We start from the raw sequence: 72,089 nt of genomic DNA, 5'->3' as shown, positions 1-72,089 counted from the left end.
TCACAAACTACCCAAATGACCGACATTTTTTGAGAGACGGGGAGATCTGAAATAAAATCCATAGAGATATGTGTCCAAGGCCTCTTCGGGATCGGCAAGGGCAAAAGCAACCCACTGGCACGAGAACAGCAGGGCTTAGCCCGAGCACAAATCTCACAGGACTGCACAAAAGAACGCACATCCCGTGACAGAGACGGCCACCAAAAGGATCTAGCCACCAAATCTCTGGTACCAAAGATTCCAGGATGACCAGCCAACACCGAACAATGAACCTCAGAGATAACTTTATTGGTCCACCTATCAGGGACAAACAGTTTCTCTGCTGGGCAACGATCAGGTTTATTAGCCTGAAATTTTTGCAGCACCCGCCGCAAATCAGGGGAGATGGCAGACACAATTACTCCCTCTTTGAGAATACCCGCCGGTTCAGGCAAACCCGGAGAATCGGGCACAAAACTCCTAGACAGGGCATCCGCCTTCACATTTTTAGAGCCCGGAAGGTACGAAACCACAAAGTCAAAACGGGAGAAAAACAGCGACCAACGAGCCTGTCTTGGATTCAACCGTTTGGCAGACTCGAGATAAGTCAAGTTCTTGTGATCAGTCAAGACCACCACGCGATGCTTAGCTCCTTCAAGCCAATGACGCCACTCCTCGAATGCCCACTTCATGGCCAGCAACTCTCGATTGCCAACATCATAATTTCGCTCAGCAGGCGAAAACTTCCTGGAAAAGAAGGCGCATGGCTTCATCACTGAGCAATCAGAACCTCTTTGTGACAAAACAGCCCCTGCTCCAATTTCAGAAGCATCAACCTCGACCTGGAATGGAAGCGAAACATCTGGTTGACACAACACAGGGGCAGAAGAAAAATGACGCTTTAACTCTTGAAAAGCTTCCACAGCAGCAGAAGACCAATTGACCACATCAGCACCCTTCTTGGTCAAATCGGTCAATGGTTTAGCAATACTAGAAAAATTACAGATGAAGCGACGATAAAAATTAGCAAAGCCCAGGAACTTTTGCAGACTCTTCAGAGATGTCGGCTGAGTCCAATCATAGATGGCCTGGACCTTAACAGGGTCCATCTCGATAGTAGAAGGGGAAAAAATGAACCCCAAAAATGAAACCTTCTGAACACCAAAGAGACACTTTGATCCCTTCACAAACAAAGAATTAGCACGCAGGACCTGGAACACCATTCTGACCTGCTTCACATGAGACTCCCAATCATCCGAGAAGACCAAAATATCATCCAAGTATACAATCAGGAATTTATCCAGGTACTCTCGGAAGATGTCATGCATAAAGGACTGAAATACTGATGGAGCATTGGCAAGTCCGAATGGCATAACTAGGTACTCAAAATGGCCCTCGGGCGTATTAAATGCAGTTTTCCATTCATCGCCCCGTTTAATACGCACAAGATTATATGCACCACGAAGATCTATCTTGGTGAACCAACTAGCCCCCTTAATCTGAGCAAACAAATCAGATAGCAGCGGCAAGGGGTACTGAAATTTGACCGTGATTTTATTTAGAAGGCGGTAATCAATACAAGGTCTCAGCGAACCATCCTTCTTGGCCACAAAAAAGAACCCTGCTCCCAATGGCTACGACGACGGCCGAATATGACCCTTTCTGAAGATTGCTGCCAAAGCACATTCATTCCATTGAGTGAGCACAGACCACTTTCTAAACTTCTGACAATAAATCTCTATCTCATCCTGACCCTGACACAGAGACAGCAAATTTTTCTCTGCCTGATCCACTGAATTAGGTTCATCGTACAGTAATCCGAGTGCCAGAAAAAACGCATCAATATCACATAATGCAGGATCTCCTGGTGCAAGGGAAAATGCCCAGTCTTGAGGGTCGCCACGTAATAAAGAAATAATAATCTTAACTTGTTGAACTGGGTCACCAGAGGAGCAAGGTTTCAACGCCAGAAACAATTTGCAATTATTTTTAAAACTCAGAAATTTAGCTCTATCTCCATAAAACAAATCAGGAATAGGAATTCTTGGTTCTAACATAGAATTCTGAGCCACAAAGTCTTGAATATTTTGTACTCTTGCAGTGAGAAGATCCACACATGAAGACAGACCTTTAATGTCCATCACCACACCTGTGTCCTGAACCACCCAAATGTCTAGGGGAAAGAAAAAGGCAAAACACAGTGCAAAGAAAAAAAAATGGTCTCAGAACTTCTTTTTTCCCTCTATTGAGAAGCATAGTACTTTGGGCCTCCAGTACTGTTATGAATAGGTAATTCAGAACCACAATGGACCTTGAAGTTCAGAGCACACAAGTGACCTGACAAAAACCACAAAACATAGGACGAGTTCTGAGACGTGGAAACTCTGCTGACCGCAATCCCTAAACCTATCAAACCACACTAGAGGCAGCCGTGGATTGCGCCTAACGCTCCCTATGCAACTCGGCACAGCCTGAGAAACTAGCTAGTCCTGAAGATAGAAAAATAAGCCTACCTTGCCTCAGAGAAATTCCCCAAAGGAAAAGGCAGCCCCCCACATATAATGACTGTGAGTAAGATGAAAATACAAACACAGAGATGAAATAGATTTAGCAAAGTGAGGCCCGACTTACTGAATAGACCGAGGATAGGAAAGATAGCTTTGCGGTCAACACAAAAACCTACAAACAACCACGCAGAGGGGCAAAAAGACCCTCCGCACCGACTAACGGTACGGAGGTGCTCCCTCTGCGTCTCAGAGCTTCCAGCAAGCAAGCAGAACCAAAAAAGCAAGCTGGACAGAAAAAATAGCAACAAAAGGACACAAGCAGAACTTAGCTTATGCTGAGCAGACAGGCCACAGGAACAATCCAATACTAGAACATTTACTGGAGGCCAGGATCAAAGCACTAGGTGGAGTTAAATAGAGCAGCACCTAACGACTTAACCTCATCACCTGAGGAAGGAAACTCAGAAGCCGCAGTACCACTCGTGACCACAGGAGGGAGCTTGATCACAGAATTCACAACAGTCTCGGCAGCACAGTACGCACCAGAGAGTGGCACCTGAGTCTCATCGTCAGATGCGTACTGAGGTGTGCTGACCGGAGGCACTGTCCCACCCGCCTCTTCAGATTCAGAGAGACAAAGCTGTTGGGCATCACTGCATACTGCCTCTTCTTCTGATTCTAGAATGCTGCTTGGCTGGCCCCCTGTTTCCAAGCCAAGAGATTCAGAGAACAGAAGTAGAGATGGCTCCTGTCCTGGGCTCTCTGACTGCCTGGGCAATTTGGCTGGTGGTGAAGAGACAGATGTTTGTTCTTCAGTGCTCTGTGCCTGAGAGGATGTGGCACTAATTGAACTCGATGCGTTAGCTGCCATCCATCCGACAACGGCTTCAATTTGTTTGTCCCGCAGCAGTGGGGTACGTCGGTCTCCTACAAAGCTGCGCATGAAGGTCTGTTCCCTGCTAAAACTGGGGGATGAGTCATCAGTGCCCGCAGCAGGCACAGAATCCCCACGTCCTCTCCCTGCTTCATGCCCACGACCACGTGCCTTACACCCTACCTTCTTCATCTTGGCAGACTGATAAAGATAGGCAGAAAAGTACTAAGGGCTTAGTGTGCTTATTCCTCAACAGCTGCCAACAGGTATAAGAAACACTAATTTTATTAAGTGTGGACTAGACTTTAATATGGGCTAATGTGGCCTACACAACTTAAAAGTGGAGTGTTTGGTGAACTTTGGGTTTGTTTTGCAGAACAGACACTACAGACTGAGCTGCACTCACACAAAGCCACTGCAGACAGCCGTGAACGGCGCTGCAAGGCCGAGAAAAGCTCCTCTATCTAATCCTATATAGTGTTTTTCCACAATCTAGCAGGATACGGATGGAAAGCCACTAATAGTATAAATTTGAAAAAAAATGTGCAGCAGGCTGCACTAATTGCAATATAGGACAATGGATTCAGCAGTATGAGGCAGTGACCTCCCTGAGCTGACCACAACTGGCTGTGGCTGCGGACAGATTGCAGAGCAAGCTGCACTCACACACAGGCCGTGCAGACAGCCGAGAACGGGGCTGCAAGGCTGAGAAAAGCTCCTCTATCTAATCCTATATAGTGTTTTTCCACAATCTAGCAGGATACGGATGGAAAGCCACTAATAGGATAAATTTGAAAAAATGTGCAGCAGGCTGCACAAATTGCAATATAGGACTATGGATTCAGCAGTATGAGGCAGTGACCTCCCTGAGCTGACCACAACCAGCGGTGGCTGCAGACAGACTGCAGAGTGAGCTGCACTCACACACAGAGACCTTGGGGACAGCTGTGAACAGCGCTGCAAGGCAAAAGCAAGGTTCTCACACAGCGGTTGCTAAATTAGCCTGGGTAAAGCACAATGAAGCAAATCGCTATCTCAAAACTGGCCCTCAGTCAGAACACAGCGTCCTGTCCCTAACTGAATTCACAGCAGAGTGAGCCCAAAATGGCGGCAGCGACTTTTATAGTGCATGATGACATCATTTCAGCAGCCAATCACAGCCATGCCAGTGCAGCGCCCCAGAGTCCTGGTCGTTGCAGTAATGTCGCTATGCCACTAAGGGGAGCGATGTTATGTCTGATTGCACTAAAGGAGTTCACCTGACCAGGTATCACAGTCACACACTACACTTCACACTCAGGCCACCAGGGGGAGCAAAAGGCACTATGTACTAGGCCACTCCTCACACTGGTAAAACAGGGGGTTGGATAGGAAGTTAGGTCAGAACGCAGCCTGGGAGAGCTCCAGGGAGGACCTGTCAGAACTGGGAACCTGGCAGGTACCTAGCAGACAGGACAGATTGTTACGGGACCGCGCCTGCACTACCTTGCGGCGGTATCTCAAGGAAGGACACGAAGAGAATATTGTGGAGAAGTGAGAAGTGGGATCATAGTACGAAGGAGATAGAACCAGAAGGAGTCGTGCCCCAAGATTGGCAACATTCTTCTGAGGCGCGTAGCCGGTGGCCGGAGCACTGAGGAAGTAACAGACTCCACGCATTACTTCAAACAGCGGCAGGACAGTTGATTAAAGGTTGACTGTCTGACTTAAATCACCTAAACGGACATAGGAGGCAATCGTGGGAGAGGGGCGTCGCTAGGGTCCCAGAATAACTCCAGGCCTACCTGTCCTAAAGGTGCGTCCTAGCCATATAATCTGGGGGACGGAGAGAGAGAAGGAACAGATACGACAGTTGTGAGGACTATCCCGTGGTGCTCAGCAGGGAAGGACTACAACAGACAGGCGCTAGAAGGTAGACACTGATTCCCACCTGCAAAGGGAACTCTGGATGTGCCTTCGGACCGGCCGGTCTCAGCCAGCCCCGTTAGCAGTGCTCTGGACTGCGGACCCCGAAGCCTTCAGTAAAGGTAAAGAGACTACAACCCTGTGTCCTCGTTATTCCTCGCACCTTGCACCACGCACCATCACCTTTCATTGGACACCCCTTAGCAGGGTCACCGACCGGGTCTAGCCACCGTGACAACCCTGGATCGAGTACCCCGTGGCCCTGTGTCTGGGGGCGCTCCAATTTGGCATCACGAACAGGATGTACGTAAGCCTGAAGAATCAGGTCATGTGTGCCTTGGAACTGTGATTGAACTGTGACTTATTGCAAAGACTGTGTATCATAGTAACATAGTAACATAGTAACATAGTTAGTAAGGCTGAAAAAAGACATTTGTCCATCCAGTTCAGCCTATATTCCATCATAGTAAATCCCCAGATCTACGTCCTTCTACAGAACCTAATTGTATGATACAATATTGTTCTGCTCCAGGAAGACATCCAGGCCTCTCTTGAACCCCTCAACTGAGTTCGCCATCACCACCTCCTCAGGCAAGCAATTCCAGATTCTCACTGCCCTAACAGTAAAGAATCCTCTTCTATGTTGGTGGAAAAACCTTCTCTCCTCCAGACGCAAAGAATGCCCCCTTGTGCCCGTCTATCGCTACTTGCCACCAAAAATCTGCCATTGCGCGCCGTGTGGAGCGCGAGGGGAGGAGCCATAGCTTCGTGGGTGGAGCGGCTGGAAAAGAGCGCGGAGCGGAAGACGCGGTAAGGTGCCGATTCCGGAAGAAGAGCCCCAACCCCGGCGCCGATCCTGGAAGGAGAACCCCGACCCTGACAGGTTAGCAAGGGGGGAAGAACGGCCATGTCGAATCCCGGAGGAGCGGAGGCGGCGGCCACAGCTGCAGACTCGGGAGCACTTCCAGATTCCGTGGTAGATGCAGCCACGGGTCTGGTATCACCGCCGGATGCCGCGGGGCTTGCCGCTCCCATCAACCAGCCGAATACTGCCGCTGCTACAGCAACCATAATGCCCTTCTCTATGCCGTACCTACCAGGAGCCGCCTGGCTCCCGCGATACTCTGGAAGAGCTCATACATTAACTGACTTTAAAGAGGGGATTTGTAGCCTGCTCGAGTTTTATCTCTTGACGGAGCCTCAGAAAGTTCATATGATAACCGGCCAACTCTTTGGAGCGACATTGAGGGAAGTGAAGTCCTGGCCCGTTGCAGACAAGAAAACTGTGCAACAGGTATTTGCAAAGCTTAAAACCACCTTTGACACCCACACCGCTACGGAAATTAAATTGACGTTCTATGGGTGCAAGCAGAGGCCACAGGATAGCTTACGAGACTATGACCTTAATCTTCAGGAGGCACTGCAGGCCATCAAGCAAAGTGACCCAAACAGCATGCAAGATGAAGATAAACTCCTGAAAGAGCGGTTCATTGAGGGGCTCCTGTGCAGGAACCAAAGGGCCCAGCTACACTTCCTGGCCATGCAGAATCCAGACCTGACTTTTGCGCAATTCAAAGATAAAGCCATCCAGGCACTACCAGAGTGACAGCCCAGCCGCACCACACTTCCCAGGAGTCAAGTCCTCATGTACCACCAGGAGGTGGCGCCGGACGCACCCGTCTCCGCTGAGGCCGATGCCCAGATCCTGGAAGACAACTCCCCTGCAGGACTGCGCCTCCAGGTACAGGAACTGACCAGGAGCGTTGCTGCCCTAGCCCGGACCGTCCAGTCCCTACAGGAGGCCCCCAAGGAGAAGATCAAGCTGGCTTCCAGACCGGAAGATGTCCCCTGGCAGCGACCAAGGAGAGTTCCATCGACCAGAGGCAGAGATGACAATCGCTTTCATAGGGATGGATGATCTATCTGCCACCGCTGCCACCAGGTGGGCCTTCTTGCAAGGTACTGTCAGTTAAACAAGCAACCCCTGGGGCCAAGGGCCGATCCCCAGGAGAAGAACGCCCAGGCCCGCAAAATTGGAGAGCCAAATACATCGGGGGGCGACCAGTTCTCCCCATCGTGATTGACGGTATCCCCATGAACGCTTTGCTGGACACTGGTTCCCAGGTGACAACTATGCCCTACATTCTTTATAGACATTATTGGGAGAACACCGACATTACCCGTGCCCCCGATGATTATTTTACTATAGTAGCTAGTAATGGTCAGCCGCTGCCGCAAGTGGGGTATAAAGAGGTCACTATTAAGGTGGGGCGGGTAGAATTGGAGGCCCAGGGAATTGTCATTGTTGATATTGACCGACGCGAATGTAACCCCATGATGACCATCGGTACAAATGTCATAGAAAATAGTCTTGCAGAAGTTATTGTCTTGTTGCAGCAAGTAGCAGAGACAGCTGGTTACAGTGAACAACGTGCCTTGCAGAAAGAAATCAGAGCCCTAATGCGGAGACAGCAGGTGGAGCTGACTGGTGGTGAAATTGGCCGGGTCACAGTGAGTGATTCGAACCCCATTGCAATACCCCCCAGGAGTGAAATATTAATATGGTGTCGGGCAGCCATAGGCCTCGGGTGTTAGGGCTAGCGGAACGCACCGAGTAAATAGAGATGTTTATTGATATTGGTGTGTTCGCAGCCAGGGGTCCACCGTGCAGGAGTACCTGCTGCTAGCAAACGGCGGAGCTATATGGCGGTATAGACTAACTCAGTTAATTCACTGAGTAGCCGTGAAAGGAAAGCACTGTGCCCTGTTAGACTCCACAGAGGCACAGGCTAACTGCCCAAACAGAGAGCAGTCAGTGGTCACACAAACACACAAAACTCCTCGCCGGAGGAGCCAGCATTCTAGGGGCTTATTTCAGCCGGGTCCCTGAACACACATACATGTGACCACCCTGGCGCAAAGCACATAACATAAAACAATACTAGCGCATGGCCGTGCGGTCATGCGCAGTTTATATAGTTGCAGCACAGGAAGCTGCTACTGAAGTTTTTGCCCTTTCAGGACCTTCCAGAAGGACCAATGGAAAGTGCTGCAGTACCTGAGCATGTTTTGCCCTTTCAGGACCTTCCAGAAGGACCAATGGAATGCACTGCAGCACCTGAGCATGTGACCGAACATGTGGCCCTCGACCTCCAATGGGAGACCCTGCCCTGGGCATGCTCAGTGTGAGTAAACAAGGACTTAGTCCCAGAGAGGCTCGCTCGCCGCAGATCAGTGCAGGGTACCATAGGAAAGCCAGAAAAGGCAGTAGTGACCCTATGCACCGAATCAGCCCCAGCGAGACGCTGGGAGCGACGTCTCCGCTGAGCAGAGCCCACTGCGGCCGATACCGAATGAGAGACCGCAGCAGACACGGATCGAGATTCCCCCTGTGCAGCAGAGGAAACTCGACTCCTAACATTACCCCCCCTCCTAGGGCCCCCCCCTCCTTGAGCCTCACTACGCTCAAAAGCTGCGATAAGCAGCGGAGCCCGAATGTGCTCCACAGGCTCCCAGGTTCTATCCTCTGGGCCGTGACCCTTCCAGTCCACCAGATAAAATTTCTTGCCACGTACCACCTTGCACCCCACAATAGCATTCACCTCAAACTCATCCGTGGATGAACCCGATGTCCCAGCAGATGACTCGGAAAACCGGGAGAAATGAACGGGCTTTAAGAGGGAAACGTGGAAAGTATCGGTGATACCAAGGCGTGGAGGAATAGCCAAACGGTAGACCACAGGGTTGACATGTTCCAGAACCTTAAACGGGCCAATGTAGCGAGGAGCAAACTTAGTGGACTCAACTCGCAGCCTGATGTTACGGGCGGAGAGCCACACTAAGTCGCCAGGAGCAAAGACCGGAGCGGGGCGCCGGTGTGTATCAGCCGAAACCCTCATTCTCTCCTTGGAGGCCCGGATGGCATCCTGTGTGCGGTCCCAGATGTCACGTGCCTCCACCGCCCAGTCTGCCACCCTAGAATCGGTGGATGACACGGGCATGGGCACAGGGACACGCGGATGCTGGCCGTAATTAAGGAGAAAAGGAGTTTGACCAGTGGAATCGGCTACGGCGTTGTTCAGGGCAAATTCCGCCCAAGGTAGCAAAGATGCCCAGTCATCCTGCCTAGCAGAGACGAAATGTCGCAAATATGTCACCAGAGCCTGGTTGGTTCTCTCCACCAACCCATTCGTCTCGGGATGGTGTGCAGAGGAGAGGTTTAATTCTATGCTGAGTAAACGGCAGAGCTCTCTCCAAAACCGAGATGCGAACTGGGGACCCCGATCGCTGACAATCTTATCAGGCATACCATGCAAACGGAAAACGTGTTTAGTGAACAACACCGCCAAGGCCTGTGCTGAGGGTAACCGAGGAAGCGGCACCAAATGCACCATCTTGGAGAAATGGTCGGTGACAACCCAAATAATGGAGCAGCCACGCGACTTGGGTAGACCCACCACAAAGTCCATCCCGACCATCTCCCAGGGCCTGTCTGCCACCGGTAGAGGGTAAAGCAACCCAGTAGGCCGTTGCTGAGAAGACCGATTCTGGGCGCAAGAAACGCACGCCTGAATATAGTCCTTGACATCTCGGGCCATATGCGGCCACCAGTATGTTCTCGCCAGAAGCTCAGATGTCCTCTTGGTCCCAAAATGCCCACCCACTCTGGAGGAGTGAGCCCAAGAGAGAACCTCCGGTCGCAAGTTAGCTGGTACGAAAGTCTTGCCCGGGGGCACAGACTCTAGCGAAACCAGAGCTACAGTTCTCAGGCTCTCAGAAGGGACAATAAGCCGAGGCTCCTTCTCCTTCTCCTCAGATGACACCACGGAGCGGGAGAGAGCGTCAGCACGAACGTTCTTCTCCCCGGAGAGGAAATGGAGAGTAAAATGGAACCGGGAGAAGAACAGGGACCATCTAGCCTGGAGAGAATTCAGCCGCTGGGACGTTTGCAGATACACCAAGTTCTTGTGGTCAGTGAAGACTTGGAAGGGAAAGCGAGCTCCCTCCAAGAGATGTCTCCACTCCGAAAAAGCCAACTTCATGGCCAGCAACTCCCTATCCCCGATGGAATAATTCCTCTCCGCTGGTGTGAAGGTCTTGGAGAAGAAGAAGCAAGGATGCTTCCGACCTTGAGCATCCTTTTGGAAAAGGACTGCTCCAGCACCAACGGATGAGGCATCCACCTCCAAGATAAATGGCTTATCAACATCGGGGCGATGTAGGATGGGAGCGCTAGCGAAGTGTGACTTGATCGAGAGAAAGGCTTTGGAGACCTCCTCTGACCACAACTTGGGATTTGCTCCCTTCTTGGTGAGGGCAACCAAGGGAGCTACCAAAGTTGAGAAGTGTGGAATGAACTGGAGATAGTAATTAATGAACCCCATAAAGCGCTGCACCGCTTTAAGAGAATGGGGTTCCTGCCAGTCCATTACAGCCTGTAGCTTGGCAGGATCCATAGCCAAACCCTGGGCAGAGATGATATAACCAAGGAAAGGCAAGGACTCAAGCTCAAACACACACTTCTCCAACTTGGCGTAGAGGGAGTTTGCCCGTAAGAGGTCGAAGACTTTGCGAACATCTCTCCGATGGGAGTCAATATCTGGAGAGAAGATGAGAATATCATCCAGATAGACTACGACCGAGGTGGTGAGCATATCCCGGAAGATGTCGTTCACAAAGTCTTGGAAAACGGCTGGGGCATTACAGAGCCCGAAGGGCATCACCAGATATTCATAGTGCCCATCCCTGGTGTTAAAAGTTGTCTTCCATTCATCCCCCTCACGGATGCGAATCAGGTTGTAAGCACCCCGCAGATCTAACTTTGTAAATACCCTTGCTCCCCGTAGCCTATCAAACAGCTCAGATATCAGGGGTAGTGGGTACTTGTTCTTAACGGTGATGGCGTTAAGACCCCTGTAGTCTATGCATGGACGTAAGTCTCCAGTCTTCTTCTGTACGAAGAAGAACCCTGCCCCTGCCGGTGACACTGACTTCCTAATGAATCCTCTTGCCAGATTCTCCTGGATGTACTGGGACATTGCCTCCGTCTCCGGGAGAGATAATGGATAGACTCGACCCCGGGGAGGCTCAGCACCAGGCAAGAGGTCAATAGGACAGTCATAGGGGCGGTGAGGCGGAAGGGTCTCCGCAGCTCTTTTGGAGAACACGTCTGCATAGGGCCAATAGTGCTTGGGGAGAGAGGAAAGATCTGCGGGTACCTGTGTAGTAGCAACCTGAACGCACTCCCTCAGACATCTACCCTCGCAAGATTTACTCCATCCCAAAATTCTCCCAGAGGACCACTCAATATGAGGAGAATGGTAGCGGAGCCATGGTATCCCCAACAGGACCTCATCAATTCCCTCAGGAATGACTAATAGGGAGATTATCTCCTGATGTGATGGAGACACAGATAGCGTGAAAGGAATGGTTTGGTGGGTAATCTGTGAAGGTAGTGTTGACCCATTTACCACTCGAAGGGTTACCGGCTTGGCGAGCATCACCAAGGGTATTGCGTGACGCTGGGCAAAAGCGGAAGACATAAAGTTACCCTCTGCCCCAGAATCCACGCATAGCTCGACCATAAGAGTGGATGGGCCTATGGTAATTGTCCCCTTGAAGGACAACTTTGAGGCAAACGTCGCCGTGTCTAGTGTACCTCCTCCAACTGCCACTAGACGCTGACGTTTCCCCGACCGCTGAGGACCCTTGGAGGCAAGGTGTCCTGACTGCTGGCAAACATGACGGACCTTATGTGCACGGGCAGACTGAGACTTGGATCCCACTCATTTCACCTCTAAGGCCTCATGTGACTCGGATGCCTGGACTGGAGATTCCAAAGGTTTGGCGAAGGTGGGAGCCAGCCGAAACCTCTGCCTACACTGGGCTCGCTCCAACCTCCGCTCGTTAAAACGGAGGTCGATACGAGTAGCGACAGTTATTAACTCCTCCAGTGTGGCAGGAATCTCCCTAGTGGCCAGAGCGTCCTTAATGTGGTCAGCCATGCCCCTCCAAAATATGGGGATAAGGGCTTTATCCGACTACTCCAGCTCGGAAGCTAAAGTACGGAAGCGGACGGAAAATTGGCTGACCAAGGACTCACCCTGAGTTAATGCCAGTAGTTGGAGCGCTGTGTCATGGGTGACTTGAGGTCCTAAAAAGACCTTTTTCAGAGTGTTCAGGAACAACGGAGCACTCTGCACCACATGATCACCACGCTCCCACAGCGGCGTAGCCCACTCCAATGCCCTGTCCGACAAAAGAAACACAATAAATCCCACCTTAGCCCGCTCTGTAGGGAAACGTGCAGCCAAGAGCTCGAGGTGAATAGAGCACTGACTCACGAATCCCCTACAAGTTTTGCTATTTCCAGAAAATTTTTCTGGCATCGGGAGGCGAGATAACGTCGGAACAGGGGTGGCAGTGGACAAGGTTGCTGCAGCCATGCTAGCAGCCTGTACAGCAACTGCGGTAACATCCACAGCTGAGGTTGAGCTCTCGAGTGCCGCCAACCTACCCTCCAGCTGCTGGATATACCGCAAAGATTGCTGAATGTCCGCCATTTACTAGCCAGACCCTGGCGCTAGTATTCTGTTAGGGCTAGCGGAACGCACCGAGTAAATAGAGATGTTTATTGATATTGGTGCGTTCGCAGCCCGGGGTCCACCGTGCAGGAGTACCTGCTGCTAGCAAACGGCGGAGCTATATGGCGGTATAGACTAACTCAGTTAATTCACTGAGTAGCCGTGAAAGGAAAGCACTGTGCCCTGTTAGACTCCACAGAGGCACAGGCTAACTGCCCAAACAGAGAGCAGTCAGTGGTCACACAAACACACAAAACTCCTCGCCGGAGGAGCCAGCATTCTAGGGGCTTATTTCAGCCGGGTCCCTGAATACACTCAGACTCAATCTCCTCGCCGGAGGAGCCAGCATTCTAGGGGCTTATTTCAGCCGGGTCCCTGAACACACATACATGTGACCACACTGGCGCAAAGCACATAACATAAGACAATACTAGCGCATGGCCGTGCGGTCATGCGCAGTTTATATAGTTGCAGCACAGGAAGCTGCTACTGAAGTTTTTGCCCTTTCAGGACCTTCCAGAAGGACCAATGGAAAGTGCTGCAGTACCTGAGCATGTTTTGCCCTTTCAGGACCTTCCAGAAGGACCAATGGAATGTACTGCAGCACCTGAGCATGTGACCGAACATGTGGCCCTCGACCTCCAATGGGAGACCCTGCCCTGGGCATGCTCAGTGTGAGTAAACAAGGACTTAGTCCCAGAAAGGCTCGCTCGCCGCAGATCAGTGCAGGATACCATAGGAAAGCCAGAAAAGGCAGTAGTGACCCTATGCACCGAATCAGCCCCAGCGAGACGCTGGGAGCGACGTCTCCGCTGAGCAGAGCCCACTGCGGCCGATACCGAATGGGAGACCGCAGCAGACACGGATCGAGATTCCCCCTGTGCGGAAGAGGAAACTCGACTCCTAACATCGGGGGTAAAGACTATCAGGCCCTGGTAGAACCCGTGTATTCGGATAATAGGCCTACCCTCCTGACAGCCAGAGGGGTGGTTGACGTCTGCAAGGAGAGGATGCTGGTACGTGTTCATAACTGCGGGGAGGAGGAAGTCCACCTAACCAAATATGTCACACTTGCCAAGCTGTTTACTGTTAATAATAGCGTGATACAGGCACCCGGGCCCTTGGCTCCGTCCAAGTCGGCGGAGGACAACGGCTCTGCAGAGCAATCAAAAGATTGGTGTCAAGAATTACATGTGGGCACTGATTCTACTCCATCTCACCAGATATAGGGGGCCTACAGGGTGGTTCATGAGTATGAGCGGGTATTCAGCAAACACCCCCTTGATTTCGGGCGGGTAAAAGGGATTCAACATCACATCCCCACAGGAGATCACCCACCCGTAAAAGAAAGATACCGTCCTGTACCCCCAGCTCATTATCAGTGTGCCAAGGACATGTTGCGAGAGATGAAGGAGGTTGGGGTAGTGAGAGACAGCTGTAGCCCCTGGGCAGCTCCATTAGTCCTCGTTAGGAAGAAAGATGGCACCATGAGGATGTGTGTGGATTATAGGCAATTAAACCGCATTACACATAAGGACGCATACCACCTGCCTAGGATAGAGGAGTCCTTGGCTGCGTTAAAGTCTGCTAATTACTTCTCTACCTTAGATCTCACCAGTGGGTACTGGCAGGTTCCCGTGGCAGAGGCGGGCAAGGAAAAGACAGCCTTCACGACGCCGATGGGTCCCTGCGAGTTTAACTACGTGCCCTTCGGATTGTGTAACGCCCCAGGGACGTTCCAGAGGATGATGGAGTGCTGTTTGGGACACAAGAATTTTGAGACCATGCTGCTATATCTGGACGATGTCATTGTCTTCTCTAAGACCTATGAAGACCATTTGAAGCACCTGGCCGAGGTATTTGAAGTGCTGTCCAACTTTGGCTTAAAGGTGAAACCGTCCAAATGCCATCTGCTAAAACCCAAAGTACAGTACCTGGGCCATGTGGTGAGTGCCGAAGGAGTGGCCCTAGACCCCGACAAGGTCACGGTGATCAAGGACTGGCCACAGCCCGGCAGTTCCTCGGGTTGGTGGGCTACTACCAGAGGTTTATCAAGGACTTTACCAAGAAGGCCGCGCCATTGCAAGACCTGTTGGTGGGCCAGTCCAAGAAACCCAAGGGTAAGAATACCCCGTTGGATTGGAACCACGGACTGGAAGGATCATTCACTTGCTTAAAATCGGCACTGACGGGAGAAGAAGTACTTGCCTACCCTGAATACGACCGTTTGTATTGTATATGGATGCCAGCAACGTGGGGCTGGGAGCTGTGCTGTCCCAGGTCCAGAAGGGCAAGGAACGAGTAATCGCTTATGCCAGCAGGAAACTTCGCCCCACTGAAAGGAACCCGGACAATTACAGTTCCATTAAGCTGGAGTTCCTCGCCGTCATTTGGGCCGTGATGGAGAGGTTCAAGCACTATCTGGCCTCAGCAAAATTCACCATCTTCATGGATAATAATCCACTAACGCACTTGAGCACAGCGAAACTCGGTGCCTTGGAGCAGCGGTGGATGGCCCGGTTGTCCAATTATGACTTCACCATCAAGTATCGGGCGGGGCACAAGAATGCGAATGCTGATGCATTGTCCCGAATGCCTCACCTGTCCGAAACGGAGGAAGATCCAGAAGCATTTGAAGTACAGCTGCCCGCCTTCCATCGCCCCAAGGCAACTCAGTGTTCCCATCAGATGGAGAACAGGCGCAGAAACAAACAGGGTGCCCCGTTGAATCCCCTGCCCCACCACGGGTGGACAGAGAACCAGGATGATGACCCTGCGGTCCATCGGGTGAAAGAGCTCCTGACGCAGGCAGGTTTGCATCCCGGCCCGGATGATCCACCGGAGGCATTACAGTTGTGGAAAGAGAGGGGCAAACTGTTTATTCACAATGGCAAGCTGTGCCGAAGGAGCATCGACCCCCGCACTCACAAATTGGTATGGCAGATTGTGGTCCCAAGACAAGATGTGCCAATGGTCCTGGGAGCGTACCACGATGGGGCAGGACACTTCAGATGGAGGAAGCTGGAGAGGCTACTCCGTGGGAGGTTCTACTGGATCGGCATGAAGAAAGCCATCGAGAAGTGGTGTCGAGAGTGTGGCCCCTGTAGCCTATGCCGGAAGGATCGTGACAGCCAACGGGCTCCCTTGCAGCCCATCATCACCAAACGTCCGCTCGAGTTGGTCGTGCTGGATCACGTAAAGCTAACACCTAGCAGGTCAGGTTATATCTACGCAATCACCATTGTGGACCACTATTCCAGATTCCTGGTAGTCGTACCAGTCAAAGATCTAACGGCAAGGACGGCTGCTAAAACCTTCCAGCAGTACTTCTGTAGACCTCTGTTATGATCCGGTGACCTTGGAGCAGCATGAGAACTTTCACTGGAGAAGGAGGTTACTATACTGACCGCAATCCTGAACTTAACACCGCAATTTGAAGTAGCCGTGGAGTGTACCTAACAATCCTAGACACCTTGTCACAGCCGGAGGACTAAATACCCCTAAAGATGGAAATAGGAATACTATCTTGCCTCAGAGCAGATCCCCAAAGGATAGACAGCCCCCCACAAATATTGGCGGTGAGTCGGAGAGGAAAAAACATACACAGGCAGAAAAACAGGATATAGCACAGGAGGCCACTCTAGCTAAAGGACAGGATAGGACAGAGTTCTGTGCGGTCAGTATTAAAACCCTTCAAAAATATCCACAGCAGAATATACAAAAACTTCCTACATCTAACTAAAGATGTAGGAGCGTATATCTGCAACTCCAGCGAATCCTACAATCAGAGCAGGAATACAAACAAAAACAAGCACACAGCAGTGTGCCACAGACACAAAAAACCAAACACTTATCTTTGCTGAATTTGGCAGCTAGCAGGAGAAGCCAGAAAGTGAACCAACACTTCACAAGGAACATTGACAACTGGTAAGGGCTAATGAATCCTGCACACCTAAATCTCCCAGTCAGAATTGTAATCAGCAGATACACCTGGCCAGGACTGCAACTCAGAGACAACTGCATTCCCACCTACAACCACTGGAGGGAACCCAAGAGCAGAATTCACAACAGTACCCCCCCTTGAGGAGGGTCACCGAACCCTCACCAGGGCCCCCAGGACGATCAGGATGAGCCAGATGAAAGGCACGGACCAAATCAGCAGCATGGACATCAGAGACAAAAACACAAGAATTATCCTCCTGGCCATAACCCTTCCATTTGACCAGGTACTGAAGCTTCCGCCTCGCAAAACGGGAATCCAAAATCTTTTCAACAACACATTCCAACTCCCCGTCAACCAACACAGGGGCCGGAGGATCAACAGAGGGAACAACGGGCTCCACATATTTCCGCAACAAAGATCTATGGAAGATATTATGGATAGCAAAAGAGTCCGGAAGCGCCAGTTGAAAAGACACCGGATTAATAATCTCAGAAATCCTATAAGGACCAAGAAACCGAGGCTTAAACTTAGGAGAAGAAACCTTCATAGGAACATGACGGGAAGACAACCAGATCCCCAACCCGAAGCCGGGAACCAACACACCGATGACGATTAGCAAAACGTTGAGCCTCCTCTTGAGACAACACCAAATTGTCTACCACATGAGCCCAAATCTTCTGCAACCTGTCCACCACAGAATCCACACCAGGACAGTCAGAAGGCTCAACCTGCCCAGAAGAAAAACGAGGATGAAAACCAAAATTACAAAAGATAGGCGAAACCAAGGTAGCCGAACTAGCCCGATTATTAAGGGCAAACTCGGCCAATGGCAAGAAAGCCACACAATCATCCTGCTCAGCAGACACAAAGCATCTCAAATAAGTCTCCAAAGTCTTATTAGTTCGCTCGGTCTGGCCATTTGTCTGAGGATGAAATGCAGAAGAAAAAGACAAATCAATGCCCAGCCTAGCACAAAAGGCCCGCCAAAACCTAGAAACAAACTGGGAACCTCTGTCGGACACAATATTCTCCGGAATACCATGCAGACGAACCACATGCTGAAAAAACAACGGAACCAAATCTGAAGAGGAAGACAATTTAGGCAAAGGCACCAAATGAACCATGTTAGAGAACCGGTCACAAACAACCCAGATAACAGACATTTTCTGGGAGACCGGAAGATCAGAAATAAAATCCATTGAAATATGCTTCCAGGGCCTCTCAGGGACAGGCAATGGCAAAAGCAACCCACTAGCACGGGAACAACAAGGCTTGGCCCGCGCACAAGTCCCACAGGACTGCACAAAAGAACGCACATCACGCGACAATGAAGGTCACCAAAAGGACCTACCAACCAAATCTCTGGTACCAAAAATGCCAGGATGACCAGCCAACATGGAACAGTGAACCTCAGAAATCACTCTACTAGTCCATCTGTCAGGAATAAACAGTTTCCTCACAGGACAGCGGTCAGGTTTGTCAGCCTGAAATTCCTGAAGAACCCGTCGTATATCAGGGGAAATGGCAGAAAGGACCACCCCCTTTTTCAGAATACCGACCGGCTCCAAGACTTCAGGAGAATCAGGCAAAAAACTCCTTGAGAGGGCATCAGCCTTAATATTCTTAGAACCCGGAAGGTACGAGACCACAAAATCAAAGTGGGAAAAAAAAAGACCATCGAGCCTGTCTAGGATTCAGCCGTTTAGCAGACTCGAGGTAAATCAAATTCTTATGATCGGTCAAGACCACAATACGGTGCTTAGCTCCCTCAAGCCAATGTCGCCACTCCTCAAACTCCCACTTCATAGCCAACAAATCCCGATTGCCGACATCATAATTGCATTCAGCAGGCGAAAACTTACGGGAAAAGAAGGCACACGGTTTCATTAAGGAACCAACAGGATCCCTCTGAGACAAAACGGCCCCTGCCCCAATCTCAGAAGCGTCAACCTCAACCTGAAACGGAAGAGAAACATCCGGTTGGCGCAACACCGGAGCAGAAGTAAATTGACGTTAAAGCTCCTGAAAGGCAGAGACAGCCGCAGAGGACCAATTCGCCACATCAGCGCCTTTCTTCGTCAAATCGGTCAAGGGTTTAACCACGCTGGAAAAATTAGCAATGAAACGGCGATAAAAATTTGCAAAACCCAAAAATTCTGAAGGCTTTTCATGGATGTGGGCTGAATCCAATCATGAATGGCCTGAACCTTAACCGGATCCATCTCTATAGACGAGGGAGAAAAAATAAAGCCCAAAAAAGAAACCTTCTGCACCCCAAAGAGACACTTAGACCCTTTCACAAACAAAGCATTGTCACGAAGGATCTGAAATACCATCCTGACCTGTTGCACATGAGACTCCCAATCATCAGAAAAAATCAAAATATCGTCCAAATATACAATCAAGAATTTATCAAGATAAGTCCGGAAGATATCATGCATGAAGGACTGAAAAACATATGGAGCATTAGAGAGTCCGAATGGCATCACAAGGTATTCAAAATGGCCTTCGGGCGTGTTAAACGCAGTTTTCCATTCATCACCCTGCTTAATACGAACAAGATTATATGCCCCTCGAAGGTCAATCTTCGTAAACCAACTAGGTCCCTTAATCCTAGCAAACAAATCGGAAAGCAAAGGTAAAGGGTATTGAAACTTGACCGTGATCTTATTCAAGAGGCGATAATCTATACAGGGTCTCAAGGAACCATCTTTTTTAGCAACAAAAAAGAACCCCGCTCCCAACGGTGAAGAAGATGGTCGAATATGCCCTTTCTCCAAAGACTCCTTAATATAGCTCCGCATGGCGGTAAGTTCAGGCACAGACAGGTTGAAAAGTCGACCCTTAGGAAACTTACAGCCTGGAATCAAGTCAATAGCACAATCGCAGTCCTTGTGCGGTGGAAGGAAACTGGACTTGGGCTCATCGAATACATCCTGAAAATCAGACAAAAACTCTGGAATTTCAGAAGAGGAAGAAGAGGAGATTTACATCAAAGGAACATCATTATGAACCCCCTGATAACCCCAACTAGTCACAGACATGGACTTCCAATCCAACACAGGGTTATGTACCTGCAGCCACGGAAAACCCAGCACGATAGCATCATGCAAATTATGCAACACCAGAAATCGACAATCTTCCTGATGGGCTGGCGCCATGCGCATGGTCACCTGTGTCCAAAACTGGGGCTTATTTTTAGCCAAGAGTGTAGCATCAATGCCCCTTAAAGGAATAGGGTTTTGCAAAGGCTGCAAGGGAAAACCACAATGCTTGGCAAACTCAAAAGTCCATTAAATTCAAGGCGGCGCCTGAATCCACAAACGCCATGACAGAAAATGATGACAATGAGCAGATCAAGGACACAGATAACAAAAATTTAGGTTGTACAGTACTGATGGTAATTGAACTGGCGATCCTCTTTGTCCGCTTAGGGCAGACAGAAATGACATGAGAAGCGTCACCACAATAATAACACAACCTATTTTGACGTCTGAAACCTTGTCGTTCCGTTCTAGACAGAATTCTATCACACTGCATAGGCTCAGGAATTTGCTCTGAGGATAACGCCACAGCACGCACGGTTCTGCGCTCCTGCAAGCGCCGGTGAATCTGAATGGCCAGAGACATAGAATCACTCAGACCGGAAGGTGTGGGAAACCCCACCATAACATCTTTAACGGATTCAGAAAGCCCCCTTCTGAAAATTGCCGCCAAAGCATCATTATTCCATTTAGTCAACACAGACAATTTTCTGAATTTCTGACAATACAATTCTGCCGCCTCTTGACCCTGAGACAGGGCCAACAAGGTCTTCTCAGCTTGATCCACAGAATAAGGTTCATCATATAATAATCCCAAAGCCTGAAAAAAGGAGTCAATATTAAGCAAAGCCGGATTCCCAGATTCCAGGGAAAACGCCCAATCCTGCGGGTCGCCACGCAGCAGGGAGATTACGATTTTTACCTGCTGAATGGAATCACCAGAGGATCGAGGTCTCAGAGCAAAAAACAGTTTACAGTTGTTTTTAAAACTCAAAAATTTGGACCTGTCACCAGAAAACAAATCAGGAGTAGGAATCTTCGGTTCTAAAGCAGGAGTCTGAACAATATAATCAGAAATACCCTGCACCCTAGCAGCAAGCTGATCTACACGAGAAGCTAATTCCTGAACATTCATGCTTGCACCAGGCTCCTCAGCCACCCAGATATTAAGAGGGAACAGAATACAAAACAGACTGGAGAAAAAAAATGGCTCAAGACCTTTCTTCCCTTCTTCTGAGATGCATTTAACTCATTGTGGGCCAGTTGTACTGTTATGATCCGGTGACCTTGGAGCAGCATGAGAACTTTCACTGGAGAAGGAGGTCACTATACTGACCGCAATCCTGAACTTAACATCGCAACTAGAAGTAGCCGTGGAGTGTACCTAACAATCCTAGACACCTTGTCACAGCCGGAGGACTAAATACCCCTAAAGATGGAAATAGGAATACTATCTTGCCTCAGAGCAGATCCCCAAAGGATAGACAGCCCCCCACAAATATTGGCGGTGAGTCGGAGAGGAAAAAACATACACAGGCAGAAAAACAGGATTTAGCACAGGAGGCCACTCTAGCTAAATAGGACAGGATAGGACAGAGTTCTGTGTGGTCAGTATTAAAACCTTTCAAAAATATCCGCAGCAGAATATACAAAAACTTCCTACATCTAACTAAAGATGTAGGAGCGTATATCTGCAACTCCAGCGAATCCTACAATCAGAGCAGGAATACAAACAAAAACAAGCACACAGCAGTGTGCCACAGACACCAAAAAACAAACACTTATCTTTGCTGAATTTGGCAGCTAGCAGGAGAAGTCAGAAAGTGAACCAACACTTCACTAGGAACATTGACAACTGGCAAGGGCTAATGAATCCTGCACACCTAAATATCCCAGTCAGAATAGTAATCAGCAGATACACCTGGCCAGGACTGCGACTCAGAGACAACTGCATTCCCACCTACAACCACTGGAGGGAACCCAAGAGCAGAATTCACAACAGACCTCATGGGTACCCGGAGAAGGCGTTGACCAATCAGGGGCCAGCATTTGAAGCGGAGGTGTTCCGGGAGTTCTGCAATTTGTACGGGTGTAAGAAGATCAGAACCACGCCGTACCATCCACAGACCAATGGGATGTGTGAGAAGGTGAACTAAGTGGTGATTGACTTACTGAAGACCTTACCTGTAGAGGAGCCGAACTTGTGGCCCACAGTTACCAGACTTGGCAGATATGTACAACCACATCCCGGTGAATTCCACCAACTGCACCCCAGCATACCTGATGCGAGGAAGGTCTAGCAAGTTACCCATCGATCTGGACATGGAGGTCCTGACCCCCGAAGATATATCGCCAGATGCGGATTGGGATACCGAGAGGCAGCAAAGGTACCGCAAAGTACAGGAATGTGTAGAAAGGAATCTCGCTCAAGCCAGACAAAAGCAAGAGAGGGACTACAACCAGTATGCTCCCGCGGCTCCATTGTCACCCGGTGAGCAGGTACTCAAACGAAAGAGGAGACTAGACTACACAAGCTTGATGATCAATGGGAAGCGGAACCGTATACCATTCTGTCCTCAGATTTCGACAATACGAAGGTCTGTCTCATCAGTAAAGACGGAGGGGAGACCTCAACGGTCATATCCAGAGACCACCTGAAAATATGCCCTGATAAGCTGAAAGATGGGGAAACAGATCCCAGGACTTCTCCGCCCGTGGAAGAGGAGAAGATGATACACACTGTTCTTGGCGATTTTCCCCAGTCCTGGACTCAAATAAATCAGGCCATTGTGGTACCTGTCTTAACGTTTCGTCAACCGAGAGCGCCAGAACTAAATGCGGTGCCAGGGCATCCGGACCCACAAGCGCAGCCGACCCCATCATAAGATGCGATGCCAACGGTCGAACCAGCGGGCCCTCCCTCTGCCATCGGTGAATCTGCCATGCACACCACTAGTAGTGGCAGCACTGAGAACTCCAGCATGCCAGTGCTGCCCAGACTCACTAGAACTGTAGCTAGAAGACAGTGCACTACACCAGCGATAGCAAGCGTAGCGGACCCGGTGAGGCCAATAGCCACCCTTGCGCTGCGAAGGTCTACGCGTAGCACCCAGACTCCACTTCGCTATAAAACGTGGAGATAATAACGATATTTGCTATTTGGTTGAAAATGCTTGTGTAAATATCTATGTTATAGGTTTAAAAATGGACAATGGCGTGATGGACAGTGAATCAATCCAAAACTTTCACAAGGGCCCCTTTGTTTACCCGGGGTCCCTGCTGTTCTATGGCTGCACCTACTGAACTGGGAGTCATGGACTGTGCATGACCAATCTTTTGCAACGTACAAGCGTCCTTACCTTCCATAACGGAAAGCTCTGTTATATTTACTTGTTCATAGTATGTAAAAATTTTGTGTGTTTTCTATTAACATGTATTGTTATTCTACTTTTCCCAGACCGGGAGTACTGGATTTAACCGGGGGGAGTGCAGCGCCCCAGAGTCCTGGTCGTTGCAGTAATGTCACTCTGCCACTAAGGGGAGCGATGTTATGTCTGATTGCACTAAAGGAGTTCACCTGACCAGGTATCACAGTCACACACTACACTTCACACTCCGGCCACCAGGGGGAGCAAAAGGCACTATGTACTAGGCCACTCCTCACACTGGCAAAACTGGGGGTTGGATAGGAAGTTAGGTCAGAACGCAGCCTGGGAGAGCTCCAGGCAGGACCTGTTAGAACTGGGAACCTGGCAGGTACCTAGCAGAAAGGACAAATTGTTACAGGACCGCGCCTGCACTACCTTGTGGCGGTATCTCAAGGAAGGACACGAAGAGAAGGATATTGTGGAGAAGTGGGAAGTGGGATCATAGTACGAAGGAGATAGAACCAGAAGGAGTCGTGCCCCGAGATTGGCAACATACTTCTGAGGCGCGTAGCCGGTGGCCAGAGCACCGAGGAAGTAACAGACTCCACGCATTACATCAAACAGCGGCAGGACAGTTGATTAAAGGTTGGCTGTCTGACTTAAATCACCTAAACGGACATAGAAGGCAATCATGGGAGAGGGGCGTTGCTAGGGTCCCAGAATAACTCCAGGCCTACCTGTCCTAAAGGTGCGTCCTAGCCATATAATCTGGGGGACGGAGAGAGAGAAGGAACAGATACGACAGTTGTGAGGACTATCCCGTGGTGCTCAGCAGGGAAGGACTACAACACACAGGCGCTAGAAGGTAGACACTGATTCCCACCTGCTAAGGGAACTCTGGATGTGCCTTCGGACCAGCCGGTCTCAGCCAGCCCCGTTAGCAGTGCTCTGGAATGTGGACCCCGAAGCCTTCAGTAAAGGTAAAGAGACTACAACCCTGTGTCCTCGTTATTCCTCGCACCTTGCACCATCACCTTTCATTGGACACCCCTTAGCAGGGTCACGGACCGGGTCTAGCCACCGTGACAACCCCGGATCGAGTACCCCGTGGCCCTGTGTCTGGGGGCGCTCCACCAGTAGTTACATGACTACCATGCAGAACAGGATGTGCCCACACTTCTAATCATTCCTCATTGGCTAAACTAAATAAAACCAGGAATCGGAATTATGGAAACTTCCGATTCCGGTATCCAATATACTGAAAGTATCGGAACTCGGTATCGGAATTCCGATACCGTAAATATCGGCCAATACCCGATACTTGCGGTATCGGAATGCTCATCACTAGTTAAGATTATATTTACCAAAATGTTATCAATTTATTAATATTAAAATTATACAAAATTACATTAATCCAGAGTAGCACTACCAAAGCAGGTAACATGGGGATTTTGTGAATCAAAGTATGGCATTGTTAACAACTGAAAAAATAAATACAATAGATTGCAATTACTATGCTCTGTAATTAATGTGAGAGCACATTGAATACATAGGAGTCACCATTACCACATTTCAAGTAGTCCCATAAGGGGTCAAACTCCAAATGGAGAGGAGACATGGATATAAATCACTCATTTGAAAAAAAGTGCCACAGTGCATATTCGTGCATATTAATTAAACAGAGTATCCATAGACAAAGTGCCAGCGCCATAACTTACTTGGTATATCACAAACTTTGAGCCCAGGCCTGCTGCCTCTACATGCATTATGAATATGGTGAAAATGAATAAAAAAATAATGCAGTAAGGATGTAATGGGCCTTCATATATTGACACACATGACTGTTAGCCACGCCTCCTGACAAAGATGGGCGAAACGCACGTAGAGGCGGCAGGGCCGGGCTCAAATTTTGTGATTTACCAAGTAAGTTATGGCGCTGGCACTTTGTCTGTGGATACTATATTTAATTAATATGCACTAATATGCACTTTGGCAAATGAGTGATTTATATCCATGTCTCCTCTCCATTTGGAGTTTGACCCCTTATGGGACTACTTGGAACGTGGTAATGGTGACTCCTATGTATTCAGTGTGCTCTCACATTTATTACAGAGCATAGTAATTGCAATCTATTGTATTTATTTTTTCAGTTGTTAACAATGCCATACTTTGATTCACAAAATACCCATGGTACCTGCTTTGGTAGTGCTACTCTGGATTAATGTAATTTTGTATAATTTTAATATTAATAAATTGATAACATTTTGGTTACTATACTCTATACTCTATTTAGTACTCTAAATAGGGTTTCTAGTGTGGTATTGATATTTTGCGTTCTTTTCATTGCACAATCTCTTGATATCCTCTTTTTGAGAAAATTTGTGCTTAGCTATAAACATGAGTATCACCAAATAATGTTAAACAGTAGCTTGCAGGAATCAAGTCAATAATCTCCATCTGAAATATAAAATTCAGTGCTCATACGGTAAACTTTTCCATATTGACTTGCATTATCATTACTGCTTCTGGTGCCTTTCTCTCCTTGAAATCCACTCCTCTGCTTCCATCGGATGCTGAAAGAAAATTGCCTTCTCACCATCTACTACCCTCAGCCAGGTTTGGGTACGCCATCAAATAAATCACATTTTAACTTTTCAGGTGTCTCGTAATTGAAATAAATGAAGCTCTTTGTTTCTGCAAATCAGCTGAAAAGTCCAGAAACAACATTACTGTGGCATTTTCATGTTTACCCCCTTAACCCCCAGAGCTTTCTTGGTTCTGCGTTTTTGTTTTTCGCTCCACTCCTTCCCAAAGCCATAACTTTTTTTAATTTTTCAGTCAATATGGCCATGTGAGGGCTTATTTTTTGAGGGACGAGTTGTACTTTAGAACGAACCATTGGTTTTTCCAAGTGCGTTGAAATTGCAAAAAAAGAGCAATCCTACACTTGTTTTATGTTTGGCTTTTTTGCTAGGTTCACTAAATGCTAAAACTGACCTGCATAATGATTCTCCAGGTCATTACGAGTTCATAGCTACCAAAACATGATTATGTTATTTTTTATCTAAGTGGTAAAAAAAATCTTCCAAGCTTTGATTAAAAAAAAAATTGGCACAATTTTTCGATACCTGTACCGTCTCCAATTTTCGTGATCTTGGGTTGGGTGGGGCTTCATTTTTGTGTGCCAAGCTGAAGTTTTTAATGATACCATTTCGGTGGAGATACGTTCTTTTGATCACCCGTTATTGCATTTTAATGCAATGTCTGGGTGACCAAAAAAAATGTAATTCTGGCGTTTTCAATTTTTTTCTCGCAACGCCGTTTAGCGATAAGGTTAATTATTTTTTTTATTGATAGATCGGGCGATTCTGAATGCGGAGATACAAAATATGTGTAGGTTTGATTTATTTTTTTATTGTTTTCTTTTTTTTCATATTTTTTAAAACATTTTTTTCACTTTTGCCATGCTTCAATAGCCTTCATGGGAGGCTAGAAGCTGGCATAGCCTGATCAGCTCTGCTACATAGGGGCGATGCTCAGATTGCCCCTACGTAGTTGAATTACAGCATTGCTATGAGCGCCGACAACCGGGTGGCGCTCACAGCAATCTGGCATCAACAATCATAGAGGTCTCCAGGAGACCCCTGGTTGTCATGCTGATGCACCGCTGACCCCCGATCACGTGACGGGGTCAGCAGTGCACTGACATGTCCCAGCTTTGATGCGGGCTCACCGCCTGAGCCAGCATCAAGTTCTAAGAAGAAATGCGTGCACTCTGGAGATATGGGGCTGGTGCAGGCTGAACCCGGAAGGAATCCGGATGACTCAAAATTGAAGAAAACAACCACACTCAGGATATGAATTTGTGTCATAAACGTGAAATTTTAATAGGGAACACCACAGTGATTTAGTCAAGTGTTGAGGTAACGTTTCGACCCCTTGTTGGGCCTTTATCAAACCTCACTTTTAAGTAGAGGGCATTGGGAGAAGAGGAGAATAATGTCCAAGGCGGACACAGCGGCTCCACTGGAGTAAAAAGGGAAGTATGAGGATCCGGAATGGCACAGACGGGGAATGCGATCTCTACAGGCACTGTGGGTCCAGAGGCAGGAGGATAGGCGGTAGTGTAGTCACTTCTGCCATCAGATGTACTATTCTGTTCAAAGGCAGAAAGGGGTTAAAGATCATAGGGAACATAGGGAAAATACTAATAGAATACCAAATGCTTTTTGAAAGCAAGTGAATTCTTAAACTTGGTTCTCTGTCTTCACTTTTTGGACATATTAAGCAATAAGAGTAAGCCAGAGAGCAACTGCAGCCTTGGCTTCCTGTTGATGTTCAATATATCTGAAGGCAGGAACAGTGAAGCCAGTGCTGATTCAGTGCTGGGCTCCTTGTTCTGTAACAACCTCACATTAGCCCAGGGAACGTGAGGGTCAAGACCACTTGAACAGCACTGGCATGCAAAATGAGTATGAGTGTTTTTATTTGAAATAGGACAAACATGAGGAATGACAAGGTGTTGTCCTAGTAATGGACAACCCCTTTAAAAAATACAATTTTTGGTTAAAACATTTCCAACATTCTGAACATGAAAAAGGCTTTTCCCCTTTGTGTGACTTCTCTGATCTTAAAGAGCTGATTTTAGTGTAAAACAGTTCCTACATTATGAACATGAAAAAAACGTATCCCCTGTGTGAGTTCTTTGGTGTATAACAAGATTAAATTTCTTATTAAAACATTTCCCACATTCTGGACAGGAAAAAGGCTTCTCCCCTGTGTGAATTCTCTGGTGGTTAACCAACCCTGATTTCTGATTAAAACATTTCCCACATTCTGAACAGGAAAAAGGTTTCACCCCTGTGTGGGTTCTTTGGTGTATAACAAGATTGCATTTCTTGTTAAAACATTTCCCGCATTTTGAACAGGAAAATGGCCTCTCCCCTGTGTGAGTTCTCTTGTGCTTAACCAAAGCTGATTTCTGATTAAAACTTTTAGCACATTCTGAACATGAAAAAGGTTTCACCCCTGTGTGGGTTCTTTGGTGTATAACAAGATTGCATTTCTTGTTAAAACATTTCCCACATTCTGAACAGGAAAATGGCCTCTCCCCTGTGTGAGTTCTCTGGTGCATAACCAAACCTGATTTCTGATTAAAACTTTTAGCACATTCTGAACATGAAAAAGGTTTCACCCCTGTGTGGGTACTTTGGTGTATAACAAGATTGCACTTCTTGTTAAAACATTTCCCACATTCTGAACAGGAAAATGGCCTCTCCCCTGTGTGAGTTCTCTGGTGCATAACCAAACCTGATTTCTGATTAAAACTTTTAGCACATTCTGAACATGAAAAAGGTTTCACCCCTGTGTGGATTCTTTGGTGTATAACAAGACTGCATTTCTGGTTAAAGCATTTCCCACATTCTGAACAGGTAAATTCCTTCTCCTCTGTGTGGGTTCTCTGGTGCTTAACCAAAGCTGATTTCTCGTTAAAACCACATTCTGAACAGGAAAAAGGCATCTCCAATGTGTCACTTCTTTGGTGTCTAACAAGATGGGATTTGTGTTTAAGACATTTTCCACACTTGGAACAAGAAAATCTTTTCTCCACTGTGTGAATTTTTGGATGTTTAAGAAAAGACTTTTCGATGAGAAAATTGTTTCCATATTCTGGACATGAAAATGGCTTCTTTGACTTAGGAGTATTTCGGTTTTTAATGCTTATTTTGTGACTCTGATTTTCCTTAGCTGTCGCCAATGAATCAGAAGACAGGACCTTTTTGAAAGGAACAGATGATAGGTCTTTGCTGTAAAGGGATGATGGTATATCTGGAGTAATGGCATTAACTTCAATTGTATCCAGTGGGATCTCAAAATCATCTGATATAAACATTGAAGATGTCAGCTGTTCCTCTGATCTCCAAGTAAAGTCATCTGCCAAGATATAAACCAATTATTATTTTTTAATAGAATATCTTTGAATGTCATTTATATTTCTACTTAAACTCTCTGTAAAAATGGCAAGTTATGTAAAAATGTTGAATTCTTCACCAAGACAATGACAGCTCACAGTCTAATAGAAAATCTCAAAGGATAGAAAATCTCAAAGGATGAACCACTGGAGTGTGGTGTTCAACTGTTTGTTCATTATGCCTCCCAAATATGGAATAAAAAGCCACAAAGAAACGCTATGTTGACAAACCTAATGCCAATAAAAACTTCTATTCATCTAACAAAATACAAGTCCCCACTCAGGTCCTTTATCTATCAGTGGAAAAACAGGAGGTTTCCACAGTATTAGTGTCTCAAAGGTTCTTGAGTAATATGGCTTCCATTAACCAATCCAGCAATAACCACTCTCCCAAGTCAAATTTCCCCCTCGCTTCTGAGCCTTTCAGTGTGCCCAAACCACATGTATTTGGCATTACTATAGTGAGAGAACCCGCTTAATTTACGGTGTGTGTGTGTGTGTCTCCGGGAGCACAATCAGGGCACTATGTGTTGGGTAATAAAATGGCATATTTGCAATTTTTTTTTCTCCAACATCCACTGTGTGCCAATTTCTGGAAAGTGCCTGTGGAATCAAAAATTGTCACTACTCCAAAAGATTAGTTCTCTGAGGTTATAATTTTCAAAATGGAGTCATTTTATGGAGATTCCTACAGCTCTGATTTTCTGAAATTTTGTCATATTAGAGCTTCTGCAGATGGTGTGTCACACCTCTTCTAGGATCTGCTCCTATGAAGTCAAAAGGAGTTTCCTTATTCATAAGGCAGGCGGGGCTGGTAATGGAGTACATATTGGTACCAGAAGCTCTGGATGACATAGGCTCGATTCAGCCACTAAGATTAGGGTGCCTGGGACAAGTAGTACCATCCAGTCACCTGGGTGTATGTGCTGTCCAGCTAAAGTAATCTGCTCCCTGATTCAGCCAATTGGGTAGCACCATATTCTACGAAAGCTCGAAGTATTTTGAAAGTAGCTGCCAGATACAGCCTTGTTCTCCTCTGGTTCAGTCCTCTAGTCTCCGCTCACGGCTCGTGTATTTGTTTCATGTTGTGATGCCGGCCTGTTTGCTGACTACTCTTCTGATTTTCTATTTTCCCTGCCTTACTGGTTCTGACTCAGCTATCTGACTATTGCTCTTCCCATTTCACACCAACAAACAGCAGGCAACACTGTGGCCCAAGCCAGGGGGGTCTCTATGTAAGTCCAGATCCATGTTGTGGTTTTAAAGGGTGATAAGCAAGACAATCCCTGGGATCAAAAAGATGGAGTAGATAGCACCAAGTCTGTTTGTGGTGGCTGACAGGTGGCCACAAAAACTGCTACTAAGACATTGTGTCTGCCAACTATTCCAGTAAGATCTGGATTCAATAGCTAAATGGTGCTCTTTCTCTTCTCAACCCTGAAATGTGCCCAGACAGTAATGTACAACCTTATATAGGGTATTGTTGGAAACAAGAGAAGCTGTAAAATAATTTGTGAGGGCCACCTGTTTGCTATTAGCCTTTGTGAAAGTGAAAAAATGTGGGCTTATATTTTGTAAAGAATTCTAAAATTATCACCACATGAAGTGACACTTGTGGGCCCTGATTAGGAACACAAAACTGGCTGCAGGAACTGGTTATCAGAGTATTTTGTTAACTAACTACTGTGGTCAAAAACTGTGACTATAGACAATAACACACCTGCTGAAATGATCAAACTCAACAAACTTCATCAGTAAAAAATGATTGTTTAGTGGTGAAACCTCTCTGAAGTAGTTACAGTATGGGTGGTTCTTGACAATCTATATTATCGTAATTTTCTGTCCAATGAGTTTCAATAAGAAATATTAGATAGTCAAAGATAAGAGTAGAGAAAGTATTATTACTAGAGTTGAGCGACCTTGACCTTTTTAGAGTCGAGCCGGGTTTCGCGAAACCCGACTATCTCAAAAGTCGGGTCGAGTGAAATCGGCCGATTATGACGTAAAGTCGGGATCGACCGAAACACGAAACCCAATGCAAGTCAATGGGGCAGCATAGTCGGCAGTGAGTGGGGGCCAGGAAAACACCTAGAGTGCCCATTTTAATGTCAAAACCATCCATTCTTCTTAATGAAGCTTGTCAAGCGTAATTTACCTTATAATAATTGGAAGGCATTTGAAATTGGGGGTCATTTGGCTAAAGTTGTGGTGGGTAGGGCTGGTTCAAGTAATTAGTGGGCCCAGGAAATCTGGACCACGTCACGGCAGTGGAGCAGGGAGAGGTAAGTATTTCAACTTTGCAAGTGCTGTGAACCTGAGCAAGCAGGGGGGGCCCACTCGTTGGCATTGGCACTGGCACAGGGCCCCTCAAAGTACAGTGGTGTGTTTGCACGGCGGGGGCGCCTCCCACCGGCAGCAACACTTTTGCGTACTATGAGAGGCCCTGTGCCAGTGACGTCGCCAACTAGTATTCCTCCCCCCCACCTGATGAAGGAACCTGCACTTTCATCTGCACCTTCCTCTTTGTCCCCGTGTAAGGTGGTATGGTATGCGGGAAGAGCAACCTGACTTTCAGCAGGGTCACAATGTTGTTGTGTAGCGTGCACGGGGAATGTTGCGTTATGGGTCAATGTACCAGCAGACTCATCTATCACTGGCTGGGCAATGGGCAGGATGAGGAGGAAACACAGATATAGGCCCAAAGAATAAAGTTGGCTAAATGCAGTTCAAAATTGGTAACACAGGAATAACCAGGGGGCATTGCAGTGGAGGACAACTGGAATGAGAGGCTGACACAGAGAGTAGGCCCAAATCAGTAAGTAGTCGAAATGCAGTTCAAAATTGGCAACCGTAGTAAACAGGCGGCACAGCTTTGTTCAGTGGAGGAGAACAGCAAGGAGTGGCAGACACCGATAGTAGGCCCCAACCCAACTAGTAGGCAAAATGCAGTCTAACATTAACAACTACTTAACGAGCGCCTGAAAACGGAATTTCAGGACAGGAAACCAGGAGAACAGCAAGGAGTGGCAGACACCGATAGTAGGCCCCAAACCAACTAGTACGCCAAATGCAGTTGTTCCGTTTAACCACAATTTAATGAGAGCCTGAAGATAGAAGTTCAGGAAAGGCAACCTGGAGAACACCTTGGAGTGGAACACACCATCTCTCTACACCCCATACCCAATTTGTAGGCCTAATGCAGTGTAGTTTCCAACAACTACTAAACGAGAGCATGAAGATCGAAGCATTGGCGAGGAAACCTGGGGAACACCTTGGAGTGGAACACACCATCTCTCTACACCCCATACCCAATTTGTAGGCCTAATGCAGTGTAGTTTCCAAGAACTACTAAACGAGAGCCGGAAGATCGAAGCTCAGGAAAGGCAACCTGGAAAACACCTTGGAGTGGAACACACCATCTCTCTACACCCCATACCCAATTTGTAGGCCTAATGCAGCGTAGTTTCCAACAACTACTAAACGAGAGCATGATGATCGAAGCATTGGCGAGGAAACCTGGGGAACACCTTGGAGTGGAACACACCATCTCTCTACAGTGGAACACACCATCTCTCTACACCCCATACCCAATTTCTAGGCCTAATGCAGCGTAGTTTCCAACAACTACTAAACGAGAGCCGGAAGATCGAAGCTCAGGAAAGGCAACCTGGGGAACACCTTGGAGTGGAACACACCATCTCTCTACACCCCATACCCAATTTGTAGGCCCAATGCAGCGTAGTTTCCAACAACTACTAAACGAGAGCCGGAAGATCGAAGCTCAGGAAAGGCAACCTGGGGAACACCTTGGAGTGTAACAAACCCTCTCTCTACACCACGGAAGGGCTGATTCTTAGGAAGGAAGGCTGTCGGAAAGAAGCAGGGCGCGTCCGAGGGTGATTATATTCTTATTAGGTATATACTCACCCTCGGACGCGCCCTGCTTCTTTATTTGTAATGAATGTTTATTTGCAATGTGGTTTTGACTTACTCTATTTTTTTGGTAAATAATGATTTTATTATTTTCATTGTTTTGCATCTTCTTGGCAATAATATAAAGAAGACGCGACAGGACAACACTCGGTGGATGCCATATCTGTGTTTAAAATTGAAAAAACCTTTCAGTTAACTACTTGCAGGAGAAAGTTATTGTAGCTGGTGGCCATTTTTAGTACTGTACCAGATTTTTGTTGTATGTGTTTGTTTTTAATGTTAAAATGTCTGCATTTGATATCTCTCCAGTATTTTCTTTTTTATAAGCAAAATACTTATTTTTATATTTTCTGATGTTGGTTCCAGGGGTACACGGGCAGCAGTGGTGTGGTCAGTGGAGGCCTAGTGGAAGGAGTGACCGCAGACAGGCATCGAAGGCCTAAAATAATAACACATGGCTGTAGGCAATTTTAAATTGGTTCCAGGGGTACACGGGCAGCAGTGCCCTGGTCAGTGTAGTAGTAGTTGAAAGAATGGACCGCAGACAGGCATCGAAGGCCTAAAATAAAAAAATTGGGCTGGCTGTAGGCAATTTTAAATTGGTTCCAGGGGTACACGGGCAGCAGTGGTGTGGTCAGTGGAGGCCTAGTGGAAGCAGTGACCACAGACAGGCATCGAAGGCCTAAAATAATAACACATGGCTGTAGGCAATTTTAAATTGGTTCCAGGGGTACACGGGCAGCAGTGCCCTGGTCAGTGTAGTAGTAGTTGAAAGAATGGACCGCAGACAGGCATCGAAGGCCTAAAATAAAAAAATTGGGCTGGCTGTAGGCAATTTTAAATTGGTTCCAGGGGTACACGGGCAGCAGTGGTGTGGTCAGTGGAGGCCTAGTGGAAGGAGTGACCGCAGACAGGCATCGAAGGCCTAAAATAATAACACATGGCTGTAGGCAATTTTAAATTGGTTCCAGGGGTACACGGGCAGCAGTGCCCTGGTCAGTGTAGTAGTAGTTGAAAGAATGGACCGCAGACAGGCATCGAAGGCCTAAAATAAAAAAATTGGGCTGGCTGTAGGCAATTTTAAATTGGTTCCAGGGGTACACGGGCAGCAGTGGTGTGGTCAGTGGAGGCCTAGTGGAAGGAGTGACCGCAGACAGGCATCGAAGGCCTAAAATAATAACACATGGCTGTAGGCAATTTTAAATTGGTTCCAGGGGTACACGGGCAGCAGTGCCCTGGTCAGTGTAGTAGTAGTTGAAAGAATGGACCGCAGACAGGCATCGAAGGCCTAAAATAAAAAAATTGGGCTGGCTGTAGGCAATTTTAAATTGGTTCCAGGGGTACACGGGCAGCAGTGCCCTGGTCAGTGTAGTAGTAGTTGAAAGAATGGACCGCAGACAGGCATCGAAGGCCTAAAATAAAAAAATTGGGCTGGCTGTAGGCAATTTTAAATTGGTTCCAGGGGTACACGGGCAGCAGTGGTGTGGTCAGTGGAGGCCTAGTGGAAGGAGTGACCGCAGACAGGCATCGAAGGCCTAAAATAATAACACATGGCTGTAGGCAATTTTAAATTGGTTCCAGGGGTACACGGGCAGCAGTGCCCTGGTCAGTGTAGTAGTAGTTGAAAGAATGGACCGCAGACAGGCATCGAAGGCCTAAAATAAAAAAATTGGGCTGGCTGTAGGCAATTTTAAATTGGTTCCAGGGGTACACGGGCAGCAGTGGTGTGGTCAGTGGAGGCCTAGTGGAAGGAGTGACCGCAGACAGGCATCGAAGGCCTAAAATAATAACACATGGCTGTAGGCAATTTTAAATTGGTTCCAGGGGTACACGGGCAGCAGTGCCCTGGTCAGTGTAGTAGTAGTTGAAAGAATGGACCGCAGACAGGCATCGAAGGCCTAAAATAAAAAAATTGGGCTGGCTGTAGGCAATTTTAAATTGGTTCCAGGGGTACACGGGCAGCAGTGGTGTGGTCAGTGGAGGCCTAGTGGAAGGAGTGACCGCAGACAGGCATCGAAGGCCTAAAATAATAACACATGGCTGTAGGCAATTTTAAATTGGTTCCAGGGGTACACGGGCAGCAGTGGTGTGGTCAGTGGAGGCCTAGTGGAAGCAGTGACCACAGACAGGCATCGAAGGCCTAAAATAATAACACATGGCTGTAGGCAATTTTAAATTGGTTCCAGGGGTACACGGGCAGCAGTGCCCTGGTCAGTGTAGTAGTAGTTGAAAGAATGGACCGCAGACAGGCATCGAAGGCCTAAAATAAAAAAATTGGGCTGGCTGTAGGCAATTTTAAATTGGTTCCAGGGGTACACGAGCAGCAGTGGTGTGGTCAGTGGAGGCCTAGTGGAAGGAGTGACCGCAGACAGGCATCGAAGGCCTAAAATAATAACACATGGCTGTAGGCAATTTTAAATTGGTTCCAGGGGTACACGGGCAGCAGTGCCCTGGTCAGTGTAGTAGTAGTTGAAAGAATGGACCGCAGACAGGCATCGAAGGCCTAAAATAAAAAGATTGGGCTGGCTGTAGGCAATTTTAAATTGGTTCCAGGGGTACACGGGCAGCAGTGGTGTGGTCAGTGGAGGCCTAGTGGAAGGAGTGACCGCAGACAGGCATCGAAGGCCTAAAATAATAACACATGGCTGTAGGCAATTTTAAATTGGTTCCAGGGGTACACGGGCAGCAGTGCCCTGGTCAGTGTAGTAGTAGTTGAAAGAATGGACCGCAGACAGGCATCGAAGGCCTAATATAAAAAAATTGGGCTGGCTGTAGGCAATTTTAAATTGGTTCCAGGGGTACACGGGCAGCAGTGGTGTGGTCAGTGGAGGCCTAGTGGAAGGAGTGACCGCAGACAGGCATCGAAGGCCTAAAATAATAACACATGGCTGTAGGCAATTTTAAATTGGTTCCAGGGGTACACGGGCAGCAGTGCCCTGGTCAGTGTAGTAGTAGTTGAAAGAATGGACCGCAGACAGGCATCGAAGGCCTAAAATAAAAAAATTGGGCTGGCTGTAGGCAATTTTAAATTGGTTCCAGGGGTACACGGGCAGCAGTGGTGTGGTCAGTGGAGGCCTAGTGGAAGGAGTGACCGCAGACAGGCATCGAAGGCCTAAAATAATAACACATGGCTGTAGGCAATTTTAAATTGGTTCCAGGGGTACACGGGCAGCAGTGCCCTGGTCAGTGTAGTAGTAGTTGAAAGAATGGACCGCAGACAGGCATCGAAGGCCTAAAATAAAAAAATTGGGCTGGCTGTAGGCAATTTTAAATTGGTTCCAGGGGTACACGGGCAGCAGTGCCCTGGTCAGTGTAGTAGTAGTTGAAAGAATGGACCGCAGACAGGCATCGAAGGCCTAAAATAAAAAAATTGGGCTGGCTGTAGGCAATTTTAAATTGGTTCCAGGGGTACACGGGCAGCAGTGGTGTGGTCAGTGGAGGCCTAGTGGAAGGAGTGACCGCAGACAGGCATCGAAGGCCTAAAATAATAACACATGGCTGTAGGCAATTTTAAATTGGTTCCAGGGGTACACGGGCAGCAGTGCCCTGGTCAGTGTAGTAGTAGTTGAAAGAATGGACCGCAGACAGGCATCGAAGGCCTAAAATAAAAAAATTGGGCTGGCTGTAGGCAATTTTAAATTGGTTCCAGGGGTACACGGGCAGCAGTGGTGTGGTCAGTGGAGGCCTAGTGGAAGGAGTGACCGCAGACAGGCATCGAAGGCCTAAAATAATAACACATGGCTGTAGGCAATTTTAAATTGGTTCCAGGGGTACACGGGCAGCAGTGCCCTGGTCAGTGTAGTAGTAGTTGAAAGAATGGACCGCAGACAGGCATCGAAGGCCTAAAATAAAAAAATTGGGCTGGCTGTAGGCAATTTTAAATTGGTTCCAGGGGTACACGGGCAGCAGTGGTGTGGTCAGTGGAGGCCTAGTGGAAGGAGTGACCGCAGACAGGCATCGAAGGCCTAAAATAATAACACATGGCTGTAGGCAGTTTTAAATTGGTTCCAGGGGTACACGGGCAGCAGTGGTGTGGTCAGTGGAGGCCTAGTGGAAGCAGTGACCACAGACAGGCATCGAAGGCCTAAAATAATAACACATGGCTGTAGGCAATTTTAAATTGGTTCCAGGGGTACACGGGCAGCAGTGCCCTGGTCAGTGTAGTAGTAGTTGAAAGAATGGACCGCAGACAGGCATCGAAGGCCTAAAATAAAAAAATTGGGCTGGCTGTAGGCAATTTTAAATTGGTTCCAGGGGTACACGAGCAGCAGTGGTGTGGTCAGTGGAGGCCTAGTGGAAGGAGTGACCGCAGACAGGCATCGAAGGCCTAAAATAATAACACATGGCTGTAGGCAATTTTAAATTGGTTCCAGGGGTACACGGGCAGCAGTGCCCTGGTCAGTGTAGTAGTAGTTGAAAGAATGGACCGCAGACAGGCATCGAAGGCCTAAAATAAAAAGATTGGGCTGGCTGTAGGCAATTTTAAATTGGTTCCAGGGGTACACGGGCAGCAGTGGTGTGGTCAGTGGAGGCCTAGTGGAAGGAGTGACCGCAGACAGGCATCGAAGGCCTAAAATAATAACACATGGCTGTAGGCAATTTTAAATTGGTTCCAGGGGTACACGGGCAGCAGTGCCCTGGTCAGTGTAGTAGTAGTTGAAAGAATGGACCGCAGACAGGCATCGAAGGCCTAATATAAAAAAATTGGGCTGGCTGTAGGCAATTTTAAATTGGTTCCAGGGGTACACGGGCAGCAGTGGTGTGGTCAGTGGAGGCCTAGTGGAAGGAGTGACCGCAGACAGGCATCGAAGGCCTAAAATAATAACACATGGCTGTAGGCAATTTTAAATTGGTTCCAGGGGTACACGGGCAGCAGTGCCCTGGTCAGTGTAGTAGTAGTTGAAAGAATGGACCGCAGACAGGCATCGAAGGCCTAAAATAAAAAAATTGGGCTGGCTGTAGGCAATTTTAAATTGGTTCCAGGGGTACACGGGCAGCAGTGGTGTGGTCAGTGGAGGCCTAGTGGAAGGAGTGACCGCAGACAGGCATCGAAGGCCTAAAATAATAACACATGGCTGTAGGCAATTTTAAATTGGTTCCAGGGGTACACGGGCAGCAGTGGTGTGGTCAGTGGAGGCCTAGTGGAAGGAGTGACCACAGACAGGCATCGAAGGCCTAAAATAATAACACATGGCTGTAGGCAATTTTAAATTGGTTCCAGGGGTACACGGGCAGCAGTGCCCTGGTCAGTGTAGTAGTAGTTGAAAGAATGGAATGCAGACAGGCATCGAAGGCCTAAAATAAAAAAATTGGGCTGGCTGTAGGCAATTTTAAATTGGTTCCAGGGGTACACGGGCAGCAGTGGTGTGGTCAGTGGAGGCCTAGTGGAAGGAGTGACCGCAGACAGGCATCGAAGGCCTAAAATAATAACACATGGCTGTAGGCAATTTTAAATTGGTTCCAGGGGTACACGGGCAGCAGTGGTGTGGTCAGTGGAGGCCTAGTGGAAGGAGTGACCGCAGACAGGCATCGAAAGCCTAAAATAATAACACATGGCTGTAGGCAATTTTAAATTGGTTCCAGGGGTACACGGGCAGCAGTGGTGTGGTCAGTGGAGGCCTAGTGGAAGGAGTGACCACAGACAGGCATCGAAGGCCTAAAATAATAACACATGGCTGTAGGCAATTTTAAATTGGTTCCAGGGGTACACGGGCAGCAGTGCCCTGGTCAGTGTAGTAGTAGTTGAAAGAATGGACCGCAGACAGGCATCGAAGGCCTAAAATAAAAAAATTGGGCTGGCTGTAGGCAATTTTAAATTGGTTCCAGGGGTACACGGGCAGCAGTGGTGTGGTCAGTGGAGGCCTAGTGGAAGGAGTGACCGCAGACAGGCATCGAAGGCCTAAAATAATAACACATGGCTGTAGGCAATTTTAAATTGGTTCCAGGGGTACACGGGCAGCAGTGGTGTGGTCAGTGGAGGCCTAGTGGAAGGAGTGACCGCAGACAGGCATCGAAGGCCTAAAATAATAACACATGGCTGTAGGCAATTTTAAATTGGTTCCAGGGGTACACGGGCAGCAGTGCCCTGGTCAGTGTAGTAGTAGTTGAAAGAATGGACCGCAGACAGGCATAGAAGGCCTAAAATAATAACACATGGCTGTAGGCAATTTTAAATTGGTTCCAGGGGTACACGGGCAGCAGTTGTGTGGTCAGTGGAGGCCTAGTGGAAGGAGTGACCACAGACAGGCATCGAAGGCCTAACATAACAAAAAAGTCAATACAATGGTATGGTCAGTGGCAGGCATTCAAGGATGTCAGCGCATAGACTAAACATTGGTGGAGCTGTGAGATAATTTTGCAAGTGGTAGAGCACTGTTTGAGCTGGGGTGGGGGGAAACTGTCTTGTGGCCGGCGGTACAGGCCCAGGGCCCCTCATATTACAACGGTGTGTCTGACGTTGGGTGCGCACCACCACCGCCAGAGACACTTTATTGTACTAGGAGGGACCCAGTGGCAGTGCCGTCGACCAAAAGCGGGCTCACCCACCTCTTCAGACAAACTGCACTCTCACGGGTGCTGTCGCCAAGTGTCGATACCACGGCCCCGTGTGGGGAGTTTGGCCATTTAGTGAGGTGTAAACATGTCGTATGCTGGACAATCAGGTGCAGAAAATTACGAGATTGGAAAAGGCATTCAGAATAGTCCACAGGCAAGACCTTTTCATAGGAAAGCTAGGTATCAGCCGGGCAAGGTGGGGCAAAAGATTTCGAAATCCAGTTGTGGTTCATTTTAATGAAGGTTAGATCATCTACATTTTGGGTAGCCAGACGAGTCCTTTTTTCTGTTAGTATTGAACCTGCAGCACTGAATACTCTTTCTGATAGGACACTAGCTGCCGGGCAAGCAAGCTCCTGCAATGCATATTCTGCCAATTCTGGCCAGGTGTCTAATTTTGATGCCCAGTAATCAAATGGGAATGACGGTTGAGGGAGAACATCGATAAGGAATGAAAAATAGTTTGTAACCATACTGGACAAATGTTGTCTCCTGTCACTTTGAATTGAGGCTGCAGTACCTGTCCTGTCTGCGGTCATAGCAAAATCACTCCACAACCTGGTCAGAAAACCCCTCTGGCCAACGCCACTTCTGATTTCAGCCCCTCTAACTCCTCTGGTCTGCTGGCCCCTGCAGCTCGTGTGAGAACGATCACGGGCGCTGTGTGCAGGGAATGCCAGAAGCAAACGGTCAACAAGAGTTGATTGTTTGGTTGCTAATATTAGTTCCAAGTTCTCATGTGGCATTATATTTTGCAATTTGCCTTTATAGCGAGGATCAAGGAGGCAGGCCAACCAGTAATCGTCATCATTCATCATTTTAGTTATGCGTGTGTCCCTTTTGAGGATACGTAAGGCATAATCCGCCATGTGGGCCAAAGTTCCAGTTCTCAAATCTGCGGTTGTGCTTGGTTGAGGGGCAGTTTCAGGCAAATCAACGTCACTTGTGTCCCTCAAAAAACCAGAACCCGGCCTTGCCGCGCCACCAATTTCCAGTGGCCCCGGAAAAGCTTCCTCATTAAAAATATAATCATCCCCATCATCCTCCTCGTCCTCCTCCTCCTCTTCGCTCGCTACCTCGTCCTGTACACTGCCCTGGCCAGACAATGGCTGACTGTCATCAAGGCTTTCCTCTTCCTCAGCTGCAGACGCCTGATCCTTTATGTGCGTCAAACTTTGCATCAGCAGACGCATTAGGGGGATGCTCATGCTTATTATGGCGTTGTCTGCACTAACCAGCCGTGTGCATTCCTCAAAACACTGAAGGACTTGACACATGTCTTGAATCTTCGACCACTGCACACCTGACAACTCCATGTCTGCCATCCTACTGCCTGCCCGTGTATGTGTATCCTCCCACAAAAACATAACAGCCCGCCTCTGTTCACACAGTCTCTGAAGCATGTGCAGTGTTGAGTTCCACCTTGTTGCAACGTCTATGATTAGGCGATGCTGGGGAAGGTTCAAAGAACGCTGATAGGTCTGCATACGGCTGGAGTGTACGGGCGAACGGCGGATATGTGAGCAAAGTCCACGCACTTTGAGGAGCAGGTCGGATAACCCCGGATAACTTTTCAGGAAGCACTGCACCACCAGGTTTAAGGTGTGAGCCAGGCAAGGAATGTGTTTCAGTTGGGAAAGGGAGATGGCAGCCATGAAATTCCTTCCGTTATCACTCACTACCTTGCCTGCCTCAAGATCTACAGTGCCCAGCCACGACTGCGTTTCTTTCTGCAAGAACTCGGACAGAACTTCCGCGGTGTGTCTGTTGTCGCCCAAACACTTCATAGCCAATACAGCCTGCTGACGTTTGCCAGTAGCTGCCCCATAATGGGAGACCTGGTGTGCAACAGTGGCAGCTGCGGATGGAGTGGTTGTGCGACTGCGGTCTGTGGACGAGCTCTCGCTTCTGCAGGAGGACGAAGAGGAGGAGGAGGGGGTGCGAACGGCTACAGCCAATTGTTTCCTAGACCGTGGGCTAGGCAGAACTGTCCCAAACTTGCTGTCCCCTGTGGACCCTGCATCCACCACATTTACCCAGTGTGCCGTGATGGACACGTAACGTCCCTGGCCATGCCTACTGGTCCATGCATCTGTTGTCAGGTGCACCTTTGTGCTCACAGATTGCCTGAGTGCATGGACGATGCGCTCTTTAACATGCTGGTGGAGGGCTGGGATGGCTTTTCTGGAAAAAAAGTGTCGACTGGGTAGCTCGTAGCGTGGTACAGCGTAGTCCATCAGGGCTTTGAAAGCTTCGCTTTCATCTAACCGGTAGGGCATCATCTCTAACGAGATTAGTCTAGCTATGTGTGCGTTCAAACCCTGTGTACGCGGATGCGAGGCTAAGTACTTCCTTTTTCTAACCATAGTTTCATGTAGGGTGAGCTGGACTGGAGAGCTGGAGATCGTGGAACTAGCGGGGGTGCCGGTGGACATGGCAGACTGAGAGACGGTGGGAGATGGTATTGTTGCCACCGGTGCCCTAGATGCAGTGTTTCCTACTACGAAACTGGTGATTCCCTGACCCTGACGGCTTTGGCCTGGCAAAGAAACCTGCACAGATACTGCAGGTGGTGCGGAAAATGGTGGCCCTACACTGCCGGAAGGGATGTTGCGTTGCTGACTAGCTTCATTGGCCGAGGGTGCTACAACCTTAAGGGACGTTTGGTAGTTAGTCCAGGCTTGCAAATGCATGGTGGTTAAATGTCTATGCATGCAACTTGTATTGAGACTTTTCAGATTCTGTCCTCTGCTTAAGGTAGTTGAACATTTTTGACAGATGACTTTGCGCTGATCAATTGGATGTTGTTTAAAAAAATGCCAGACTGCACTCTTTCTAGCATCGGATACCTTTTCAGGCATTGCAGACTGAGCTTTAACCGGATGGCCACGCTGTCCTCCAACAGGTTTTAGCTTTGCCACGCGTTTTGGGCAAGATACGGGCCCGGCAGATGGAACCTGTTGCGATGTTGATGCCTGCTGCGGCCCCTCCTCCTCCGCTTCAGAACTGCTGCCGCCTGCACCCTGTTCCCCCAATGGCTGCCAATCGGGGTCAAGAACTGGGTCATCTATTACCTCTTCTTGTAGCTCGTGTGCAACTTCGTCTGTGTCACCGTGTCGGTCGGTGGTATAGCGTTCGTGATGGGGCAACATAGTCTCATCAGGGTCTGATTCTTGATCAGCACCCTGCGAGGGCAATGTTGTGGTCTGAGTCAAAGGACCAGCATAGTAGTCTGGCTGTGGCTGTGCATCAGTGCACTCCATGTCAGATTCAACTTGTAATGGGCATGGACTGTTAACTGCTTCACTTTCTAAGCCAGGGACGGTATGTGTAAAGAGCTCCATGGAGTAACCCGTTGTGTCGCCTGCTGCATTCATCTCTGTTGTTGTTTTTGCTGAAGAGGACAAGGAAGCGACTTGTCCCTGACCGTGAACATCCACTAACGACGCGCTGCTTTGACATTTACCAGTTTCACGAGAGGAGGCAAAAGAGCTAGAGGCTGAGTCAGCAAGATAAGCCAAAACTTGATCTTGCTGCTCCGGCTTTAAAAGCGGTTTTCCTACTCCCAGAAAAGGGAGCGTTCGAGGCCTTGTGTAGCCAGACGACGAACCTGGCTCCACAGCTCCAGACTTAGGTGCAATATTTTTTTTCCCACGACCAGCTGATGCTCCACCACTACCACTACCCTCATTACCAGCTGACAATGAACGCCCCCGGCCACGACCTCTTCCACCATACTTCCTCATTGTTTTAAAAACGTAAACAAACTAACGGTATTTGTTGCTGTCACACAAATTACACGGTGAGCTATAACTTCAGTATGATTTAGCTACCCCTTTACAGGTGAGTGAGACCACAACGAAAATCAGGCACAATGTTACACACTCTGTTGTTGGTGGCAACAAATGAGAGAGATGCCACACACGCAGGACTGTCACTGAAGCACAAATGTAAATATTAATCTCCCACTGATTTGATTTTTTTTTTTTTTTCAGGGAGACTTTAGGAAAAAAAAAATAGAATAAAATGATTTTTTCAGGAAGAATTTAGAAACCAAAGAAAATAAAATGATTTTTTCAGGGAGAATTTAGAAAACAAATAAAACAAAAAAAGGCTTTCTATGGCCCACTGAGTGAGAGATGACGCACACAGGAGTCAGGAGTGGCACACAAGCCCAGAGGCCAATATTTATCTCCCACTGATTGATGTAGTGATTTTTTCAGGTAGATTTTGGAACCCAAATCAAGCTAAAAAAAATAATAGGCTTTCTATGGCCCACAATTGGAGAGAGAGAGATGGCACACCCAGGAGTCAAGACTGGCACACAAGCAGAAAGGGCAATATTAATCTCCCACTGATTTGTTTTGTTTTTTTTTTTTTTTTTTTTTCAGGGAGACTTTAGGAAAAAAAAAATAGAATAAAATGATTTTTTCAGGAAGAATTTAGAAACCAAATAAAATAAAATGATTTTTTCAGGGAGAATTTAGAAAACAAATAAAACAAAAAAAGGCTTTCTATGGCCCACTGAGTGAGAGATGACGCACACAGGAGTCAGGAGTGGCACACAAGCCCAGAGGCCAATATTTATCTCCCACTGATTGATGTAGTGATTTTTTCAGGTAGATTTTGGAACCCAAATCAAGCTAAAAAAATAATAGGCTTTCTAGTGCCCACAATTGGAGAGAGAGAGAGATGACACACCCAGGAGTCAAGACTGGCACACAAGCAGAAAGGGCAATATTAATCTCCCACTGATTTTTTTTTTTTTTTTTCAGGGAGACTTTAGGAAAAAAAAAATAGAATAAAATGATTTTTTCAGGAAGAATTTAGAAACCAAATAAAATAAAATGATTTTTTCAGGGAGAATTTAGAAAACAAATAAAACAAAAAAAGGCTTTCTATGGCCCACTGAGTGAGAGATGACGCACACAGGAGTCAGGAGTGGCACACAAGCCCAGAGGCCAATATTTATCTCCCACTTTTTTTTTTTTGTTCCAGGGAAAATTTATAAACCCAATAAAAAAAATAATAAATAGGCTTTCTATGGCCCACTATCTGAGAGACAGAGAGAGATGGCACGCTTAGGACTGGCACACAAGCCCAAAGGCCAATATTAATCTCCCTTTTTTTTTGTAAGGGAGAATTTATAAAACCAAAAAAAAATAAATAAATAGGCTTTCTATGGCCCACTATTTGTGAGAGAGATGGCACGCTCAGGACTGGCACACAAGCCCAGAGGCCAATATTAATCTCCCACTTTTTTTTTTTTTTCCAGGGAAAATTTATAAACCCAATAAAAAAAAAATAAATAAATAGGCTTTCTATGGCCCACTATCTGAGAGAGAGAGATGGCACGCTTAGGACTGGCACACAAGCCCAAAGGCCAATATTAATCTCCCACTGATTGATTTATTGATTTTTTCAGGTAGAATTTAGAACCCAAATAAAGCAAAAAAAAAAAAAATGGGCTTTCTATGGCCCACTGAGTGAGTGATGATGCACACAGGAGTCAGGAGTGGCACACAAGCCCTGAGGCCAATATTTTTCTCCCACTGATTGATGTAGTGATTTTTTCAGGTAGATTTTATAACCCAAATCAAGCAAAAAAATAAATAGGCTTTCTATGGCCCACTGAGTGAGAGATGACACAGACAGGGATGGCACTCTAGCAGAAATGTCAATCTTAATCTCCCACAAAAAAAAAAAAAAAAAAACAGGGAGTGTCCTTCAATTACTATCTCCCTGCAGTAATCTCAGACAGGTATGGCAGGCAGCAATAAGGAGTGGACTGATGCACAAATTAAATAAAAAGTGTGTACAAACCAAAAAGACAGCTGTGCAGAAAGGAAGGAACAAGAGGATTTGTGCTTTGAAAAAAGCAGTTGGTTTGCACAGCGGCGTACACACAGCAATGCAGCTATCAGGGAGCCTTCTAGGGCAGCCCAATGAGCTACAGCGCTGAGGGGGAAAAAAACCTTCATTGGCTGAGAAATGGCGCTTTTCGCGTCATTAAAACGCGACTTTGGCGCGAAAGTCGCGTACCGCATGGCCGACCCCGCACAGGGGTCGGATCGGGTTTCATGAAACCCGACTTTGCCAAAAGTCGGCGACTTTTGAAAATGAACGACCCGTTTCGCTCAACCCTAATTATTACTCCCCATTTCAGGAGAGATTGTGCAGTAATCTCAATTCCTTAGGATTGAAAACATAATGAAATATATAACGTGGAGTGAATCTATGAAACCAGGGCTCGAGCCTTGCCAACATCTTTTGCAGACGTGAATAAATGTATATCACAACCATCAGCCATGCACAGCTTAGAGATATATCATGGGATAAGTTTAATGTTTTGTATGTAGTTTATCATAATCCTCCTTGAAGTTAGTTGGTTTTAAAGAAATTGAAAAGTCAGGATGAAGGTGAAACTTGTTTTTGAACAGAAAATTCCGCTTGGCCCTCACTACACATTTAATGTTGTCGATCATAAAAGCAAAGTTTTGCCAGAAAGACTGGACCTGGTCTTGTAGGGACCATATGAGCACATTCAGCAGTACAGAAGGGGGAGAACGTAGATTCATCCAATAAGATATCAGGGATGTAGGAAGCCAAAAAAGCATCATTACCCTCCGCTTTCTCTTACAAGCCCATTGTAATATTTTTCTCCAAGTGATTTTCTAACTTTTTAGCACATTCTACGTCATTTGGCTTTGTAATTTACAGATCTAGGCAGGTAATGGTCAGTGAAAAAAAAACCACAAAATTGATCTTAACTTAAGTTGGTATACATGCAGAGGTAAAACGCATGTTCAAAATGGCCTTAAAACATTAAAACCTACAAGAGAAAAAAGTAAATGAAAACCCTGATATAACTAAGTAAAAAAGCAAAAGTGCATTTAAATAACACAGAGTTTTTAGTAATACTGTTTTTTGATCAAAAAATAGCAGCACAAAGCCATCCCACCTCGTCACGGTAACTCTGATCGGGACAGTCCTAAACTATCTAATATTAAAACCTTACCATGTGTCAATGTTGACCTCAGTGTGAATAAGAGCAGACGAAAGGACTGAGCCCTAACAGTGAAACAGTAGACTGGGGAAGCCTTATATAGTTTCTAGCTCAGAAACAGGGAGGCCACACCCCGGGTTGCACAGAATGCAACAATACAGAGAAGAAAAAAAAAACACAAAATTGAGCTTAACTTAAGTTGGTATACATGCAGAGGTAAAACGCATGTTCAAAATGGCCATAAAACATTAAAACCTACAAGAGAAAAAAGTAAATGAAAACCCTGATATAACTAAGTAAAAAAGCAAAAGTGCATTTAAATAACACAGAGTTTTTAGTAATACTGTTTTTTTATCAAAAAATTGAGCTCAATTTTGTGGGTATTTTTTCTCTGTATTGTTGCATTCTGTGTAACCCGGGGTGTGGCCTCCCTGTTTCTGAGCTAGAAACTATATAAGGCTTCCCCAGTCTAGTGTTTCACTGTTTGGGCTCAGTCCTTTCGTCTGCCCTTATTCACACTGAGGTCAACATTGACACATGGTAAGGTTTTAATATTAGATAGTTTAGGACTGTCCCGATCAGAGTTACCGTGACGAGGTGGGATGGCTTTTGTGCTATTTTTTTTAATCAAAAAACAGTATTACTAAAAACTCTGTGTTATTTAAATGCGCTTTTGCTTTTTTACTTAGTTATATCAGGGTTTTCATTTACTTTTTTCTCTTGTAGGTTTTAAGGTAATGGTCAGTGTCTACTAATACCAGGGGGATGGGTGGATACTCCAGGTTGTAAGTTCTATAGAAAAGGATTTAATTTCACTAAGTGATTTCAACATTTCCAAATAGAGCAGAATGTTGTGGTCTAGAGGCAAAATGGTCATCACACGATTGTGATATGACCGGAACAGACTATCGATAAAGCAGCCACAGCTGGCGACTGAGAAAAATCTGTGACTTCTCTGTGTTTAGTGGTTTCTACTCACCTAGGTAGTCATATGTAGGAATCTTCTCTTTACACTGCTCATCACCCCTCACATATGTCTCTGTAGTATTAATATGGGTCAGATCTTCATCCTGAATCAAATATTGTAAAAGTCACAGACAGATGGAGAAGTCACATCTATGATCAGCTCTAATCCTGCCATCTCCACCGCTCTCATTACACATGTATAAAACATATAATACTGGTGGATAAAACAAAGCTGAGCACAAGACCTTCACAGCTGTCTACACTGCATAGGGGAGATCTCATGACACCTTCTCTCCATCTACCTGATGATCCTGAGGAACATTGGGATCTTCTTGTTTACAGTCCTCTGGAAGAAGAGGACGGGGACATCTCTCTGGTGTTGTCCTCTTACTGTATAGATCTGAAGAAAACACATACAAGGACTAAATTCATTATTTACATACAGATAATAATAGCCCGTGTATATTTAGTCCTGTCTATTACCTGGTGTTGTGAGGGGTTGAGGAATCTCCATCATGACATCCTTGTATACATCTTTGTGTCCCTCTAAATACTCCCACTCCTCCATGGAGAAATAGACAGCGACATCCTGACACCTTACAGAAACCTGACACCTACAATGATACCGTCATCCCCCGATCCCTTCATAGCATTACTGTATAATGTCACAACATTCCCAGCAGTGTCACCTCTCCAGTCAGCAGCTGAATTATCTTGCAGGCGAGTCCTAGGATCTTCTGGTCATTGATGTCCTTATATACCAGGGGGTTACATGGAGGCTTTGGGATTGGACTCATGGGTCTTCCCCATCCCTCAGACACAGGGTCCTGACAGCGCTCACTAGAGGCCTTCTTCACTACTGTGTAATTCTGGTTATGGAGAGACACATTAATAAATCTCACTACAGACATTTCCAGAGTCCTCACCTCTCCAGTTCTGTCCATCTGTTATTCCCATAGATAACAATGATGTAATGTGACGTCATCAGAATCTCTCACCTCTCCAGTAAGCCGGAAGAGGATCTCTAGGGTGAGGTGTAATATCCTCTCCCCCATCTTGTCTCTGTCCATATCCATTCTTGATGGGTAATTCAGGAAAATTATCTTATATAGAAGATCTTCACTGAGAGGATCTGATATTGTAGAGACCTGAATGGGAAGAATATGAGCCGATGTAACATCATAAAAATCCTGTGTAATAATAATTATTTGAGATAATAAGGGAAACACATGAGGAGATAGAACGTGTATATGTTGTATTTTCTAGTCTTTTATGGACTGGAACATAAGTTGAATTGCTGGCTAAGACATCTCCATGCTCCCAATCACTGGCTATGCTACTCATTGCTTCAGCAACTGATTGGCTGTAGGAATCACACTCATCTTCCATAACGCTAATTCTCATCTCTTACCGACACTGGAATCGGCATTAGCAAAAGTGCAGGAGATATTCATTACACGTGACAGGAGAAATACTGTAACTACTTCATGATGAGGACGACATCTTCATCTTCTACTACGGCTCTAGAAACATATTTGTCCAGAGTCGGTCACTGACTCCATCCCCACCGGCCGTCTATATGAAGGTTTCCCGTCTTCCCCGCACTGTAATCTTCTATCACGTTAGATCTCAGGTCTGATTCACACACAGAAGTTTGAGGCTTTTATAAAAGCTTGTTTGTAAGAACAAGACAGGAATTGTTTGATGTCAATATCTCCATGTACAGTGTTTTATTTTCTCTTTATATTATACTAGCTGTACTACCCGGCTTCGCCCTGGTTAATAACTGCTGTTAGCAAAATAGAATGTGTTAACAAAAGTTTATTCTGCACACAAAAACCACAAAACAAATAGATAGAAATGTAATTATTAAAAGGCAAAAACTAAGCTAATAGAAGCATTTCACAACATATATTTCAACACCAGAGATATTCCACACAGATTTAACTAAATTGGCCAAGTAATGTGAAGTAATCTTCTACTACTTATTCGAGAGCCTTTTGATAACCGACATTCTTAGTTTTGCATGTGGCGAGTTTTCCATGAGGTGAGTTTTGCACATGTGGCGAGTTTTGCGTCAGCCTAGTTTTGCATGTGGCGAATTTTGCGCGTGGCGAGTTTTGAGTGGCAACTTTTGTGTTTCGACTTTTATGTGGCGAGTTTGGTGTGTGTGGTGAAATGTGTGCTGAGGGTGGTATATGTGTTCAAGCACGTGATAGTGTGTGGCGCATTTTGTGTGTGTGTTCATATCCCCGTGTGTGGTGAGTATCCCATGTCGGGGCCCCACCTTAGCAACTGTACGGTATATACTCTTTGGCGCCATCGCTCTCATTCTTTAAGTCCCCCTTGTTCACATCTGGCAGCTGTCTTTGCCTCCAACACTTTTCCTTTCACTTTTTCCCCATTATGTAGATAGGGACAAAATTGTTTGGTGAATTGGAACGCGCGGGGTTAAAATTTCGCCTCACAACATAGCCTATGACGCTCTTGGGGTCCAGACGTGTGACTGTGCAAAATTTTGTGGCTGTAGCTGCGACGGTGCAGATGCCAATCCCAGACATACACACATACATACATACACACACATTCAGCTTTATATATTAGATTAGGTTTTTTTACCTTTTTTTTGTAGGCTTCCATATATTACATGAAAAATACCCCCTCAATAATTGGGGATGCAGGTGAAACGCCCGCAAGGGCCGTGGGGTACCCGGTACCGGGTCTGGTATTCACAGGGGGATGTCAAGGTGGCAGCGACCCGGTCCGTGGCCCTGGGCGCCCATGTTAAAGGGAATGTCCTTAAACAGGTTTGGAATAAAGTTCTTGTTCGTGACGCCACCTGTGGTATTTGGTCAGTGGGGACCGACGCTGCTTAAAGGGGTCCTCGGGGGGATGTTATGGCAGCTGAGATGGTATAACTTCCCACAGGTGAAGTATGTCCCCAGGGCTCCCGGTGTATAGATGAGGATGGTGAGCGGTGCAGTAAAGAATGGAGGACACAGGTTTGCAGTCTCTTTACCTGATTTACTGAAGACTTCAGCCAGCCACAGTCCAGGGCACCAGATCACAGGTACAGGCAGGGTCCGTCTGGCCTGGAAGTGAATTCAGAGTCCCCTTTTACCAGGTGGAGTTAAAAGCCTTCCTCATAGCGCGGTGGTGATGTAGTCCCTTACTGCCTATGGCTTCTGATAAGGTCCTCACAGTTCTTTCTGTTCTCCATAAAGGTGGGACACAAACCCATATGGCAGGTGACTCGAGCCTTTTTACAGGGTCTCTATCACGACTCGGGCTCTATGTGCCATTGTGCGTCCTGGGTATTGGGGCAGACAGGTGATGTATAATCCAGCTGTCCTGCTGGTTTCTGCTGTAAGTCTTAGAGTCCCTCACAATCTCGGTCTTCTTGCTACTGGTAATCTGAGCTTGCAAGGGAGGTATCTGCTTTGCTGCTCTGCTCCCCTGGTGTCACTCTCCTGTGCTTCGCTCTCCTGCACACTCACTAACAATATTCTTCTTTTTATATTCTTTCTCTTTCCCCAGGAGCTGTAGCAACTCTGGCTACACGGCTCCTTCAGTCCTTCCGACACTCAATGTCTGACTGCTCTCTTCTCTGTCCTCTGACAGACTGCCTATTTTCCCTTCTTCCCTCCAGACCAGAATATATTTATAGGAGAGTTCACCCTAAACTAAGTTTAGAACTGCCCCTTCTGGCCTGGAGTGTGAACATGTTGTATGTATTGTGGTTACCTGATTAAAGAGATCCTTCATTGCTTCCAAACGTGACATCACTCTCCCCGTGAGGAAAGCAATGCCACTGTGATGACCAGGACCCTGAGGCGTCACACAGGTACTGTGGAAAAATTATACTGTGAGTGTGATGGCCAAGAAACTGGCACTGTACGGTATCAAGAATGGGAATAAGTGAGGGTTTATTATTTAGTGGTTTGGGTCTAAGAATATTGTGTGGGACATCTTGTACTATCATAATGTGTGGGAGATACTGTGGGAACATTATATTGTGTCTGGGGGCCAAGAAAGGGGCACGTTACTATGAGAGTAATACACGTTTCCTTGGTTCCCGTCTTTCATAGTTGGTTTGTTTGTATCTATCAGCGGAAAAGGAACAAATCCATTGTGATTCTTATAAGGAGACAACACAAAACACCCCTAAACATAACATTTTATAACAATCCCGTAATCTGTGACTCCTCACGGTAAATTGTGATCTCACCATTGGATTAGAGCTGATACTATGAAGTTAAAGTGACTAAACAGACTTTGTCACATCCATAGTGGGGCACTTTTCTGTGTTCGTCAGAACTGTCCGAGGATTATTAGGGGTGACAGTTCCCCCCAATTAGAAGGGACACCTGTGGATATTGGGGTCTTTACCTGCTACAGTTCTCATGGGATTTACTTGGTGAAGTGCTGGAATCACTTTCTCCCAAAGGGTTAAATGGCGTCTGTAACTTCAATGTCTTTCTATGAAGCTTCTTCTCTGAACTTTCTTCCTCTGTTTTCTGCCGTATTTCTATTACTCTCCGGAATCAGGACTGTATTAATTCCTATAGAAACTGCAGAGAAAGAATCATTTCTAATTCTGTGTTTCCAGGATTCTTCTTGTGGGAATTGGCTGCCATATCCCCTGTGCAATATATTTCTAGTATTATTGGTTTATAATACAGTAATTCAATGGACGTGAGATGGTTGTTTGTTTATCTCCCTTTTCTCTTGTATTCTTGTGTCATGTATTATTTTTATGTAACGTATGTGCATTTGTTCTGACATTTCACATCTGATGGATCTTACTTTACGGATTTGACAGGATCTTCTCCTGAATTTTTTAATAGGACTTACAGGTGGAACCAGTCCTGAAAGCAGAATATCCAGCAAGTATTTGCCATAAATTCATGCAAATTACCTGAAGTGTCATCAATTGTATCTAGTAAAATGCTTGAGTTCTCATTACTTGAATCCAGTAGGTTCGAGAGGCTTGACTCGAGTACCGAGTATAATGAAAGTCAATGAGAAACTCAAACATTTTTCCAGAAGACTCTAATAAGAGGGCAGGAAAATCGCTGAAATTGATTGAAAGAGTGCTCAAATGGAATAGGAACAGTATTGAGAAGATGCCTGGACACATCTCTGACTTCCCGGTCACAGTCCGACCGGGTGTGACGTATGAAGCATCTGTCTCAGAACAAGGCTCAAAAGGTTGTACTACAGAATTGGCGGACCTCGTAGGAGCACCATGGACTATGTTAGAGCTGTGGGGCTAATAAATTGGTGAATGATTGACTGTCTCTTGTCTGTATTCAATTAAGTCTCTCTTTTTAGGCCTTTCAGGTTTCCATTTGTGGACTGCGTCAGAATGCTTGAACTACTTTTTTTTTTAAATCAATAAATTGGTGAGCCAGGAAGTCAGGAAGTTTTTTTAAATATACATTTTTGTTTGATAGATACCTCACTGCTGGCATCAACCCCAAAATATATTAGCCCAATTGCTAACATAGCAAGGCAATCGGGAAGAGCCAGACAAAGTACCAGAATTTGTGCATCTAATGTGATGCGCAAATTTTGGGGAGGGACTGCAGGCTTGCATTTTTATACTGGGAATGGGCCAATAGTCATGGACCTTTCCAGACGGATAATATCAGCCCCCTGCTGTCCGGTTTACCTTTGTTGGTTATCAAAAATAGGGAGGATATCACATCATTTTTTTAAATTAATTATTTAATATGTTTAAAAAATGTTAAATACGCACTTTAGTGCAGCATGAAAGCACTAGAGGGTGCACATTTATAATATTTAGGGTGGAATGGACATTAATCTAAGCTCTTTCTCCTATAATAACTCTCCCCGAACTGCTTCCAGAGGACATTGTGGAGAGCATCGTTTCACCGGGTCTTTTATTAACCCAGTGACATGATGTGGCCAGCCAGTCACAGTAATGCCAGTAGCCAACATGGCTACGGCATTACCATATATGGCAGGCAATACAGAAATAACATTTCAGGAGTATAAAGATCTAAATAAATGTAAAAAGGAATTCAAGCTAGCAAAGTTATCCAAAAAGAAACAAATTACCAGCGACATTATATTAAATCTCAAAAAATGTTATAAATCCATTGTGATGAAACAGCTTTTCCTCTTAATTAACCAAACATCTATTTTCAGCAAGCCTGGAAGAATAGACTGTTATCTATTTGCAGACTTTTAAATGTATGTGTTTCTGTCTTGTTGCTCAAAAAAACACAGACTTTAGTTCGTATAAACCTGTATTGCTTGTAAGTTGACACTTGATGTAACATATTGTGCTCTTATCCTGGATGACTAGAGATGCAGGATAAATGAATAATTATGTTTGCTGATGTGTTGATTATACATTGTTCAGGCCAGCTAGCTTGTTGGCTTGCAAAACAGAGGAGGAAAAACTATGCAAATGGATTAAATAATCAAATAATGAGAGTTGGTTTCATCACTACTCTTCCCCTTTACCTGTGAATGCTGGCTTGAAGGACACTTGTTAACAATAAAAAGAGTTTAGATGCCTCTGTATTGTGAGACAGATATTTAGCCAAGACATCCAAACATCCAAAGAACCAGAGACTCTCTACAGGAGAGCAATGAAGACATCATAGCTCCATCACGAGGGACACAGAAATGTCATTCTACAGGATGCCAGCTTACGGGAACATGGACCCAGTCCATGCAGGTTTGCTCCATTGACCATCACTGAATCATGGATACATTTGGGGAAGTCAGGATTTGGACCCTCCGATCACCTGAGTCCCATTGATACATTTGTGAAAGCCAGGAATGAAACCCACTGGTCATCTGGCTCCATGGAGATGTTCGGAGAAGCCAGGTTTTGACTCTCGGGTTAAATGTCCTTGTAACTCAATGGACTGTCATCTTCCTAAGCTTAGGAATGCTGTTGGAGAAATCAGGTCTTATCCAATGCAAAGCAAGTTGATATAATCAAATTCTACTCATCAGATGGAGCTTTTGATAAAGCATATAAATTTATCCGCTGCAGTAGATCTACAGGTCTGCAAGTGGCCATGCTGTAGAGGAATTAGTGAATTAATGTAGATACATGGAGTACTATGTACAGTTTTGGTCACTGGTGATCAGGAAGAATATAACGGAACTAGAGCGAGTACAAAGGAGGGCAACAAAATGAATAAATAGGACGAGGGAACTACAATACACAGAGAGATTAGAAAATTAGGATTATGTAGTCTAGAAAAAAGATGACAGAGGGGCGATCTAATAACCATGTACAGTATCTATAATATAATGCTGGGAGCGTCACTCTGTCCAAAGCCTTTATAGACTGCGCAAGCGCAAGCGCCAGCGCAGTCTGGGCCTCACAGAGTGATGCTCCCAGGAGATCGTGGTATGCGTAAACACTGAACGCACACCGCGATCTCCACCGGAGAGTCAGGGACCGCCAGGAGGGTAAGTATATTCACCTGTCTCCCGTTCCAGCGCTGCGTGCGGCTCCATCTCCCGGGTCCTCTGCTGTGACGTTCCCAGTTCAGAGGGCGCGATGATGCGCTTAATGCACGCCGGCGCCGCCCTCTGACTGAACAGTCACAGTCAGAGGAGCCGGAAGATGGCGGCGCGCAGCGCTGGAACGGGACAGACAGGTGAGTATAGCAAGTGCTGGGGACCTGAGCTAGCGGTGACTCCGGCACCTGACCCCCACAGCGCGCCGGTGTCCCCGCCTGCTCAGGCCCCCAGCACTCGGCGCCCAGCGACGATAGGTATGGTATTTTTTTTTTTTTTTTATATATGGCAGCAGCATATGGGGCATGTATAATGGAGCATCTTATGGGGGGCATATAATACAATGGTGGCGCAGGATGGGAGCAGCACATGACAGAACGGGGGCGCAGGATGGCAGCAGCACATGACAGAACGGGCGCAGGATGGCAGCAGCACATGACAGAACGGGCGCAGGATGGTAGCAGCACATGACAGAACGGGCGCAGGATGGCAGCAGCACATGACAGAACGGGCGCAGGATGGCAGCAGCACATGACAGAACGGGCGCAGGATGGCAGCAGCACATGACAGGACGGGCGCAGGATGGCAGCAGCACATGACAGAACGGGCACAGGATGGGAGCAGCACATGACAGAACAGGGGCGCAGGATGGGAGCAGCACATTACAGAACAGGGGCCCAGGATGGCAGCAGCACATGACAGAACGGGCGCAGGATGGCAGCAGCACATGTCAGAATGGGGGCGCAGGATGGCAGCAGCACATGACAGAACGGGCGCAGGATGGCAGCAGCACATGACAGAACGGGCGCAGGATGGCAGCAGCACATGACAGAACGGGCGCAGGATGGCAGCAGCACATGACAGAACGGGTGCAGGATGGGAGCAGCACATGACAGAATGTGCGCAGGATGGCAGCAGCACATGACAGAACAGGCGCAGGATGGCAGCAGCACATGACAGAACGGGCGCAGGATGGGAGCAGCACATGACAGAACGTGGGCGCAGGATGGGAGCAGCACATGACAGAACGGGGGCGCAGGATGGCAGCAGCACATGACAGTACGGGCGCAGGATGGGAGCAGCACATGACAGAACAGAGGCGCAGGATGGGAGCAGCACATGAAAGAACGGGGGCACAGGATGGGAGCAGCACATGACAGAACGGGGGCACAGGATGGGAGCAGCACATGACAGGATGGGAGCAGCAAATGACAGAATGGAGGAGTAGGATGGGTGCAGAACATGTCAGAATGGAGGCGCAGGATGGGTGCAGCACATGTCACAATGGGGGCGCAGGATGGGAGCAGCACATGACAGAATGGGGGCGCAGGATGGGTGCAACACATGACAGAATGGGGGCGCAAGATGGGTGCAGAACATGTCTTAATGGAGGCGCAGGATGGGTGCAGAACATGTCAGAATGGGGGCACAGGATGGGAGCAGCATGTCACAATGGGGGCGCAGGATGGAAGCAGCACATGACAGAATGGGGGCGCAGGATGGGTGCAACACATGACAGAATGGGGGCGCAAGATGGGTGCAACACATGGCAGGATGGGGGCGCAGGATGGGTGCAGCACATGACAGGATGGGGACGCAGGATGGAGCAGCACATGTCAGAATGGGGGTGCAGGATGGGAGCAGCACATGTCAGAATGGGGGTGCAGGACGGGTGCAGCACATGTCAGGATGGGGACGCAGGATGGAGCAGCTCATGACAGGATGGGGATGCAGGATGGAGCAGCACATACCAGGATGGAGACCATATACCAATATAGATGCTAGCCACCCGGGCGTAGAACGGGTTCAATAGCTAGTAAGTATATAATGGGACAATGCAAATATCTCTCCGAGGATCTGTTTATACCAAGGAAAGTGACGGTCACAAGGGGACAAGGTTTTTTCACCAACGTAGAAGAGGATTCTTTATTGTTAGGGCAGTGAGATTCTGGAATTCCTTGCCTGAGGAGGTGGTGATGGCCATGGATGTCTTCCAGAGTGTAACAATATTGTATCTTACAGCTATTAGGTTCTTTAGAAGGACGTAGATTTGGGGATTTATTCTAACGAAATGTCTTAGTTCGGCCTTGCTAACTATGTTACTATGTTGCTATGTAAAGGTGGTTTATTCAATGCGTTTAGAAGTCTAAGTGACTTCTTCATCAGGAAATACCACACAAATACAGAGTCAGAAGTAGGATACTGTCTAAGGCTAGGTTCACATTGCGTTAAAGCAGCCCATTCAACACATGCGTTAAAAGGCAGGCGTTAACGCAAGTGCCAACATGATATCGAGCTAGCACAGATAGAGCATCTGCTAGCTCTATCTGTGCTAGCGGTGACGGACCCGGAAAAGCTGCAGCCCGCGTTCCAGGGTCCATCACTCAATGACGGCACAACGCTAGCGCACGTCCATTTTGGGCGTGCGCTAGCGATGCACCTGAAATAGAGCTTAATGGCAGCGTTAACGGACTGTGCTGTACTGCGTTATGCCGCGGTGTAACACAGTCCATCTAACGGACTGCTGAAAATGAAATGTGAACCCAGCCTTATATATACAAACTTTCAAATAATGGAGCCAATGGAATCACCTGACAAATATTTAAACATTGAAATTTCATGGTATTAATCAAATTTTCCAAATTTTTCTTTTTTCATCTTTGCACTATGAACTCTGACATTATCTGTTTGTCAGGTGATGCCATTGGAGCCATTATTTGAATCTTTGTATATATAAGACTGTATCTTAGTCGCTTAGACTTCAAAACACGTTGAATAAACCACCTCTCTTTATGTGAAATACATCTGGACTCAGAGGCGTAGCTAGTGTTTCGGTTCAAGGGGGCAAAGCTTCTGAGTTGGCCCCTAACCAGGTAACCTTGATTACAACTCGATCACGCACCCTAATAGTGGAGGAGAGCCTCAGCAGATGACCACAATGTTACTGAAGATAATCTCTATATAAAGACCAACATGGATATTACCTCCATATGGTCAGTGGTAGATACCAGTCCTACAGAACATATCAGAGATCACAGCACAGTTACAGATAATGACTTATCTCTGACGTTCTTTCTGATGGAATCGTTCATTTTTCCTGTCTTTTCCATCAGGCCCAGACCGACATGACAACTTCTTCCAGCCAGGACTCGGCTGCAGAGAATACAACAAAGACACGTTTCATTTCTCATATTCCAGCGCCATCACCATCTATTCCCAACCTGCACAAACTCCTCATCCTGCTGATACCCCAAATACTGAGCTGCTGCTGCCATATGTGACCCTATTATTGCACCTACTGTGTGGTTCTCTGTGCCTTCTAAATTATAAAGCACCCCTCTGTAATATAGTAATGCCAGGTGCAAGTGCCCTAGAAAACAGTGCCCACATTTTGCCCCCTAGAACGTAATAATGCCCCGTATGCCCCTATGCTAGTTACAGTAACCTGAGTTCCCCTATAAAAATAAGTACCCACTTTACATTTAATAATGTCCCGAGTCTCCCCCCTGTACAGCTCCCCTATACACAGTATAATGCCCCCTCACTGTATAGTACCACCCACACAGTATACTGACCCCTTAGTGGCCTCCAAACTATTTGATTGCTCCAACACTGTATGATGGCCCCGTCACTGTAATCCCCACACTGTATAATGGCCCCATAGATAACCTCCATATAGTATAATGTGGCAGATAGTCATCAATATTGTATAAGGCAGCACCCCATAGGCAGACCCTGTAGTATAAGGCAGCACCCCTATAAGCAGACCCTGTAGTATAAGACAGTACCCTTTTGGCAGACCCTGTAGTATAAGGCAGCACCGCCATAGGCAGACCCTGTAGTATAAGGCAGCAGCCCATAGGCAGAGCCTGTAGCATAAGACAGCACCCCCATAGGCAGACCCTGTAGTATAAGGCAGCACCCCCATAGGCAGGCCATGTTGTATAAGGCAGCACTCATATAGGCAGACTCTGTAGTATAAGGCAGCCCGCATAAAAAAACAATAAATCCTCACCTCTCTCTTCCTCCTTGTTCCAGTGGTGATCCGAGCTCCCGCTCATCTCCTGACAGCGGGCCCGGGTAGTGATGTCATGGCAACCGCTATCAGCGTTGGCAACGTCAGATGCTGACAGGGGATAATGGGAGAGGGAGCGTATTGCTGGCACCGGGCCCACCTTCTGCTCAGGGGCCCCATAGCGGCAGAGCAGGGAGATCGATTCTCCCTGCTCTGGCACAGAATGTACCTGTATCGGCGCACTGCATGCGCCGATGCAGTAACAGTAGCGTAGCTCGGGGTGGACCCCCTCAGAGTGTGGGGCCCTGGGCGACCACCCCCTCTGCCCCCCAGGCAGCTACTCTACTCTCTGGACCTACATCTATTCAGCAACACAGATTATATGCACATTAACACGTTCTTTTATCTTCCTAAGCTTGTCATTACCTCCTCTCTATGTGCGTGCCACAGGTGGGGTCGTCGGCTGTAGAAGCTTTGAAGTAGCAGCTGCTCTTATCCCGGCGAGTCAGCGGAAAGGTGAGACTCTATAATGTGCACAATTTTGAGTATTTTGCTGGGACTATTCTATGTATTATTTGCCTGTTTTGTGGTTAAATAAAATATTTCCACACTGTTTTACCCTCAACCTGTGTTGTCTAAGTAGTATTACGCCCATGGTAAAATGAGAGTATGCATTCATTAGGATGATCCCTAGTCCATGCAATTTTGGCTCGTGAACCAGAGCACCCGCTGATCCCCAATGTCTCCACATTAATCAATGCCAAGGAAAAAACAACAGATAATTTCCGCCCCTTAAAAACGATAATAACAAGATAATTGTTATAGAGGACAAAGAAAAGGCTGAAATATTAAACAGGCACTTTTCATTCATGTTCACCAATGAACCGTCTGAGAGTAAAGTGTCAGTCTTTGCTGACGACATCAAACTATGTAGGATATTAAAATCTGACTTGAAAAGAAAAAAAGAGGTTCCAGCTTCTCCAGATAAAATCGAAAAAGGCTTTATTGCTATAACATCATTAAAATATGAAAAGCTCCCGAGACATCACCATGATAGTATACACGGCAGGCTACGCGTTTCGACCGACACAGCGGTCTTTATCAAAGCTAGTCTACTGAATAGTGAAATTGTATAAAAAGACCTGAGGACCAATGACATGAAAGAAAGAAATCACATGAACGGAAAGGTCCTATTAATGAATAAAATAGCATACAAAACTATTAACAATTCACACAAAATAAAATAAAAAATGAAAAATGAATGAAATACAAACAATAATTAATTAAATAAGTATCACACATGAATGAATAAATCAATAATGAAACATTAATTCATTCCTCTTGTTAAGACCGTCAGGAAATCTCGTACCCAGATTGAAAATCCAATACGCCTCGCGTGTTAGTAGTGTTCTGTGCAAATCCCCACCACGTAAAGGCTTCTTGATTTTTTCTAAGCCTGTAACCCTCAAAGAGCTGATATCACGAGAATGGTAGTCTATAAAATGTTTCGCTGCAGAGGAAATATTACGGTTAATATTACCAATATGTAGGATATCATGCAAATGTTCGGAAATGCGATTCTTCAATTTCCTAATTGTGCATCCAACATATGATTTGTTGCACTCAATACAATCTAATTTATAAATGACATATCGCGTATTGCAATTAATGAAATCCTGAATTGTAAATGTATTAACATTATTGCAGTCTTTGAAAATTTTAGTTGTAACCATTCTCTTACATGTTGAACAATTAGTAACGTTACATTTATAACTACCTTTACATTTAAGCCAAGTGTCTGGTGGTCTATGTGAAACAAATGTGTTAGGTGATAAAATGTTGCCTAATGTGGGTGCCCTCCTAGCAACAATATTGCACCCACCTTGTAACACTTGGCTGAGAATGGGATCCTCATACAAAATAGGTAAAGCTTTGGAAATGATATGTTTAATTGCGTTGAATTGGGGGCTGTATTGCAGACATACAAATGGTTTGTTACCGATGTTATTTTTAACAGAGTTTTTGTTTAGCCGACAGACATCAGATGAAACAAGTTCATTTTGTTGCTTGTTGGAGACTATTTTAGACGCTCGATCAAGCATCCAATTAGGGTAACCCCGTTTATTCAATCTCTTACATGATCTGGCCAGATCACTGGTATATGCGTTATTATTATTGCAATTACGCTTGAGTCTAGTAAACTCCCCTACTGGGATGGCTTTAATGGTATGCTTAGGGTGGCTGCTATTAGCATGGAGAATTGTATTACCGGCAATAGGTTTAATAAAAGTACGTGTTGAAATTAATTTATTGACGCTACCCGTCAATTCCAAATCCAAAAATGAGATTGTAGATTTTTGATGAATATGGGTGAATTTGATATTGTAATCATTATTGTTGATATACAGTAAAAAATCAGGTATGGCAGATACATCACCCCTCCAAATAATTAATGTATCGTCGATGTATCTGCCATACCATAAAATGACGGTCTTAACAAGAGGAATGAATTAATGTTTCATTATTGATTTATTCATTCATGTGTGATACTTATTTAATTAATTATTGTTTGTATTTCATTCATTTTTCAATTTTTATTTTATTTTGTGTGAATTGTTAATAGTTTTGTATGCTATTTTATTCATTAATAGGACCTTTCCGTTCATGTGATTTCTTTCTTTCATGTCATTGGTCCTCAGGTCTTTTTATACAATTTCACTATTCAGTAACATAGTAACATAGTTAGTAAGGCCGAAAAAAGACATTTGTCCATCCAGTTCAGCCTATATTTTCCATCATAATAAATTCCCAGATCTACGTCCTTCTACAGAACCTAATTGTATGATACAATATTGTTCTGCTCCAGGAAGACATCCAGGCCTCTCTTGAACCCCTCGACTGAGTTCGCCATCACCACCTCCTCAGGCAAGCAATTCCAGATTCTCACTGCCCTAACAGTAAAGAATCCTCTTCTATGTTGGTGGAAAAACCTTCTCTCCTCCAGACGCAAAGAATGCCCCCTTGTGCCCGTCACCTTCCTTGGTATAAACAGATCCTCAGCGAGATATTTGTATTGTCCCCTTATATACTTATACATGGTTATTAGATCGCCCCTCAGTCGTCTTTTTTCTAGACGAAATAATCCTAATTTCGCTAATCTATCTGGGTATTGTAGTTCTCCCATCCCCTTTATTAATTTTGTTGCCCTCCTTTGTACTCTCTCTAGTTCCATTATATCCTTCCTGAGCACCGGTGCCCAAAACTGGACACAGTACTCCATGTGCGGTCTAACTAGGGATTTGTACAGAGGCAGTATAATGCTCTCATCATGTGTATCCAGACCTCTTTTAATGCACCCCATGATCCTGTTTGCCTTGGCAGCTGCTGCCTGGCACTGGCTGCTCCAGGTAAGTTTATCATTAACTAGGATCCCCAAGTCCTTCTCCCTGTCAGATTTACCCAGTGGTTTCCCATTCAGTGTGTAATGGTGACATTGATTCATTCTTCCCATGTGTATAACCTTACATTTATCATTGTTAAACCTCATCTGCCACCTTTCAGCCCAAGTTTCCAACTTATCCAGATCCATCTGTAGCAGAATACTATCTTCTCTTGTATTAACTGCTTTACATAGTTTTGTATCATCTGCAAATATCGATATTTTACTGTGTAAACCTTCTACCAGATCATTAATGAATATGTTGAAGAGAACAGGTCCCAATACTGACCCCTGCGGTACCCCACTGGTCACAGCGACCCAGTTAGAGACTATACCATTTATAACCACCCTCTGCTTTCTATCACTAAGCCAGTTACTAACCCATTTACACACAATTTCCCCCAGACCAAGCATTCTCATTTTGTGTACCAACCTCTTGTGCGGCACGGTATCAAACGCTTTGGAAAAATCGAGATATACCACGTCCAATGACTCACCGTGGTCCAGCCTATAGCTTACCTCTTCATAAAAACTGATTAGATTGGTTTGACAGGAGCGATTTCTCATAAACCCATGCTGAAAGCTAGTAGACTAGCTTTGATAAAGACCGCTGTGTCGGTCGAAACACGTAACCTGCCGTGTATACTGTCATGGTGATGTCTCGGGAGCTTTTCATATTTTAATGATGTTATAGCAATAAAGCCTTTTTCGATTTTATCTGGAGAAGCTGGAACCTCTTTTTTTCTTTTCAAGTGTGTTTCATCACGTCTCATCAAGGACGGAGTCCCGTGCTTCTCTGTGGGATCGGTGAGCTGGCTTTTTCCTTGTTTCATCTGTCTTCATATTAAAATCTGACCTTGAAATTACAATAATAAAAATTGATCTGGATGAGATCAAATGAGATTTAATCTACTATATAATTGTCTAAGGGTCACTTCCGTCGTTCTGTCTGTCCTTCTGTCTGTCATGGATATTCATTGGTCGCGGCCTCTGTCTGTCATGGAATCCAAGTCGCTGATTGGTCGTGGCAAAACGCCCACGACCATTGCCACGACCAATCAGCGACAGGCGCAGTCCGGCGGCAACATAGCCACTCCATCCTCCCCGCAGTCAGTGCCCGCTCCGTACTCCCCTCCAGTCAACGCTCACACAGGGTTAATGGCAGCGCTAATGGACTGCGTTATGCCACAGTGTAATGCACTCCATTAACGCTGCTATTAGCCCTGTGTGACCAACTTTTTTACTATTGATGCTGCCTATGCAGCCTCAATAGTAAAAAGATCTAATGTTAAAAATAATTTAAAAAATTAAAAATCATCATGTACTCACATTCCGGCGCCTTTCCCGCTCCGCTCCTCGCGATGCTCCAGTGACCAGTCCATGCAAGCGGCAGGTTCCGGTGACAAACATGGTATGCGACAAGGACCTGCCATGACGTGTGACCGCGACGTCATCACAGGTCTTGCACCCATACCAACGCTGGGACCGGAAGCTGCCGGGTGCACCGCACACAGGGCCAGGACTTCAACGGAGGGTGAGTATATGTTTATTTTTCATTTTAAGTCTGTATACTACATGGCTCTGTGCTGTATACTCCGTCGCTGTGCAATATACTACGTGGCTGGACAATATACTACGTGGCTGGGCAATATACTACGTGGCTGGGCAATATACTACGTGGCTGGGCAATATACTATGTAGCTGGGCAATATACTACGTGGCTGGGCAATATACTACGTGGCTGGGCAATATACTACGTGGACATGCATATTCTAGAATACCCGATCTAGTACTTGATAAATGTAGAGTAACGCACCCAGCACGGCAGACACTATAACAGCTTTTAAAAATAGCTGGATGATTTCCTCAGTAGAAGTAACACTGTGGGTTATAGTTAAATTAGTGACAAAATGAACAATTAGTGGAGAAGGTTGACCTTGATGGACCTAGGTCGTTATTCAACTCATGTAACTATGCTTATTGGCTAACAGCCCTGAAACATACGGGGCGGGTTCTTGAGCATTGCGCCAAAGCAACTTCTTTGGGCTTCTGTCCTCTTATCCTGCAGTTTTCTGAACTGACCTAATGTGGACTTGGGAACCAGCGAAGCCGAATTCTGTCCACAGCTGTTAGGTCACTGTTCACACCACACAGAGACACCAAAAGCGTCTTTGTGCTAAAGGGGTTAATGTCCCCCCCTCAAGTAATGGGGCCTCCAACACCTACCTCCACCTGCAGAGCCGCTCTCCACATATATGGCTGCTCTGTGCACACAGGACCTGTGATGAGGTCACAGGAGGGGAGGAGTCAGTGGTCACATGATCAGGGGTCTCAGTGTCAGTGAATAATATCCGGAGTGTATACCCTACATGGAAACTTCTCCTCAGTCAGTGACATTTCCGCCATTATTTACCCCTCACTACTGGCACAATTACCTCCCGCTGCCTTTTCTACACAGTGTTATGTGTGGAATGTAACGTGTGATTTCTCTGCTTGGAGACACATAGACCCCACACATGAGGGAATTATCACCAGTTACCGGACATCTACTACAGCTCTGGCAAAAATTAAGAGACCACCACATCAAAACCCTGTCATGGGCAGCCCAATTTCCAGACCTGAACCCCATTGAAAACCTCTGGATTGTAATCAAGAGGATGATGGATAGTCACAAGCCATCAAACAAAGAAGAACGGTTTATATTTTTGCTCCAGGAGCAGTGTGAAACACTGCTGGAAAGCATGCCAAGACGCATGAAAGCTGTGATTAAAAATCACGGTTATTCCACAAAATACTGATTTCTGAACTCTTCCTGAGTTAAAATATCAATATTGCTGTTTCTAAATGATTATGAACTTGTTTTCTTTGCATTATTTGAGGTTTGAAAGCACTGGTTTTTTTTTTGTAATTTTGACCATTTTTCTTTGTCAGAAAAAAATACAAAATGTATTGCTTGGAACTTCGGAGACATGTTGTCAGAAGTTTATAGAACAAAAGAACAATTTACATTTTACTCAAACATATACCTATAAAGAGAAAAATCAGACATACTGAACATTTTGCAGTGGTCTCTTAATTTTTGCCAGAACTGTATATGGCGGCATATGATTGTGCTATTGACTCCATACTAGGAGATAAAATGCCGAAATGTCATTTATTTAACCCCTTCCAGGGAGGACGGCCTTAACAGACTATATTCAAAAGAGTCCGACTAAGGGTCATATACGGCCATTCACCTCTCCAGTCGCCGTTGTTTTTTTTTCTTAAAAAAAAGATGGAGGGTTGCGTACATGCAAGAGATTTATAAAATCATGGTTCATGTGGTGAAATATGTGTGTATATATATATATATATATATATATATGTGTGTAGTGACATGTCTAGGGTTATATGTGTGACTAGTGATAATGTAGCATCTGACCTGAAGGCAAGTCACACCAAGATGTTAATAGGTACTTCCTTCCTTGGAATGAGTAAGACCTCTGTCTCCAAATCTCACCAGGAGGTCTGGCTGAGGCCAAGAACAAAGGAACACTTGACACCTCTGAGTGCTTGGAGGGGAGGTGCTAAATTGTGGCCTGAGGTAATCTATCCCTGAGAACCTCTCCACAAGAGAAATAATATATTCATTGGGGGCGCGGCCGTGGCCCAATCACACAGGCAGTAGTTATGATATTGGCCTGAGGGGCCGATCTAGAAGCCTGACCTCAGACCAAAGTTATAAATTTAGGCTGCAGACAGAGAATTGTGTTCACATGTGAGGGCAGCCTGAGAAGCTGGTGTGATCCAATCTACATCGTCCTACCCTCAGGGAGCAGAAAGCAAACTACCAGTTAGATGATTTCTGTAAGTTTCTCCTGTTTATTTTGACATTGTTTGCATAAGTCGTATATCTTTTTATTATCATATTTTTATACCTTTTTCTAATTGTAAGCATTGAACTTTTGCTATTAAAGTATAAACCTTTAACAAGTTGAACCTTGAATGTTCTAAAGAATCCATAGCCTAAAGGTGTGTGGGCCTTATGAGTGATAGACATATTTTTATTAGTATTATTGTTAGTTGCGGGACTCATCGCCCGTGTATTCGATTTGTGATGGCAGCACGTATGACCGGGTGTGTGGCCTGAGTTGGTGTGTGATTTATGCTCCCATTACAGCATAGGACAGAGGTTGAATGCTGGGACTGAGAGTGGGGAGATAGATTAACCCTTGCAGGCGCAACCCCAAGTCACGTGTGAGAGCAGGCACATGACGAATAAGTGACACCACGGAGTAGGAATCCGTGACAGTTCACAATCCCTGTCCTTTATCCCTTATACCTGACCTGCTTATCCAATTATCTGAAGCTAAATGGTTTTCCAAACTTGACTTGAGAGGGGCATATAACCTTAGCAATGTGTTCCCCAAAAAATATTTCTGATAAAGGGGTTAAATTTCTTAGCGTTTGGCTTAGTTTTTGCTCCAGATTGAGTATCAAGCTGTCTTTTTCCTCAGGCTATCATCCAGAGATTAATGTAAAAACAGAAAGGATGAACCAGGAGGTATAGCAGTGTGTTGTGAATTCTGTGGCAGAGCTCTCTCCTGTGGTCACAAGTGGTACTTCGGCTGGTTCTCTCTGTGAGCTTCCGTTGGTGGAGGAAAGTGGTACTGCGGCTTCTGAGTTTCCTTCCTCAGGTGATGTGGTGAAGTCATTAGGTGCTTCTCTATTTAACTCCACCTAGTGCTTTGATCCTGGCTTCCAGTCAATGTTCTAGTATTGGACCTGTTTCCTCCTGGATCGTTCCTGTGGCCTGCTGCTCTGCATAGCTAAGTTCTTCTTTGCTATTTGTTTGCTGTTTTTTTCTGTCCAGCTTGTCAATTTGTTTTTTACTGCTTGCTGGAAGCTCTGGGACGCAGAGGGTGTACCTCCGTGCCGTTAGTTCGGTACGGAGGGTCTTTTTGCCCCCTTTGCGTGGTCTTTTTGTAGGGTTTTGTGTTGACCGCAAAGTTACCTTTCCTATCCTCGCTCTGTTCAGAAAGTTGGGCCTCACTTTGCTAAATCTATTTCATCTCTACGTTTGTCTTTTCATCTTAACTCACAGTCATTATATGTGGGGGCTGCCTTTTCCTTTGGGGTATTTCTCTGAGGCAAGGTAGGCTTATTTTCCTTCTTCAGGCTAGCTAGTTTCTCAGGCCGTGCCGAGTTGCATAGGCAGCGTTAGGCGCAATCCACGGCTGCCTTTAGTGTGGTTGGAGAGGATTAGGGATTGCGGTCAACAGAGTTCCCACGTCTCAGAGCTCGTTCTTGTTTTTTGGGTTATTGCCAGGTCACTGTATGTGCGCTGACCTCTATGTCCATTGTGGTACTGAATTACCTTTCATAACAGTACTGGAAGCCAAAAGTACTAATGATTCCCAATAGAGGGAAAAAAGAAGTTCTGAGACCATTTTTTTTTCTTTGCACTGTGTTTTGCCTTTTTTTTCCCCTAGACATTTGGGTGGTTCAGGACACAGGTGTGGACATGGATATTCAGGGTCTGTGCTCTTCATTGGATAATCTCGTTATAAATGTACAAAAGATTCAAGATTTGGTGGTTCAGAAGCCTATGTTAGAACCAAGAATTCCTATTCCTGATTTGTTTTATGGTGATAGAGCGAAGTTTGTGAATTTCAAAAATAATTGCAAACTGTTTCTGGCTTTGAAACCTCGCTCCTCTGGTGACCCAGTTCAACAAGTTAGGATTGTTATTTCTTTGTTGCGTGGCGATCCTCAGGACTGGGCATTTTCCCTTTGCGCCAGGGGATCCTGCATTAAGTAATATCGATGCATTTTTCCTGGCGCTCGGATTGCTGTACGATGAGCCTACTTCTGTGGATCAGGCAGAGAAGAATTTGCTGGCTCTGTGTCAGGGTCAGGATGAAATAGAGGTATATTGTCAGAAATTTAGAAAGTGGTCCGTACCGTACTCACTCAGTGGAATGAAGGTGCGCTCGCAGCTATTTTCAGAAAAGGTCTCTCTGAAGCCCTTAAGGATGTCATGGTGGGATTTCCTATGCCTGCTGGTCTGAATGAGTCTATGTCTTTGGCCATTCAGATCGGTCGACGCTTGCGCGAGCGTAAATCTGTGCACCATTTGGCGGTATTACCTGAGCTTAAACCTGAGCCTATGCAGTGCGATAGGACTTTGACCAGAGTTGAACGGCAAGAACACAGACGTCTGAATGGGCTGTGTTTCTACTGTGGTGATCCAATCATGCTATCTCTGATTGTCCTAAGCGCACTAAGCGGTTCGCTAGGTCTGCCACCATTGGTACGGTATAGTCAAAATTTCCTCTGTCCGTTACCTTGATCTGCTCTTTGTCATCGTATTCTGTCATGGCATTTGTGGACTCAGGCGCTGCTCTGAATTTGATGGACTTGGAGTATGCTAGGCGTTGTGGGTTTTTCTTGGAGCCCTTGCAGTGTCCTATTCCATTGAGAGGAATTGATGCTACGCCTTTGGCCAAGAATAAGCCTCAGTACTGGACCCAGCTGACCATGTGCATGGCTCCTGCACATCAGGAGGTTATTCGCTTTCTGGTGTTGCATAATCTGCATGATGTGGTCGTGTTGGGGTTGCCATGGCTACAAGTCCATAATCCAGTTTTAGATTGGAAATCCATGTCTGTGTCCAGCTGGGGTTGTCAGGGGGTACATGGTGATGTCCCATTTCTGACTATTTCGTCATCCACCTCTTCTGAGGTTCCTGAGTTCTTGTCTGATTACCGGGATGTATTTGATGAGCCCAAGTCCGATGCCCTACCTCCGCATAGGGATTGTGATTGTGCTATCGATTTGATTCCTGGTAGTAAATTCCCAAAAGGTCGACTGTTTAATTTATCTGTGCCTGAGCACGCCGCTATGTGGAGTTATGTGAAGTAGTCTTTGGAGAAGGGGCATATTCGCCCGTCATCGTCGCCATTGGGAGCAGGGTTCTTTTTTGTAGCCAAGAAGGATGGTTCACTGAGACCTTGTATAGATTACCGCCTTCTAAATAAGATCACGGTTAAATTTCAGTACCCCTTGCCATTGTTATCTGATTTGTTTGCTAGGATTAAGGGGGCTAGTTGGTTCACCAAGATAGATCTTCGTGGTGCATATAATCTTGTGCGTATTAAACGGGGCGATGAATGGAAAACTGCATTTAATACGCCTGAGGGCCATTTTGAGTACCTAGTTATGCCATTCGGACTTGCCAATGCTCCATCAGTATTTCAGTCCTTTATGCATGACATCTTCCGAGAGTACCTGGATAAATTCCTGATTGTATACTTGGATGATATTTTGGTCTTCTCGGATGATTGGGAGTCTCATGTGAAGCAGGTCAGAATGGTGTTCCAGGTCCTGCGTGCTAATTCTTTGTTTGTGAGGGGATCAAAGTGTCTCTTTGGTGTTCAGAAGGTTTCATTTTTGGGGTTCATTTTTTCCCCTTCTACTATCGAGATGGACCCTGTTAAGGTCCAGGCCATTTATGATTGGACTCAGCCGACATCTCTGAAGAGTCTGCAAAAGTTCCTGGGCTTTGCTAATTTTTATCGTCGCTTCATCTGTAATTTTTCTAGTATTGCTAAACCATTGACCGATTTGACCAAGAAGGGTGCTGATGTGGTCAATTGGTCTTCTGCTGCTGTGGAAGCTTTTCAAGAGTTAAAGCGTCATTTTTCTTCTGCCCCTGTGTTGTGTCAACCAGATGTTTCGCTTCCGTTCCAGGTCGAGGTTGATGCTTCTGAAAATGGAGCAGGGGCTGTTTTGTCACAAAGAGGTTCTGATTGCTCGGTGATGAAGCCATGCGCCTTCTTTTCCAGGAAGTTTTCGCCTGCTGAGTGAAATTATGATGTTGGCAATCGAGAGTTGCTGGCCATGAAGTGGGCATTCGAGGAGTGGCGTCATTGGCTTGAAGGATCTAAGCATCGCGTGGTGGTCTTGACTGATCACAAGAACTTGACTTATCTCGAGTCTGCCAAACGGTTGAATCCTAGACAGGCTCGTTGGTCGCTGTTTTTCTCCTGTTTTGACTTTGTGGTTTCGTACCTTCCAGGCTCTAAAAATGTGAAGGCGGATGCCCTGTCTAGGAGTTTTGTGCCCGACTCTCCGGGTTTGTCTGAGCCGGCGGGTATTCTCAAAGAGGGAGTAATTGTCTGCCATCTCCCCTGATTTGCGGCGGGTGCTGCAAAAATTTCAGGCTAATAAACCTGATCGTTGCCCAGCGGAGAAACTGTTTGTCCCTGATAGGTGGACGAATAAAGTTATCTCTGAGGTTCATTGTTCGGTGTTGGCTGGTCATCCTGGAATCTTTGGTACCAGAGATTTAGTGGCTAGATCCTTTTGGTGGCCGTCTCTGTCGCGGGATGTGCGTTCTTTTGTGCAGTCCTGTGGGATTTGTGCTCGGGCTAAGCCCTGCTGTTCTCGTGCCAGTGGGTTGCTTTTGCCCTTGCCGGTCCCGAAGAGGCCTTGGACACATATCTCTATGGATTTTATTTCGGATCTCCCCGTCTCTCAAAAAATGTCTGTCATTTGGGTGGTTTGTGATCGCTTCTCTAAGATGATCCATTTGGTACCCTTGTCTAAATTACCTTCCTACTCTGATTTGGTGCCATTGTTCTTCCAGCATGTGGTTCGTTTACATGGCATTCCAGAGAACATCGTTTCTGACAGAGGTTCCCAGTTTGTTTCGAGGTTTTGGCGAGCCTTTTGTGCTAGGATGGGCATTGATTTGTCTTTTTCCTCGGCTTTCCATCCTCAGACAAATGGCCAGACTGAACGAACTAATCAGACCTTGGAAACATATCTGAGATGCTTTGTTTCTGCTGATCAGGATGATTGGGTGTCCTTTTTGCCTTTGGCTGAGTTCGCCCTTAATAATCGGGCCAGCTCGGCTACCTTGGTTTCGCCGTTTTTCTGCAATTCTGGGTTCCATCCTCGTTTCTCTTCAGGGCAGGTTGAGTCTTCGGACTGTCCTGGTGTGGATACTGTGGTGGACAGGTTGCAGCAGATTTGGACTCATGTAGTGGACAATTTGACCTTGTCCCAGGAAAAGGCTCAACGTTTCGCTAATCGCAGACGTTGTGTGGGTCCCCGACTTCGTGTTGGGGATTTGGTTTGGTTGTCATCTCGTTATATTCCTATGAAGGTTTCCTCTCCTAAGTTTAAGCCTCGTTTCATTGGTCCGTATAGGATTTCTGAGGTTCTTAATCCTGTGTCTTTTCGTTTGACCCTTCCAGATTCTTTTTCCATCCATAACGTATTCCATAGGTCATTGTTGCGGAGATACGTGGCACCTATGGTTCCATCTGTTGATCCTCCTGCCCCGGTTTTGGTGGAGGGGAAGTTGGAGAATATAGTGAAGAAGATTTTGGATTCTCGTGTTTCGAGACGGAAACTCCAGTATCTGGTTAAGTGGAAGGGTTATGGTCAGGAAGATAATTCCTGGGTCTTTGCCTCTGATGTCCATGCTGCCGATCTTGTTCG

General features: G+C 46.3%; 1 protein-coding gene across 3 annotated transcripts; it reads right to left on the bottom strand.

Annotated features, from left to right (window-relative positions):
- Positions 1 to 27,672: 27,672 nt before the first annotated feature.
- Positions 27,673 to 64,892, bottom strand: LOC138663248 (oocyte zinc finger protein XlCOF22-like). 3 transcript variants are annotated; one of them, XM_069749417.1, is made up of 8 exons: positions 64,827 to 64,892; positions 50,654 to 50,726; positions 48,633 to 48,782; positions 48,324 to 48,503; positions 48,118 to 48,241; positions 47,937 to 48,034; positions 47,648 to 47,738; positions 27,673 to 29,137 (listed from the first exon to the last, which is right to left on the bottom strand). In XM_069749417.1, exons 3-8 carry the CDS (start codon positions 48,708 to 48,710, stop codon positions 27,870 to 27,872), a joined length of 1,839 nt encoding a protein of 612 aa, XP_069605518.1. In that variant the 5' UTR covers positions 48,711 to 48,782; positions 50,654 to 50,726; positions 64,827 to 64,892; the 3' UTR covers positions 27,673 to 27,869. The 3 variants fall into 3 exon arrangements, with proteins under 3 accessions (XP_069605518.1, XP_069605519.1, XP_069605520.1); XM_069749418.1 differs by lacking the exon at positions 64,827 to 64,892 and having other exon boundaries at positions 50,654 to 50,779; XM_069749419.1 differs by lacking the exons at positions 50,654 to 50,726; positions 64,827 to 64,892 and having other exon boundaries at positions 48,633 to 48,880.
- Between the last annotated feature and the right edge of the window lie 7,197 nt (positions 64,893 to 72,089).

This window comes from Ranitomeya imitator, chromosome 2 (assembly GCF_032444005.1).
Source record: "Ranitomeya imitator isolate aRanImi1 chromosome 2, aRanImi1.pri, whole genome shotgun sequence".
NCBI classification, from domain to species: Eukaryota; Metazoa; Chordata; class Amphibia; order Anura; family Dendrobatidae; genus Ranitomeya; species Ranitomeya imitator.
This window is presented reverse-complemented; position numbering and strand designations above follow the sequence as displayed.

Coding starts and splice junctions, on each gene's coding strand:
- LOC138663248 (XM_069749417.1), bottom strand. CDS start 48,710: ATGGATATGGACAGAGACAAGATGGGGGAGAGGATATTACACCTCACC. Junction 48,242..48,323: donor TTCAGCTGCTGACTGGAGAG/GTGACACTGCTG, acceptor TGTAGGTGTCAG/GTTTCTGTAAGGTGTCAGGA. Junction 47,739..47,936: donor ATGTTCCTCAGGATCATCAG/GTAGATGGAGAG, acceptor TATTTGATTCAG/GATGAAGATCTGACCCATAT.